This window comes from Bombus vancouverensis, chromosome 8 (assembly GCF_051014615.1).
Source record: "Bombus vancouverensis nearcticus chromosome 8, iyBomVanc1_principal, whole genome shotgun sequence".
NCBI classification, from domain to species: domain Eukaryota; kingdom Metazoa; phylum Arthropoda; class Insecta; order Hymenoptera; family Apidae; genus Bombus; species Bombus vancouverensis.
The window spans coordinates 2,175,598-2,247,686 of record NC_134918.1 but is presented as its reverse complement, the minus strand read 5'-3'; the positions used below and the strand labels follow the sequence as shown (position 1 = coordinate 2,247,686).

Below are 72,089 nucleotides of genomic sequence, written 5' to 3'. Positions count from 1 at the left end.
ACGCAAACGTTTAAACCGTTTAAAGGATTGTTATATAGAAAGTTAAAGCCAGACGCGGAAGTTTAAAAAATTAACGGCCGACGCTCTTTGCTAGTTTAAAGAACTGTCTGTAAAAGACCAACAACTGTCTGGAGATTGCCGATCGGCAAATAGAACGGTTTCCCGGTTCCTGTTCCAAACACCAAGACTTATCATAAATAAGACAGGAAATTATTCCAAATTATCCGATTCGTACAACAAATGAATACACACGATTCGTCTCTTCGGGTTGTACCGTTTAAAATTTTTGCAATTTTTAATATTTAATATTTCTCCAAAACTATCATGTACATTATGAAAAAAGAAGTCGGAAATATATAATAAAAATTTTTCGTTTGAGGCTGTTACGTCGAGCGACTCTCTACCTAGACCAGGCCATACACCGCGGGCCAGACAGAAACCAGATGTCCGCTCATCCTTGCTGCGTACCCTCAATAGTCTTAAGGACCCATCGTAAATCTAAGGAATTTTCTAGCTAAGGCCCTTCAGACCCAACAAATATCTTTTTTCTAAATCGCTACTTTTAAGAGTATTGTATACTACGGCTTGACACGGGAAAGTTAGTTTTTCTCACGTACGATGCTTCCCACTAGCAACTTTCTATCGAGGGCGGCTAAGACCCTTCCTAGTCCACCAACCTTCGTTTAACCAATTAACAACGAAGCTTATTTCCCTCACTCTCTTAGCCAAAATCGTCACCAACAAATCCGATGGTCCCGTGCGCTAGACACACCGATCCTTAGCATTCCTCCGCCGCAGCATCGTCTCCGAACAGCACTGATTTTCCATCCTTCGAACAGTCAACATCCTTGACCGGGAATACACCCGTAGATCAGTCACTCACTCATCTTATACATACGCATCAGCGTAACTGTCTTCTTTACAAGTTGTTAGAATAAACGGTGATATGTAACTTACTATACAGTGTTACATTCATTTAACCACCTCTGTTATCTTAACCGAAACAGGGGAACGACTAATTCGCGGCGTCGATTATCATAATCGTAGCAAAAATTTACGTCTCCCGCTCACACGTTTCCCTCGCGATCGCGTCTCTACGCGAACGGTCGTAACAGCTGCGATGGTTGGACCGACATATACATATTTTACAAATTTTATTATATTATTATCCATATAAAAATTCGTAGTATAATAATCATTATTTTTAAGTATTAACACGTTGACTGCCACGACTCCTGTATTCGGGTGTCAGCAAAGTTTCTGACCAGGCCGCGTAACCCATATTCGGGTGTCGCTTATTTGACTACTTGCGAAGGATCGTCGTAGGTATTTGAAAAGATATTCCATAATAATAAAACTGTTGAATTGTTATAAAATAAAAATACGAAAATGGTTCATTAAAAAATTATTTAGAATGTAAAACCTTAAAGCATTCTATACGTAGCTGAGGTTGGTCGGGACAATTTGGTCAATAAGTTGTTGTTTTCTTCAAATTCTTTTGTGTCATTGTTCGGTCCACTCGACGTCTTTTATTTGCATAACATAGATAGTTTGCATGCGCGTCTAATGCTTCTTCCGGAATAATTTTTGCGAATGGCGATATTATGCTGACTCCGTCGAAGACAAGGATTTTTTGTATTTTCAGACAACCTTAATAATTTTGCAACTAATAATTGTCTAAATATTCTAATATTTATATTTTTCCTTGTTGCAATTTTCTAAACCGTCAAAGCGTTTACAACAGAAATTCTCAGAAGGAATTGAATGCCAAGTTTTCTGTACCATTTGATTCCTTTTCTAATTGTGGTGGCATAAGAAACCATTTGGTCGGAATAATCTATACCACACTTTCCTTCATTATATTCAACGATAGATAGTGGTTTTAATGTTGCGAACAAATGAAACGAAAGATCATTCTTGAGACCACCACTTGAGCGATTCGCATTACTAAAATATCGATAGGAGCACCTAGCAGAGAACGCTTGGTACTGCTGTACGCGTGGCCTGACGCAGATTTTTTTGAAAACACGCGTGGCAGTCAATGTGTTAATAAACTATTAAGCTACATGTCGTGAAGAAGTATCCCCTTTATGAACATTTATTAATAGCTCTAGAGTTGATAATATTAGCTTGAGGAAGTTCTGTATGTACGTGTAATTGATAGTACTCGCGTACACCTGTGCGTGTAAAACGTTTCAAGTTAATAAAGAGAACATGATACACGTGGAATAGGTATGAATAAAAATTACAAGAAGCCGGAGAATATTCTAAAACATATGCCATGATAAAATATAAATTGTAAAGAGTTATAGATCATGTTATTATATATTAAAATTATGCTTAACAAGCAGATATTAGCGTAAATATGACGCTGCGTTAATTAAATCCAACAATATTGAGAAAAGAACAAATTGAACAATACCTAGAAATAATTTAGAAAAATACTGTTAGATCAATTTCAAATTGGGTTTTCTTTACTCGATGTCAAACTTAACTCTTATTCGTCTTTTGCATAAACTCTTTTCGTGATATGAAACTTTAGAGTTGACATGCTGCTGGTATTAATTGCACACGCAGAATAAGATTTTCCAAATTGAATCGAAACGATTTAGACAGAAAAATGTAATACTTTCAATACTCATAACAATTATTTATGCATTCCGCATATAAACCTACCGAATATTTATTACTTACTTTTAGCTCAAAAATATTTGATATACTACTACCAAGCAAATATTAGATTGAAGAGGAAATCATACATGAAAGATGTCACTTTTTTTAATAAAAAGTTCGTTCTCATCAAAGTTTCTGGCAATTTATTACATACCTGTGTACAAAGTGGATTACTTTGTAACACAACTGGAAAGTAACTTTCTTTAGTAATGATTTACGTAATAAATTACGCAAAAAGTAAAAAGAAGATTATATTTTAAATCATATTCTAAGAATAACTGTATGTTAAACGTGATTTCAAAAGAATTTTGAATTTAAAAATTCGTCAAAAGTACATACGTACTTACTACTTCGACACGATCTAGGCTAATTATGTGTACTAATCACAACTAATAAACTTTATACATCTTGATAGTATTTTCAATATTTCCAGAGTTATTTGTTTTCAGTAGAAAAAATATTAATTCCTGCCACTTTTGAGAGGAATTGTTTAGAAGTGTATCCTGTTTATCTCGAATCGCTCAAATATATCGGGGAAAAAATGAATGACACAAAAATCGAATGACATCGAAAGGGATATACTATTATATTCGTGTGTATTTACTTTGCGTGTATTGTCTTAACATGAAATCTCTTGCGTGTTAAAATATTTCAATGGATATCTCCATTTTTTGTTACATAATCACGCAGCTGACGTTCAGACATCTCTAAAATACTAGAAACTTGCGTCTTTCGCACCATCCGCTATCGTAATAGAAACTTTCAAATTCGACAGAGCAATACAAAGCACGTGTCACGTAAAATAACAAAATAAAAAAGGAATTTGAGGTAAAAAAATAAAAAAAGAAAACTTTATTTTTTTTCTAACATCAATACACTTTACAATCTACTTCCGAACTCTAGGCGTGACTTTCTAAGACTGACTCTTATGATTTTACTTTCGATCGGATCCGATTACTTTCTTTTGTCATTCCTCAACATCCCCACCGTCCATGCATTTGCTAGGCGTCCGCGATCGTTGCCACGTGCTCTTTCTTCTAGAACCTTCGATGGAAGGACCGTTGGGATGTTGATGGTTCATTAGGCACTTCAGCGATATACATTGTCGCCGAGTGCCGCCACATCTTTATCTCTATCGTCAGTCCGTCGGATTTGAAGTATGCCGGTCGTGACACACGCGAAAAGTGACTGACCAAAAAAGAACTGAATGTTTTGACGACATTAAGAAACTGCAGCCTTGTATTTCAGCAATATCATACCAGCAATAACAAATTTTGAGAAATATCTTTATGTTCTATTCCTGTGGCGTACTTTGGATAACGCTAATCCCGGCGACACACTAAATTTTGAAATACATACGACTGATTCTACAGAAGCGGGGATTCTACAGCAGCGATTTCGCTTGCACAGTTGTTCATTTAATTTGTGAATTGTAAGAAACCTCAAGTATGTCAGAGGACATAGTGATATTGCTACAAAAGCGACTAGACAAATAGAGAGCTACATGTGATTTTATCGTATTTTTTTAACCCTTTCGCTTCGGCAATCCAGTCCGCCGAAGTACTGTCACTGAACGGAAACGCGCGCCAGAAATACGCACAGTGTGCGTGGCTACTGTATATACGTTTTCCTAAGTCTTAAATAATAATAATTCTTGTAAGAACCGTATACGAAATATCGTTTCACTGTCAATGGATTTAGTAGATTTTTTAGCATGAAACAATATACGATTTTGATGTTGTTTCAACAACGAGTAACTTGAAGAAGTGATTAATCCAATATGTCAATAAAATCAAGGGAAAATGTTCTGTCAATAACGAAAAAATATATTAATGACCACAGATAGCATTTGTATATGCATCATTTTTGTCAAATTTTGTCTTCAAAACACAACTTTGGACAATACAAGAACTAGATATTAAGCTTTTAATGTTTTTAATATTCCTATTTTATCTACTTTTGCTAAAATACATTAAACACATTTCAATACTAAACTAAAGATCTTTAAACTTAAAAATGACTTTTGCTTATTCCCATGTCACAAACAATTGGCTTTAATAATTATCGATCAATACTCTCTTATTCGTAAGCACATCAGCATATTCGATCCATGCAAATTCACGTAAAATGTTACTACTTCCTGCCTTTCGTTACATGTATCTTAATAAATTGTATCTTATTAAATCTTAATAAATATGAGTCTTAATAAAAAGAAGTTACTTTTTACGTAGACCAAACTTAGTTCTATTATTAAGCGCGTAAGCAGATAAGATGAAGATCAAATAGAGACAAAGCTAAAAAATAACGACTATATATTTTCATGTTTCAGCGTTGAAAACTTATGTGGGTGAAACGCTAGAATTGACTGGAGTTCTTCGACAAGAAATGGGCACTTGTCTTTGCATAGACAGCAACAATGTGCCTCCGACAGTCAGCAAACGTTACTCTGTACAAGTTCACTGTATGTATTATTAAGCGCTTATCATAGAGTTATTATACAAATATATTTGCAATTATCATTCTTATATATTATACAAGGTGAATCAGAACACGTGGAAAATATGGCAGAGGTTGATTCTGAATACTGAAATAAGAAGAAAATTTTATATAACATAATATGCCTAATATGACCTTACGTTCCGCTTATAGCTTATTTTGCGATGCTAAACATTACACAGATGAACGATTTCTTGGAAAATAGATAAATCGTGCCGGCCTTATTTCCGGACCAATACGCTCTTCGGATCCGAATCCGTTCGATTATTAAATACGGGGACGTTTAAAATCTCTTACTTATAAAACGTTAGTTGACGTGACGATCAACATTTTCGACAAATTCGTGTAAGCTGTTCGAACAAGATGGACGATCTATGACGCGACGCATTCGCGTTTCCGTAGAAACTGGAACTGGTCGATTCGAGTAATTTCTCTAAAGATAGGTAAGAAAGTACTGTGACACAAAGCAAGCGTCTACTCGAAAACGTTTATACGAAATTTTCTTCTTATTTTAATGCGCTGAATCAGCCCCTGCTTGCCTGGAAGCCGTACTTTCCACATGTCTCGAACTCTATCATACCGATCCACTAGGTAAACAAAATAAAAGCCTGCCAAGCACTGTGGCGGCACGGGCCACGGAACTTTTCAACGGCTCCGGATGCAAAGCGCGACGCCGCCAAAGCGCAACACCGACGTGCCCAATGTACCATCGATATCTTCACACTCTTTCCGCCGAATTCTCGGAAGAGCATACACGTGCCAGCACTGGCGGCACATCTAATGAATGCACGCTAGTGAGGGATATCGATGGGCTACGAAGGGAAGAATCTGCGCGATCCGAAACAAAAGCACAGGCAGTCTGTCTTACGCCATTAAATGTGTAACTCCTCGGTACTATTTGCATAGCAACGCGTCGAATGATCTCTCGGTGTCTATCGTTATTTGTTAGTTGTTACCAGTTGTCTGTTAAGTGTAATTGTTAATTGTTAATTGTTAACTCTGATTGTTGATTAGTTCTAAATAAACTATTGTTCGTTAAAAACACCAAGAGTAGTTCCTTACGCACCTATCACCATACCACCTCAGCACGAACGCCGTATAGATTGTTTTCACCTGTTCGATTCGTGCTAGATTTGACTAAAATACTCATGCGAAGTTATTGAAAATATAAAATCCGAATTAACATCCAGTTTTCAACAACCTGTCTAAAGATACCGCTCACAAACAAGCTATCATTTCTTGAAACAAATATATAAGATTTATTTACGTTATCAATTTTGTCGTGTGTCGAAATACAGCCCACTCAAAACATTCTATGGACCAAACGAAAAAATTGTTGACATTGATTGTCAACAAGTCCTACAAACTAGGATCTTTCATATTTCTTTCGCTTTTGATAATTAGACACAACCTCCCGCTAGCCGATGAGTCATTCTGCTATATTTGGCTTATCCTTTGTTATTATACAAATTACTGCCATTGTTCACGGCTGATCTACTAACTCGTTTGGTGACTAGACACTACGTTAGATATTTTAATCAAATAAACTCATAATTGTATCGATAAAATACTTCCTATCAGTACAATATATGATCTAAAATTTAAACATCCTGCTTCAGGGCGACATATCCAGTGAATTAACGGCGCCTGAACAATCCCTTAAAACGGGTAAATCTATAACTTTATTATCTAATTTCAACCTAATATCCACAAACTGATCAACATAATTTCACTATGCCCAAAAAGAATCGCCTTGCAAATGATATCGATATTTACGACATTTCTTTGCTATATTAATATAGTATTATTTGTTATAGATCCAGACCACCGACCTCGACCAGGGCTATCAAAATTCGCCTTCGTCATGGCCAATAACCAATATAATATTAACTACGATAGAAACTGTCATTGTTAATTTAACACTAGCTATCGCTGCTATAATACGAATAGCCTGTATACATATTAAATAATCTGTAATAAATAACTTATTATTTTTAAATACATCCTGTCTTATTTATCTACACCTTCCTTTGTCTTACGTCCACCTTGACCTACGCATTGTCACGTAAAATTCGTGATAAAAAAGGATTTTTGCAATCCACTAGCGATAAAAAGTTCGCGTACAAGGTAAATAGCGGGCAAAAGAACGGTATAAAGCATAGAGTGTAGAGTATAGTAGCATCGCAGAAAAAGAAAATCAACAGCTTGCTCGGTCATTGCGCAGCAACAGATCGAGCAACGATACAAATGATCATGGAAGTGCGTTTCTGCTTCCCGGTCTGTTCGAACTATGACGATTTGTCTTTCTGATCTTTCCGACTCGACCGTTGCACCGTTCACTCGACCATCGACCATAAATTGTTTCGAATTTTCTAGAGAACGGACACTTGAAACTACGTGCTTGCGGTACATTCGATAGCCAGAACAGAGGGATCCTTCGTGAGCCTGTTTTCGTCCTGCGAGACGAGCAAATTATTAGAAATTTCCTGATGCAATTGTACGCGGTTTTATGCAACTTTGATTATACACGTGAACGATATTTGGCACAGAGGAGTAACATTTTCGGGGTAACATTTGCGCACTAATAGGTTCCCACGTAGCTAAAATAAAGCAAAAGTTACGCGAAATTAACGGATGACAATTGAGAAATTTCTTGGGTGATCTACGTTTATTACGAAATGGTTGGATGCGAGAATCGATATCTGGTAGCATCTAAGTTGTCCGAGAGAGTTTCACGATAAAGGAACAGATCTCTGCCGATACTCTCTATCCGACTATCGTAGCAGATTTGCGTACTTTTGCAAGGTCCTCCAAATTAATACAAATTTCTAACTACCGTAACATCGAGATATTATACATCGTAAGGCAAAGTTAAGGAGAGTGGCGATGATCTCGGAAACGCGAAAAATATCTCAGAAGATAGAATTTTGGTGGCGCGAAGGACAAATGTTCGTGATGGTTTTCCCAATAGCGATTCTGATTCTCCCTTGATGTGTCTGCTCCGCGCCACTTCCGGCATCGTGACAACCACCGTAAGCCCTAGGACGCCCTTACAGCCTCCTTTACATCGCATATGCCCTTCTCGCTGTTGATGAAAATCCAATTTGTGAAATTAGACGTTTGCTCGCTTTGAGACAAAGTAAACCGCGTTTCTCACAGGTGTTCGGCAGATGGCGATGATGAGATATAGTGCAACAAAGTGAAATTTTACGCGCGTAAATCTAACAGGATTATAATGTAACAGAAGCACAACAAAGAGGAAACTTGTGATGAAAAAGGAAGAATATATTACCAACGAAACTCTTTTGCTCCATTTTCTTTCGTAGAATTATATTTCACTTGCGAGTATTATAGCAGGTCTGCCTTTGATACAAAAATCATAAAAGGTTTACGTATCTGCACGTATATTTACGCTGTATGAACGACACTCGAGTATTACACGCATGCATTATCGACAAATAGATCCACGTTCGAGATAAGAGTTCCTCTTTGATACTTTCTTATGGTATATGTTACGACCGATCGCGAAGAGACGCGGTCGCTAGGAAAACGCGTCAGCGAGAGGCGTAAATTCTCGCTACGATTCGGTGAATCGACGCCGCGAAGTAGTCGTTCCCCTGTTTCGGGTAGGATAACAGAGGTGGTTGATTGAATATTACACAGTAGTAAGTTAGGTCACCGTTTATTCCACAACTTATAACGAGGATAGTTACACTGGTGCGTATGTACGAGATGAGTGAGTGACTGATCTGCGGGTGTGTATACCCGCTCGAAGGATGTTGACCGTTCGAAGGATGTGAAATCAGTCTTTTGGGAGACGATGCTGTCTCGGTGGAAGGCTAAGGATCGGTCCCTCCAGCGCACGGGACCATCGGATTTGTTGGAGCCGATGTTATTTAGGAGAGTGAGGGAATAGGCTTCGTTTTTAATTGGTTAAACGAAGGGTCTTAACTGCCCTCTAGAGAAAGTGATTAACGGGGGAAAAGTTGCCGCGTACGTGACAAAAAACAACTTTCCCTTGTCCTGCCGAGGTAGACAATAGTGTTTAGAAACTCCTCGGGACCAGATGTTTGTTTTTGTTTAAAGGACCTTTTCTCGTAAATCTATGATTTATGGACGGTGCTTAAGGATAATGAGGGTACGCCATGCGGACGAGCGGACCTCTGGTGTCCTTCTGGCCCGTGGTGTGTGACCTGGGCCAGGCAGAGAGTCGCGCGGCGTAACAGTATAAATAACGAGAAATTATCAGGAAGTATGTTACAGTGAAACTGCTCGTACTTCGTTACTTTTACTCGCATGTATGACACCTACAACGATATTCTTTGTTGAATCAATAAATAAAAGCGCTCCCCAGCGTACATACAAGACTAGATCTTGAAATATAAGAATCGACGTAACAATAAGACTAAAAAAGTTCGAAATGAAAATAATTCGCCGAAACGGCAAAAAGAGAATACCTGACACAAAAATAACGATACGGTAAATCAGCGTCCCGTTTTAATTTTCATCGATCAGTCGTCCAGCAAGCGAGATGTGTCAAGCAGCAACGGCGACAAGGTAACAGAGACGAAATATTATCGAGTTAACGCACGCGAAGTGGTCGCAGGAATGGATGACGGGTGCGAGAGTGTAATGCACTTACGTCACGCGAATTTCAGACGAAACAACTGGTGGTGTAACGAAAATTTAGCGTCGCAACCGAATGTGCTAAATATAAAATGGATGGCTGTTGACCGAAAGAAAAATGCTCGACGATACGGTGCCGCCGTTTGTTCTCTTACAACATTGAACGTCCACGGTCGACCCATTTACCAGACCCTCCTCGTTACACGAAGAGACGAAATCACCAGTGCTATTTAATCGTGCGAATTATATCACGCGTATCTCGCGAATTATTACACGACGGTGATAATAAGGCAAATCTAATAAAATTTACTTCTCATTAAAAAGTCGTACCAAAACAATTATTTATTAATTGGTTTATTTATTAATTCTTAAGAAGATACATATAAATAAGAAAAAATGGTAAAATTTGATTAGTATAATAAAAGTAATATATGCCTATGATCATTCTAAAATATAAAAAGTGAAATAGTCTTACGTTCATTGGTATATTTTAAGAACACATACATCTTTTAACGATAGTTGCAATGTAACATCATTTTTATATTACACGCAAGGTATGGCAAGTATTCCTGCTCTAAGGCACAATTTGAAATCAACAACATTCAGTTTAACAAATTATAACTTCTATTCGTTTTCCATCATGGAATAACGCGGTGGTGTCTTCCATATTGCACTGGACGTGCGTTGTAATCTACTCCTATCTATATTTTCAAACATTTCAGTTAAATCTGGTGTGCACATTCTTCTATCAAAGAATTTATAGACTGCTTTCTTCGGAATTTATCGTTGCATTGCAAGTTCATTTTCGCGTATGTATGCTAAAATTGATAAAAATTCGAGTACTCCATGCATTATAATGTTTATTAACTCATTAAGTAAAACAACACTTACATTGCGCCTAATGTGGAATTGTACGCCTTGGTCTGGCTTCATCGTCCGATGTGCCGTCGTCAGGTTTACTGTGCAAAACAGAAGTGGACCTTACTGTTTGGAGCTATATTTTGGATAAAATATCGAATGAATAATAGCTTGTGTTTTTATAACAGAAGAATACTTTGATACTGTTTGTAATGTTACCTGCGATGTCATCATCTGAGTCTCCTTCTTTTGTTTCGCTAATAAGATTTTTTTTGCTTTTTCGACAGATCTTCGTGCCAGTTTTTGAACAATGGCTTTTTCTGAAATTTTTTCTTTTTCAAAGGCCTCGATTCTCCTTCTTACGGGCACATTTTTCTTCATTTCATTTTGAATGTGCTGTTTCGTCATGTTTCTATTAGACATTTCCCTTTCACGGGATGGCTCATCTTCTGCGAATAATTCTTCGAACTCGGTGAGTCCAATCGCTTGATTCAGCTGCTGAACCTCCTCCTGCAGAGTTATTGGCGACCGTGATGTAAATTTAGGTTCATTATTTTTTCCTATACTACTAGCCAAGTTTTTATTAATTACTACCGTTTCGTTTGATTTTATTGGTGATAAAGGTTCTACAATTGCGGTAGCGTCCATCATCTTCTGCGTATAAGTAGAATTGATGTCCATCGTGGAATTCATAAGAGGAGTAAATTTCTCAAGTGCATCCTCGCACATTGAAGGATCTTCAATATCATTTCTTGCTGATGGAATTACTGTATCATCAATAATATTAGAATATTTACCCTTCGTGTTTTCACTCCGTGAAAAAGTTCTCTTTATATTACTATCTCTTGTTGTCATTGAAGACTTTAATGGTTCAATCCTTTCTGGCTGTTTTGCATCTTCTTTTGAAATTGTTTCGCTTAAAACATTCTTTTTTGTTTTACTATGTTTTGTAGGACCTTTTGTGTTTTTTTCATCTGAACTACTTCTAGCACTTTCCTTTTTTTTAGGTCGGCCTCCACGTTTCCTCTAAAAATTTAGAATATATTTAACAACGTTATAGTAGTATTTATATACACAATGTACATACAATTGTATAAGCAATTAGATTTTGACGCATTAATTAACCGATATCAAACATTATTGGGTACTACATATAAGGGTTAGTATTGATTAGTAACATAAGATATGGGGTAAGATTAAAAGTATTAAATTTCATCATAATATGACACAAACATTTACATTACTGTCATCATCAAGAGTTAGCCTTCGTAATTTTGTAACAAGTGACATTGACTGCTGCTTTTTAATATTAATTGCAGCTTTTATTGCAGCCTTTCTTTTTGTTCGGTCAATTGTTGTTTCCAGCACATCCCCAGTTTTTACATCTTTATTTTCTGTTTTATCATGTACTGCTGAATCTGTTACTGTATTGTCAGTATTGATAATATCATTTTCTGGGATAGTCTCTTTACGGCGATAACCTTTTTTCTTCAAACTTTCGGCCTCTTTGTAGTTGAAGGGCCAGGGACTGATTGTGGTATTTCAGCACTTAAACCATGTAAATAATCCAGAGTGTCTTCAAGCTGGTTGTTAATATATTTTTTAACATCCAAGGAATAATTATGTATATTCGATATATCTTTGGTAATCATTTCTTTAATCTCCTTCTTTGATCCAGTATCCATATTTAAAATCTACGAATAAATGATATATATTTAATATATACATTAAACTATACTTTTTAATAATACATACCATAATTTAATATTATGGTTGAAATTATGACGTATATAGCAATTAATACATACACATGTGTTTAGTTCTATTAACTTAGAAGCACATGTAAATTAAAAAAAAATATATATATGAAACAATAATAAAATAATGAAGTAACATTGAGAATAGAATCTAGTTTAATGACACATATATACCCTTTTAATAATTCCGTTCTTATAAATTTTATTAAATTTACAGTGAAGCTTACAATTACACTAATGCCAATGAATATTAACGTATGCGTTTATTATTACACTAAATAAAAATGAAAGTAATGCAATGAAAAATACAATATACCTTAATGGAAATAAAATAAGTAAATAGCGAAGTATTTATTAATATTATTATATAGCATTATATTATATTATTATAATATTTATTAATATTTACTTACCTTTTACGTTTGCAGAAAAACTATAAAATTTTAAATATAAAGAGAGATTTATAACAGAGATAAAGCAAGTCACAGAAATTAGTGTCTTTCAATGGCAAAAATGCGTTAAAGGAAGTGAAACGATAATCTCCGTCTCGCGTCACAAGCGGAACTATGTCAGTTTTGCTCCTTGAAAGTACACGTAGAGGTACATGAGCTAGAGAACATTTCAAATCATGTTGTTGTTTTTTTGCTTCGGAGTATCAAGATCGTGAGGACATACATAATATATTAATAAATAAACTCCGGGCAAAACAATGTCGCCGTTACGTTACCGTCGAACCGTCGAACAAAGACGAATTTGAATTCTCCGACTCTCCCCCAATCTGTTTATACTATACCAGTTTAAACGGACGCAATCGTAAAGAGTTCACGAGAGTTATGGATCAGTATCTACGAGTATCTACCGTCTTTGCGAACATTATCTATAATTATTTATTTAATCATTTGAAAATATACTTGAAGGTTTCAACAACGAGCAATCTTGTCTAATAAATCTCACGATCAACCATCCTCTACACACAAGTCCTCTGAAAACATAACGACTTTTCAGTTCAATTTGAATCGTTGCGTTCAACGCCATCAGGGTGTCCTACATAACGCGGGCATCCGACTAGGTGCTGATACCACATACAAGAACAAGTCGAATATGTGAAATAAAGCTTTTTAGCTTAAGGTCCCGTTTTGAAAAAAATACAGTTTGAACATGTTCGGTTGGCAATTGGCTTAATACACGCGTATGATAAATAATAAGATTTATTACATGATTTTACAAAATTTGTTAAAATTGATTAAGAAGTTACTTTCAAGAAGTAATATTTACATAATTGTAAATTGAACCCTATATTTAACAAAATTAGGCATTCTTAAGTATTTGTTATTGTAAATTACTATTATGCTTCGCCAAGTGTGATTGGCGATTTCTGGAACACAGCGTCCATCGATGTCTTCAATGAAAGAACATAAGTTTAATAACCTAACTTATCGACGAAATAAATCCCTGGCCCCCGGGTAGCGTGTTAGGAAGCTTCCGTGGTAATTCTTTTAAAAGCAATTAACGAGTGATCTGTTCGCGAATTATTGTATTGTATTATATATTATGTGGCATCATGATATCATAAGGAATACAAGTCACTATGATTTCTTCGTACTATTTCACAGATGGAGTGTGCAAATTTGACTTTACAATGAACAAAGTCAAACGTGACAATGACAAAATTGTATGTGGCAAAACTGGATACCTCAATGTTATACAGTGTGTCAAGAAAGTGTTTGTTGTCATCTTATGTCTTTGGGAGGTAATTCTACACCTTCGGATTTGCGAAGATCTGTTGAAAAAGAGGATCACAAAATTGACCTCGATCATTCTATTGCACGTATTGCGTGTTTGTGCGCGTATTTATCCATCGATGTATTGCAAAGAACAGTTTGTCCAATAGGGGTTTCACACGCAGCAGTGGGCACCCTGAGAGAATTGACCGGCGAGGGCGCGGCAGAGGCCATGGAAGCGCTTCGGTGAGGCGCGCTAGGTCCGTCGCGCCCCCCGGTGGGGTGCAAACTTAGGCGCTGGCAACTCAGCGCCCCGGGGCAGCAAATCAGCCCGGCAGGGGAACCGGACTGTCTGGCACGGCAGCTCCGGCGACGAGGCGCGGTGTGACGTGGCCGCATATCGCTCCATTAGGGGTGTATTGAGCGCGGGGGGGTGTATCCCTCACACCAGTTCCCGGGCCCCTCTAGATCGCTGCCGGGACGGTCATCATGGAGGTTTTAGTCCGTTGGCGTCCGCCACTACCACGCCGCTTTTTCCCAGAAGTGACCTGGTGTCCTCCACGTTAATAAAAAAAAAAAAAAAAAAGTGGGAAAAATAATACGCCAAAAAGTTGTACGTTATAAGGTTCGCCGTGTGCGAAATTATGTCGTTTGACGAATATTCGATGGTTAGCCGCTAAGAAAATTATAACGCAATCCTTGGAAATATCTTGTTTACGGATGAGAGCGATTCTTCCGATAGCAATATTCTCGATCGTCAGACTGCCAAGATTTAGGCTTGTGAAAGTTCTCACATTATGATACAATGATACAGAGATTCAAGCAGGCTCGAGCAAGTTTGATTTATTCCACAGCTCGCTTTAACGTGTAGATAAAATCAATTTGAAAATGGAATAGATATCATATGTTCGCGAGCAGCCAGAAAACAACACTGACGTTATTTCGTATCGCATCTGACTTTAAAAACGAACATAAAATGAAAATAAACGGTTTTTCATACAAAAATGCATACTTGTTACGATGCATCGTGAGTAGCAGAGTAACGCATATGTTCGTGTATTACAGCATGAACGTATTAATGAATCAATAATATATATATATTAAATTAAAATTTTTAATATTTTTATAATTTAATAATAATAATAATTACTATATTTATATAAGTATTATAAATAAAATATTTATAATAATATTATTAATATCTTTTTATTAGAACTAAAAATATAATTTAAAAATGTTTAATATTTTTATAATTTAATAATTATATTTATTTAAATATTATAAATAAAATATTTATAGTAATATTATTAATATTTTTTATTAATATTAAAAATACAATCTTAAAATTTTTAATATTTTTAATTTTATAATATCATTAATATTTTTTATTTATATTAATATATAATTGAAATTTTTGATATTTTATAATTTAATATATATATATCATAAATAAAAAATTTTTAAATTATATATTATACAATTTATATTATAGTAATTTCCATTTTTTCAAAATAAAAAAAATTGTATATTAAACAATTTAAAAATAAAGGGTAGAATATTTAAGTATTAATATTTTATAATTTAATTTTATAGATAATTAAATATTTATAGTAATATTATTATTTTTTATTAATATTTTAAAATATTATATATATATATATATATATATATATATATATATGTCGGGTTTACATTAGAATTAGGGTTAGGGGCGTAAAACGAATCTTCGTTTGGGTTACACGTTATCGTTATGCAATAGAGAAGACATTGACTAGTGCAAATACTTTATTATAGAACCGGACAAGTAACCGTGGTAGTTAGGTACTCGAGAAACTAATGACAATGATCCTAGGTTCAATAACGAATCCGCGGTCGACGGGATGATAGATGAACGTACTCACAAAATCTAAGTCGGACGCGTAATATTCACTGGTCGTAAAGAGTTACTCCTTTCATCAATGAGATCGCAAGCGAGAATGTCTTTCCCGTCCCGATTATGCCACAGAGGAAAACTATAATGGGGTGTGTCTAAGGACACGAGATCATCGGATTCGTCGAGAAAAGCCTTCGTTCAGAAAGTAAGGGAAATTGGCGTTGCTGCTAATTGGTCAATCTCCATATCGGTGGTTAGAAAAAGATGCTAGCCGCCCTCGAGGGAAAGTTGCTAGTGGGAGACGCCGCTCGTTGAAAAATATGTCTCCCCTATCTTCCCGTAGTTGGGACAAAGACTGTTTGTCTGTTTGAAGGACTTTAGTTAACTAAACCTTAAGATTTATAACGAGCCCTCGAGCTAGCCGAACATGTACTGCGGAGACGCATCGACATCTGGCAATCATCTTACTCGAAGAATAGGGTCTGCGTGTGGCGAGCCACAGGACAGAAACCGTTGGAATGTTTACTGTCGCGTGTCGCCACGAATATTTCTTTTAAGGAGAGCTATAGAATTACTCCATACCTTTGTTAGACAAAGCGTTCATCCCGTGACCGCGGCTACGTTCGGCGACTGACTGTCGCCTCGAGCCCAAGCTCATTATCACGACTCTCGAACAATTACAATCGGGTTGAATAACTACAATCGTTCAATTACAGCTATAGTAGACTCTAGGTTACAATGTTGAGGGATTATCCAAAATTCCAAAGGCTCCGGTGTTCTTTCATCTCCGACACGGCCTTCCTGACTATCACACGTCCTCGTGTGTAACTAAAATATCGTGTTTTCTTACATTAGATTCAACTGACATTATTTAAGATTTAACTAAATGTCCAAGTAAGTCAAGGGTCCAGTGCAATAACAAAGTTTCGTTCGGAGGTTTGACAACAGAAAAATAAAAGAGAATAGGAATTTGTAATGTTATAATTTGTATTCAAAGTGTTAGGTGCGTTCTGTGAGTCGCCAGTCAGACCGTAATGACACAACAGATCATTTTCGATTTCGTACACTGGTGAACCTCAGTTTGTTGGATCATATTGCCACGTTGAGTGCATTACACCCAGAAAGTACATAAACCCACTCAACGGGTTACAACCAAAAGCACATCAACCCACTCAACGGGTTACAACAAAAAGCACATCAACCCACTCAACGGGTTACAATAAAAAGCACATCAACCCACTCATCGTGTTACAACAAAAAGCACATCAACCCACTCAACGGGTTACAACAAAAAGCACATCAACCCACTCAACGGGTTACAACAAAAAGCACATCAACCCACTCAACGGGTTACAACAGAAAGCACATCAACCCACTCAACGGGTTACAACAAAAAGCACGTAAACCCACTCAACGGTTTACAACAAAAAGCACGTAAACCCACTCAACGGTTTACAACAAAAAGCACGTAAACCCACTCAACGGTTTACAACAAAAGGCACGTAAACCCACTCAACGGTTTACAACAAAAAGCACGTAAACCCACTCAACGGTTTACAACAAAAAGCATATAAAACCACTCGGTGTATTACTATGACCACAACGCAGTGTTAATGATCCTCTGAGGTCCGTGTACTTGCATCGTTATTATCACCGCCGTTGTCATCACCGCAGACGTCTAACTCAGCAGGGACGCAACCTTCTGGCATTTTTCTCAGTCTGTCGTGTCTGTCCTTATATGATTGTTTGCCGTCTAAGGTTTTTAGGGTATATCTATCTCCTTCCAAAGTCTCTGCTATTACGAATGGACCCCTGAATTTCGGATCTAACTTCGTCTGGTTTCTTTCCTCGTTTTTGCGTAATACGAAATCGCCAAGGTTGAACCTAACTATTTTAGCTTTGTTTTCGTCGAACCTATCCTTATCGTATTTGGCGCTTGCTTCTATATTCTTTATCGCCTGCTGTCTTATATGGGAGATATTTACTTCTCTTTCTTCGATATTGTCGGGTAGGGATAAGCCGTAGGGTCTCGCTGTTTTACCGATTAGTAGTTCCAACGGGCTTGACTTAGTCACGCGGTTGGTGGTACAATTTAAGGCCAGTTGTATTTCCCCGACCGCGTCTTGCCAGGACCGCCAGTTGGTTTCTATTGTTGTGAACATGTTTTTTTTTTTAGCGTACTCATAATACGCTCTACCTGTCCGTTGGCCCTACTAGCTCCGGTCGCAATTAAATGGAATTTAATGTATTTATCTTGACAAAAGTCTGGAAATTCTTTGCCCGTAAAACATCTTCCCTGATCCGCTATTATCCGGCAGGGACTGCCGAATAAAAATATAGTACTTAAGTGCTTTAACGGTACTAAGGAAATCTACTTTACGAGTATGATGCAGATATGCGAATTTAGTGAAGACGTCGACCAAAACAATGACATACTCTTTCAAACCACTTTTACCGGTTAGTTTGCCCGTTATGTCCACGTGAACTGTATGCCAAGGTATGCTGGTCTTAGGTATAGGATGTAATTCAGCTTGTATTTTACCTGAACTGGCCTTCGAAACTTGACAAGCGTGACAGTTCTCTACGAATTGGCGAACATACTCCGCCATTCCTTCGAACCAGTAACACTCGCACAGTTTCTCAAGCGTTTTATCCCAACCTAAGTGCATAATTGACTGTTGCACATCGTTAATAACAGATCATCTAAAACCTCTGGGGACAATGGACAAGCAGAGAGTTCTGCCTTTTCTCTGTATTTTACGATGAAGGGTACCGGACCGTAACTCATACGTATTCGCGACGTCTTCCGCGAGCTCTTCATTCTGTAATTTATTGACAATCCCAGAAATTTGGGAGTCGCGACGTTATTCCACTAATAGCTAGTCTTCGGAGATTTCGGTCAGATTGATTTCCTTCTCTATGACTTCGTTGATCGCAAGGTGATCCAAGTCTACGGGATTTCGCGAGACAAAATTTACGTGGGCCATTCGTTTACCTTCCCGGTACAGAATGTCAAAAGTAAAAGTTTGTAAGTAAGCCCACCACCTGTAAACCCTGTCATTTAAATTTACCTTACTACTGGCTGCCTTCAAAGGATTACAATCGGAGACGACAAGAAATTCTCGTCCGTGGAGATAATGACGGAAATGCTTGACGGCGTTCACAACTGCTAACGTTTCTAGTTCGTAAGAATGATACCTAGATTCCGCAGGGCTACTTCTTATACTGTAATATTCTATTACTCTATTTTTACCTTCAATCTTGTGCATTAAAATAACCTCATATCCATCCGAACTAGCGTCGATACGAAGTTCTATCGGGTAGTTCGGGTCAAATACCATTAACACCGGCGCGTCGGTCAGGGCGGAAATTACCTTTTGCCTTATTTTTCCATGCCTATCTGTCCAAGTCATGTTTTTATTATCGGAAGTAAGCGCATACAAGGGTTTCATTACCCGTGAAAATTTAGGGACGAATTTTCGGAAATAAAGGGCTAAACCCATGAACTGCCTGAGCTGTGTGACGGTCGTTGACGCAGGTAAAGAACTCAAGGCGTGCATTTTACCCGGATTGGGACGAACTTCTCCGTCGTAAATTACATATTCCAAATAGAGTACCGATGCCTTTAGAAAAGAACATTTTGAAAAGTTAAAGGAGAATCCGGCTTTTACAAGGGTATCTAGTACGGTGTGCAATACTTTTAGAGCTTGATCTATCGAGTCGGCAATAATTAGGGGATCATCCAAATAGACGACAACGTAAGAATGGCACGTTGGCTGTTATACGTGTTTTCAAAGGAATCTCAAGAATGATCTCTCGTTTCGTTTGTTCGCAACCTCGAAATCAGCAGCCGCTGCTGAATGGAACGAAGGAAAGTGTAGTACAGATCACTCCGACCAAATGATTTCTTATGTCACCGCAATTAAAAAGGGTCAAATGCTACAGAAGACTTGGCACGCGACTACTCCTGGGGGTTTCCGTAGTAAACGCTTTGATGGTTTACAAAATTGTAGCAAGGAAGAACATAAATATTAGAATATTTAGACAAGTATGAGTTGCAAAATTATTAGGGTTGTCCGAAAATATAAGAATCCCCATTTTCGACGGAGTCAGCATAGTATCGCCGTCCCGAAAATGACTTCCGGAAGAAACATTAAACGCGCACGCACTTATGTTATGCAAATAAAGGACATCGAATGGATCGAACAAAGGCACAAAAGAATTCGAAGAAAACAACAACTTATTATCCAAATTGTTCATCGAGGGTAATCAATGCTGTACACTTCCTAGAATTAGGATGAACAGGGATTTGGAGAAACCCGCCGGCCATGTCCAGAATAATAAAATATCTCGCTTTTGCAATCTCGCGACTTGATCCGCAATGGGGGGAAAGGATACCGATCCGCGACCGTATATTTATTTAGTTCTCGAAAATCTACCTATCATCTATCTGAACCATTGTTTGTCTTCACGAGTAACACAGGGCTCGCGAACGGTGAATTACTAGGCTTTATGATTTTTGGCTGTAATTAAGTCGCTTGTTCTATCACGTACTATTCTGCGCTCGCGAAGTCTATTAGGACTCCTTGTACGGCGATGTTAGGATCAATTAATTGTACTTCTAACTGGCCTGTATTTTTTTGTACGAGTACGTAGGGAACCCGTAACGGATGAATCTCTGAATTTTCGAAAAGAAAGATTAATCGACTTTTATCGCTACCACGTACCTCATTGTCAACTTCATTAACATCGATCTCGTTTTCAGCGGTTTTATTACAGGCATTAATTATTTTTGTTTTACACATAGCGAGGCTATTTTGTGTAATATTATGTCAAAATCTTGGCTTAAAATTTAACGAGTAATCACGATATCGTATTGTTAAATAACTATCAGCGAGAACATGAAAGGTTTATCTCTAACCACCGACACCTGCAACGGACAAGATTTGAGCGATGCGTTTAGTACCAATATTTCTTATTCCTCGCATTACTACTATATCAATCGTTCTTTTGCCAGAAATTCTCAAGACTACGGATTCTTTAATTAGCGAACACTCGGCTCCGAAATCGGGGTAAAATGGAAACGACTCACCCGGATGGCTTGATCTACCAGTTAGCGCCTCCACTACGTAGAAGTCAATTCGACACTCGGTATTGAAATTATATTCAGGGCACTGCTTTGTAAAGGATCTTTCTCCATAATCAGATTGGTAGCTGCGCACCAGGCAGCGGAGTCGAAAAATTGTTGGGTTCCACAATCGATTTTTGCACTAGCGACGGAATTAACTCGCGCACGATGGTCGTAAGCTCTTGCACTGTTATAACCGGCACTGATCCCACTTCTGATGTCGGGTTTACATTAGAATTAGGGTTAGGGGCGTGAAACGAATCTTCGTTTGGGTTACACGTTGTCGTTATGCAATGGAGAAGACATTGACTAGTGCAAATACGATTATTATAGAACCGGACAAGTAACCTGCTCGAGAAACTAATGACAATGATCCTAGGTTCAATAACGAATCCGCGGTCGACGGGATGATAGATGAACGTACTCACAAAATCTAAGTCGGACGCGTAATATTCACTGGTCGTAAAGAGTTACTCCTTTCATCAATGAGATCGCGAGAAAGAATGTCTTTCCCGTCCCGATCATGCCACAGAGGAAAACTATAATGGGGTGTGTCTAAGGACACGAGATCATCGGATTCGTCGAGAAAAGCCTTCGTTCAGAAAGTAAGGGAAATTGGCGTTGCTGCTAATTGGTCAATCTCCATATCGGTGGTTAGAAAAAGATGCTAGCCGCCCTCGAGGGAAAGTTGCTAGTGGGAGACGCCGCTCGTTGAAAAATATGTCTCCCCTATCTTCCCGTAGTTGGGACAAAGACTGTTTGTCTGTTTGAAGGACTTTAGTTAACTAAACCTTAAGATTTATAACGGGCCCTCGAGCTAGCCGAACATGTACTGCGGAGACGCATCGACATCTGGCAATCATCTTACTCGAAGAATAGGGTCTGCGTGTGGCGAGCCACAGGACAGAAACCGTTGGAATGTTTATTGTCTCGTGTCGCCCCGAATATTTCTTTTAAGGAGAGCTATAGAATTACTCCATACCTTGTTAGACAAAGCGTTCATCCCGTGACCGCGGCTACGTTCGGCGACTGACCGTCGCCTCGAGCCCAATCACATTATCACGACTCTAGAACAATTACAATCGGGTTGAATAACTACAATTAGTTGAATAACTACCCGACATATATATATATATATATATATATATTTATTATATATATAATTAATTATATATTATATTATATATATACTATATATATATTATATATATAATTATATATATATAATTAATTAAAAAGGGGGAAATATAAAATTAAAAATACATATATTTAACAAACATAAAATAGATATCACATTTAAAAAAAATATATATATATCATACATAAAAACAAAAGACATTTAAAAGGAAAAAAATAATAATAATAAGGAACCTCTGATGGAAATGCCTCCGCAAACATTGTTCGAACGTCGATCACCGAAACCTAGGGAAACAACTAGAAAGGAAAAAACATCAAAATCGCAAAAACAATCATAAGCGTACCCCCAGCGGACCACCACCGCGTGGGGGATGGCATAAATAAGCAAAGCAACGTAGAGCAGGGCTCATTATTATTCCGGTGAACATTCTTATTACGTCCATTGCTCATTATTATTCCGGTGAACATTCTTATTACGTCCATTGCTCATTATTATTCTGGTGAACGTTCTTATTACGTTCATTGCTCATTATTATTCCGGTGAACATTCTTATTACGTTCATTATTCTTCGTTCATTATTCTTTGCTCATTATTATTCTGGTGAACATTCTTATTACATTACTCTTCGTTCATTATTCTGTGCTCATTATTATTCTGGTAAACATTCTTATTACGCTCATTATTCTTCGCTCATTATTATAGTGATCATTGTTATTACCGTTCATTTTATTACCGTTTTTACCATTTTAAAAATTACCATTTTTATTACCCTTGCGGAGGCATCTCCATCAGAGGTTCCTTATTATTATTATTCTTTTCCTTTTAAATGTCTTTTGTTTTTATGTATGATATATATATATTTATATATTTTTTAAATGTGATATCTATTTTATGGTTGTTAAATATATGTATTTTAATTTTATATTTCCCCCTTTTTAATTGATTATATATATATATTATATATATATGTCGGATCACGATTCGAATTTTGGGCGCGCGACGACTCTTCATGTGGACTAGCCATCGTTTCACAAAGCCGAGATTTTATTTACACGTATATACAGGTCTATCACTAAGCTTAACAAATAATAGGTACAACTAGTAATAAGTCTAACAAACACTAAGCCTAATGAATAATACGATCTACGAATAATTAAATTAAATAATACTATTAGCAATGTTTGAGTTCAAACGAATCCACGGTCACCGGGATAACTCCTTACTAAGCGAAACTAACTTAGACGCAAATGCGATCGTCGAAAATGCTCGATGTATCACTCTCCAAGGCAATCGCAAGAATGCCAGCCTCGTGGAGATTTTTCTCCCTGTACGATTGCATTTTGTTTTCTATACCCGTTTGGAAGCATCGAGAAGGTTCCAAACGCCGTTGCTAGGCACACTCGTTGGAAGCATCGAGAAAGTTCCAAACGCCGTTGCTAGGCAGTTTCTGCCTGGAGTTTTGGTTACTAAATACAATGTATGTCCCATTGCATCGGCACCTCCGAGGCAACATCACACGTGGCTCGGCCCGCTCTCGAGGCCGCATGCCGCCACAACCACACTTCTCGGAAAACACATACAACCACTCCAGACCTCCGTTAGATAAAACATCCATCCCGTGACCGTGGCTACGTTCAGCGACCGATTGTCACCTCGAACCCAATCTCGCTTATTACAAATCTTAAACAATTACAACTATAATAAAATCTAGGCTAAGGTACTAGAGGATGTTCCCAAAATTTCCAAGGAAGGGCTTCGGCTTTCCTTTCATCTCCGACATATATATATATATATATTTTACATTTGTAGTTGCGCACAGATTTTATTAAAGAAAAGTGTTAACAATGTGTTTTCATGATTTATTTCTCGCGACTGACTTCCATTAATCCCTAATATTCCTGTCGCCATACGCGTGTAAATCTAACATGGCTGCTCATAAATGTCATCAGTAAAGTTATAGTGACGGGTCTTTAGTTTTGCTTGATATCGAAGTAATTTTCCGTCTGCCGCTCGTTTTTCCTTATTCTACCGCAATTAGAACATTTATTTATTAATATTGTTTTAAAGTGACAAAAGTATTGTTCGTGTGAATATACGTATAAATATATATATATATATATATATATTTATGTTGTGTGTCATTTTAATATGGCTAATGTTTTGTAATTTTTCGATTGCGTTATTTATTGTTTTGAGTAGTTTGTTTTATAGAGTATTCGATAATATAAAACATACGCGCACACATACATATATATATATATATATATATATATATATATATATATATACGTATTCATATGCATATTTCTCCTGGCAGTGTAGTATTCATACGAAATGAAATGTCAATTATTTATTTATCCTTTACCGGAATGTAGGCTAGTTTTAAGTATGTATCTTAGATTATCGATTTGAATCAATAATGTAGAATGCGCATACATTAATAGTAGTTTAGTTTAGAATATAATTTATATATTTATATATAGACATGCATGTTCCGTAATATAGTTCTTATTTTATAATTCTTTACCGGAATGTAGGCTAGTTTTAAGTATGTATCTTAGATTATCGGTTTGATAGAATTCGCACACTTATATATATTTCTGACAATGTAACCTTCATTTCTTTAATAATACAATATTGTATGTTTTATGTATTCGTTAAACTATTAGTTTTTGACTTCATGTATACTTATATTTCATAAATTGATAATATTGTATTTATTGCATAGTATTGGAAGCACTGTCTCTAATATTTACTAGGTTATTACATGTTCGGCATATATGTTTATACTTATATGTAACTCTCCAAATTGATTGATTGAAATATATATATATATATATATATATATATATATATATATATATATATATATTCCTGGCGTTTCAATTATTTTCCCCTTTTGTAGTTATTCTTATTTCCTGGTTTATTTAGAATTGTGTGTATATGTATTTTGTTTATTGGTTGGATCCGTTAATCGCCCTCGTTTTGTTAATCCTTCCTTTCGTTTCGTAGTGCCGTGTGTTCGTTTGTGCATTCAAATCCTTATTCGCGTGTTTTGTATAGAATGGTTTTCTTGTTCTTGTTACGGCGCGTGCGGAGCGCGGGACGTGACATCCCCGCCCTTGGAGTTCAAATTTCCAAAGGAAATTTGACTGATGGTATCTCTGAGTTCGCTCAAGGCGGACGTAGATGTCGTTGGTAGTTGAGTGACTACCGGTGTTATCGATATCCCTTGAGGTTGTGCTGTTTGATCATCGATATTTCGTCTTCTTTTGAGGTATAGTAGCGGGTGGGTGACTGAGCCGCATATTGCTCCTAATAGGGCGATTCCGCATTCGTAAGTTTCACGTAACTAGTATCCGTGTGCGGCTATATATATTATTGTCTTGATTAGTTTAAATATTGCCAGTATTCCAAATATTGCTGCACTGACAGTTCCAAATTCCATAAAACCAGTCCATAAGCTTGATACGGTACTTTTCGCTATTGTCGTTAATGTGTTTTGTCCATCATTCCCAGGATGTTTACTGTTCCAGGGACGATTGTTTTTCCTGTTGCTCCTCTGGCCAATGCGTTCAAGACTGCAGATTTTCTGCCGGGAACATGACGTGGTCCCGTAGTGCATCGAGGTCTTTTGGGTATACATTCCGCTCGTGGCCAACGACGATGGTGCTGAATATCGCCACGTTTGGCGCACGTCCGGGCGGAGTTCCTGTGGTGCGATTCCTTTGCCAAACGGGTAGTTCCGAGTAGCATTTTGTTGTATGTCGTACCTTTACTTGTACCGGAATGCATTTGACTATATGGACCGCTTCTCCTGCGATCAAAGCCATGTGTCCTGGGTTTTGGTTATGGTGTATGCAAATTCGTCGGGCGGTAAGTTTGCCAAGCTTAAAGCGTTCTCTGTTAGTTTCTTCTGTGTGGTGTATCTTTGTGTCAGTGTATCATTGTATAATGTTTTCATTTCTCGAGTTTATCAGAAATAGGAATAACCTTTTATAGAAAAAGAAAATTTTATATTTATATATATTTGTTAAGGAAATTCAAGGATATGGGAATACAAATTATTACCTACATTTCCCACACAACAGTTATACATCTATATTACTCTCTCAAGAACGTCTTGCACGCACGCTGGTCGCCAACCGACTATCCTAGATTCTTCTAACATCTGGCAACAGTCTTTTGTCTCCACTAAGACCTTGACGCCCTCTGGCCCTTACACACACACTCTCATGTACAGTGTAAATGTATCACTTCCCTAACAATGTTATATTTTTTTTCTTTCCTTTTTTCTTCTTCCCCTTTTTCTTTTTCTTTTTTTTGTTCTTTTTATTGTTAAAACCTTTGTTTTATTTTAGGTTTTACGTACTTGTTATCAGTGAAAATAAATATTATGAATACTACTTGGATTGTAATTATATACATATATGCGTACGTATTGGTAAGTAGTATAAATGAGATTTGTTTTATTGTTATAAATATATAAGTATATATCATCAATAGGAATAAATATCACAAATGTACCTTGTTTTCGAGTATATATATATATATATATATATATATATATATATATATATATATATGTGCGTGCAATGGTAAATATGACGGCTTATTTTTATGAGTCACTTGCATTATCAATGGAAGTGAATGTTATAAATATCGCCTACTTTACAACATGCGTGTATATATATATAGTGGTGAACATAAGTGAAAATTATATGCATAGTTATAAATGTTGTTTGTTTACAGGTGGATAGCATCAGTGTTTGGTTTCGTGAGTGGCGTACAAATAAAAGACGATAAAAGACGATATCGTTGACTGTTTAAGTTTGTGTAGTGTGAAAAATGGCAAATATTGGGGACGAACGATTGTCGGGTGAAGAGGGTTCGACGCTGGAGGAGCTGAGGAGTAAGCTCGCGCGAATGAACCTCCCTATATCTGGTGCGAGGTCAGTGCTGATTGCAAGGCTGAATCGGGCGTGTAGGGCTGGACAATCGTATCCTAAGGGATCGACGGGCGGTGAAGAGCGAACCGGTCAACGAGATTTAGGAAATGTACAGAGAGCTGAGCGTGATTGTAACGAAGATGAAAATTTTGAGAAAATAAATACGAAGGAGTTGAAGGAGCGCCTCGCTAGTTTGGGTTTAAAAACGACGGGAAGAAAAGTAGAATTACGCGCACGGCTACAAGCGGCCATGGATGGTAATGATATATCGTCGGAAGAAGAAAGCGACGACGAAAGTGAGTATGAAAATGACAAAAAAAAACGCAAGAGGATACAAGAGAGGTACGCGAAGGGTGTATCAGGACCGTGATGAATATTGTCGAAGGGCATGTGTTGGTTCGACACTGAGTTTTAGAGACGTCGAAGATGCATTAGAGTCGTTTAGTGGCAACAAAGGTGAAAATGTCGAACGATGGTTCGAGTCGTTCGAGGAAGTCGCTGATACGTGCATGTGGTCGGATGGGCAGAAGGCAGTCTACGCGAGGAAGCTGCTGAAGGGATCAGCGAAAATATTTGCGATCTTCGAGTGTCATGCCAGGACTTGGCATGAGTTGAGGAGGGGGCTAGTGAAAGAATTTTCGAGGAAAGTCAACAGTAGGCAAGTACATCAGAAACTTGAAGAAACAAAAAAGGAGAGTGATGAAGCATGTTTGGCTTACATGTACCGCATGCTCGAAATAGCCAACCATGTGGACATAGAGGAGGAAGCAAAGGTGGAATACATAGTGGATGGAATAATAGACGACGAGAACAATAAGGCTATATTGTACGGCGCTACGTCAATCAAAGAGTTGAGGAAGAGGTTAGTGATGTACGAAGAGCAGAAGAGTCGCAGAGTAAAGTCGATTGTGAAGCCGGCTAAAACCCAGAAGAACGGGAAGCCCAGTCAATCTGTAGATGCAATGAAGAAAAGAAGATGCTTCATTTGCGGTAGTGAGGATCATCTAAGTGTTAAGTGTCCGGAGAGGGGAGAAGGTGTTAGGTGTTCCGAGTGCAGCGGATTTGGACATATTGCAGCGAGGTGTACGGCACGACCGAAAGAGACTTGCGTAGTGTCAAGATCCGAAAAGGGGAAGTATGTGAAGGAAGTGGCGATAGATGATTGTAGGTTTGTGGCACTAGTGGATACGGGTAGTGATCTCACGTTCATTCGATCAGACGAGTATGCGAGGTTAGGGTCACCACCGCTAGGTAAATGCACGCTTAAGTTCGACGGTGTTGGTTCCGCTGGCAATGAGACCTGGGGTGAATTCACCAAGGTAATGACGGTTGATGGGTGTAAACTGCCAATCACTTTGCACGTTGTTTCAAACAAAATATTGACGAAGCACAGCCTGTTGTTAGGCACTGATTTTCTGGATCAGGTAGAGTTACGGGTTAAACGAGGCGAAGTGACTTTCTTGCGGCTTGACGAACAGACTAACAAAGACGTGCCGGATGTGTTTAGAGTTAACGTGGTAGAACAGACCGACGAAACAGACCTAACACACGTACGGGAACCGCATTATCGTGAAGCGATTCGCGATATCGTTAGGGGGTATAGGCCGGAGAAAAAGCGGGACGTTGGGATAACGGCAAAAATCGTTTTAAAGAGTGACAAACCTGTGGTTCGAAGGCCGCGAAGATTGGCGCCTTCGGAGAAAAAAGAGGTGGACGAGTTGATGGAATTATGGACAAATGAAGGCACAATAAAACCGTCAAACTCAGAATATGCAAGTCCCATAGTTGTAGTTAGAAAGAAAGATGGTTCTATCAGAGTCTGTGTTGATTTTCGCGAGCTTAATGAACTTATTGAGTGTCCACATTTCCCATTGCCTTTAATTGATGATATTTTAGATGCATTGCAAGGTACTCAGTTTTTCACAACGTTGGATTTAAAGAATGGTTTTTTTCACGTGTGTTTAGACAAAGACAGCCGAAAATATACATCTTTCGTTACGCCATCGGGGCAATATGAATTTTTGAAGTTGCCGTTTGGTTTAAAGATTTCACCCATTGTGTTTCAGAAGTATATTTCGATGATCTTTAAGGAACTAGTAGGTAAAGGTATTGTTATCGTGTATATGGATGACATTATTATTCTTGCAAAGAATTTAGAGGAGGCGTGGGAACGTTTGCAAATGGTCATAGAGTTAGCTGAGCAGTATGGGCTAATTATAAACTGGGGAAAATGTCGTTTTCTGCAGCAGGAAATTGAATATTTGGGGTATATAGTCTCAAAAAATACCATAAGGCCGTCTACACATAAAACTAGGGCAGTAGCAAACTTTCCCAAGCCAACATCTGTTAAAAAGGTTCAGAGTTTTTTGGGACTTACGGGGTACTTTCGAAAATTTATTAGGGGATACGCGAAGATTGCTAAGCCTTTGACGGATTTGTTGAAAAAGGAGGTAAAATTTCAGTTCGGCGATCGAGAAGTAGAGGCCTTTGAAATCTTGAAAACAGCGCTTGTCAACGAACCAGTGTTAAAGTTGTATAGAATGGGCGCGGAGACTGAGTTGCATACAGACGCGTCCGCAGAGGGTTACGGAGCAATTTTAATGCAACTAGATCTGGACGATGGAAAATTCCATCCGGTCTACTTTGCCAGCGGAAAAACAACTCCCGCCGAGGCAAAGTACACCAGTTACGAACTGGAAGTACTAGCAATTGTAAAAGCGTTGAACAAGTTTAGAATATATCTGTTAGGTATGCCGTTTACTATCGTCACGGATTGCCAAGTGTTTGCTATGACAATGAAAAAGAAAGATTTGTGTGTGCGTGTAGCCAGATGGGCCTTGTTACTAGACGAGTTTAAGTATCAGGTGTGTCATAGGCCAGGTAAAAGCATGCAGCATGTGGATGCTCTGAGTAGAAACCCCCTGCCGAGCACTATGTATGTAACGGAAAGTGAAGACGGGCTGATTGCACGGTTGAGAAGTGCACAGAACAAGGACGTTGAAGTCCGTAGGATTTTAGGCGCCGCAACGTGCAATCAGGTCGATGGGTATGTAATAAGGAACAATATTTTGTATAAAGAGTGTAAGTGATGATGTGTTAATAGTAGTACCGAAGGCTATGCAGGTTCAGGTAGTCAGGCAGGCGCACGAGCGTGGGCATTTTGGGGTCACCAAAACAGAAGCTATAGTCAAGAAGGACTTTTGGTTTAAGGGGCTACGTGAAAAGGTCGAGCATGTGGTATCTAACTGTCTCGATTGTATCCTAGCCGAACGAAAATTGGGCAAGCAAGAGGGATATCTAAATCCGTTAGACAAAGGTGACACACCGTTAGACACTTACCATATTGACCATGTGGGCCCTATGACAGCTACAAAGAAAAGATACGCACACATCTTTGTAGTAGTGGATGCGTTCACGAAGTTTACGTGGCTTTATCCTACTAGATCTACTGATACCGCGGATGTTATCGATCGACTGAAGAAGCAAGCGGCTGTTTTTGGGAACCCACGACGAATTATCTCTGATCGGGGAACAGCGTTCACATCCAACGCGTTCCAAGAGTATTGCGAAGAAGAAAATATAAAGCATTTATTAGTCACGACGGGGGCGCCGAGGGGGAACGGGCAGGTAGAGAGGGTAAACAGGACACTCATACCTTTACTAACTAAACTGACTGCCCCTAAACCCGATGATTGGTATAAACATGTCGACCAAGTACAGAAATACCTGAATTTTACATTAAACAGGAGCACGGGAAAAACTCCTTTCCAGCTACTTGTCGGGGTCGAGATGCAAACTAAAGAAGACCCATAGATCCGAAAATTGGTTGAAGAAGAATGGGTGGTGGAATTCGAAGAGCAACGTCGTGAACTGCGTGAGGACGCGAAAAAGAAAATTGCTGCTACTCAAGAGGAAAATCGGAGGCACTACAACAAAAGAAGAAAAGGTGCGAAACAGTACCTAAGTGGAGAGTTGGTGGCCATAAAGAGAACGCAGTTTGGCCCAGGATTAAAACTGGGAGGAAGATTTTTGGGTCCGTACCGGATAGTGCGAGCAATGCGGAATGATCGCTACATTGTGGAGAAGGTAGGAGAGCATGAGGGGCCAAAACGGTCATCAACTACTGCTGATTTTATGAAACCTTGGGTCATAAACGCCGAAAGTGACGCATCTGATGACAGCGAGATAGAAGGCAACATCTGAGGGCAGTTGTTATTGCAGGATGGCCGAGTCTAGTATCGTGAGTGAGAGGCCTGGGAGTTGGCGGGTGAACCCCCGTTTGTTTTTGATCGCGTAGTTTTGGAAAGAGGAGACCTACGTGATCTTGGCCACGAGCGGTTGCCAAGGGACGGGAGAAAAGGAATCAACAAACAGAGTTTGCGAGTGGCGTTGCCGACAGAGTGTTGATTGCATTTTGTGAAAGTCGAGTCGTTATCTAATTATTTAGTTGTGCTGTTTTCTGTACGTTTGGTGTGAATAGTTCAGGTTGAACAACAATCGTCTTTTTCTGTCCGATTAACATCTGTATCATCCATTCCTTGTAAATATATTATATCACGATATTACATATATATATTATTTATTTTTTTTTATATATATATAATTTTCGTTTGGATCTGTTCCTTTGTACGGATACTGTATCCCTGTATATAATATAATATATATAATATGTTATAATTATGTTAGTTGTTATTTATTATATATATTTTCCTTAACTCTCTCCCCCTTTTTCTTTTTTTCTTTTTTTTTTTATTAGTACCTAACATTGCTATTATGATGCTGTATTGTATTGCATTGGCTGTTATTTGTATGTGCGCGCGACGAATTTTTCAACATGGTCGCTCGCGTGTCTCTTTGGTATGGCGTTGGTTTAATGTCAACAGTAACGTGTTGTTGAAATAACTAATTAATTGTTAATCACTATAATTTTATTTAGTAGTGTTTTGTAATATTGTTTTGTGTTTCATGATATTGTGTGTGTCAATACCGTGTGCTACTTTAATGCGATAGCATGGATTGTATTGTTACCGAATTTCAATAGTCATTGTTTCGATTATACGTGACTTGCATTTATGTAAGTCTCGTTTAATTTAGTTAATGTTTTGTGTATTTTGTTACCAGTTATTTCGTGTAGCATAACTTTATTCCTTTGCACCGAGTTCAGTCATGTCTTGTCGTTAATATTTAGTTAGTCTATCTCGATTAATATATATATTTAACAAATATTTAAGAAACAATGGCGAGTGTAGTGGAATCGTTGGACGAAGAAATGGTTTTGACATTGTCGGAAAAGCTTAAAGCATGGGATGCGAACTTTCGCGATATGAGTGCAAAACTCGCCGAATTACAAAGCGGCTTATTCGAACTTAAAACAAAACAAGAACCTAAAACACCCGTATCGCCGCCGACAACGCAACAAGAGACGGTCCAGCCGAGTGGACATACCCAGCCAATTAAGCTAAAAGATGCGATCGAATCGGTGCCAGTGTTTGACGGATATCGACCATCGGTATTCCACTTTTTAAGAGCTTGTGAGCGCGCGCGAAATATGATTCCCAGATATCAAGAACCTCAATTGGTAAAATTATTAGTAAATAAGCTCCGTGGACACGCGCTCCTCGCCATCGAAGACAGAATTAATGAGTCTAAACGATTTCGGAAACAAATTAAAGGATCTATTCGGCCCAAAGAAATCTCTTAACGAATATAAAGGGGAATTAGGAACGATATTTCAACGACCCGGGGAAGACATATTACATTATATGGATCGCGTTAGAAATCTTAGATTGGCAATAATGGACGGAGAAAGAGGCGACTACGGCATCATATCCCCCGATATCCAAGATACTATAGATTGGGAAACGAAAGAAGCTTTCGTTAAAGGACTTCCGAACGAGGTATATGTGCGAGTAAAAATAGCAGGGTACCATTCTTTAGAAGATGCGTATCGTCAAGCCGTCAAAGCAACACACGAATTGAAACAAATAACCGATAGAACGCGACCCCAACGACCGACACCCTCGAACTATTACAGACGCGACAACGCACATCCTTCGAACACTAACAACAATATCAGGAACAACCGCCAAGATCGAAGATCGCTACCTCCATAGCAGAATTTTTTGAATTCTACAAGACAAAATATCACGTGTAACTATTGCAAAAAACCCGGGCATCTAGTGAAAGACTGTTACAAATTTAAAGCCCGAGTAGATGCCGGATTAATCGTACCCTATGCTTCGAGACCATCGAACCAGGCGACCGGCGCCGACGGCAACAAACACAACAAGGACAGCCACTCCCGCGAGATCGACTCCACCACCCATAACGAGAGACAGAGCGAACGCAATGCCGACCATAAGATCGAACGAACAACCACTAAATATTGTGGGGGAGTCATCCCACAACCAAACGAGGTCACAGACAGAGAATCCAGAATCTCAAGGCAAAAGGAAAAGAGTGAAGCACAAGCAACCGGCGAAGGAAAATCATCAGGAGTTGAATTCAGATTCGGAAGGCGACCTCTCCGAATTATTTCAATAAAATTTAACGATTCCCCAACGACCCCAACTGCACGAATAGTTTCCCCAGATCTAAAGACTAAGACGAGTTTATTATTAGACTCTGGATCGGAAATCAACATTATCAAGAAACCTGCTATACTCGATTCAGCCATCATCGACGAAAAGGAATCAATCGAAGTGCGAGGAATTACGGCAACGAGCCTGGTCTTCTTAGGCCTGACGGTAATACAGGTTGCGGGCCATCCGGTTGTTTTTCATGTAGTCGATGATTCATTGCTAATCGATCAAGACGGAATCCTAGGATCCGAATCTTTTGCAGGTTGTAAGGCTCGTTTAGATTATGAGGGAAAACATATCAGATGGGGAAATATTTATATTCCCTTCGATACTAAAGAAAAAATAATTATACCGAAGCGAAGTTCAATAACGTGTTCGATTAATATCGCTAATCCAGAGATAAAAGAGGGATTTATTCCAAGAATCGAGCCGAACAAGGGAATCTATTTTGGTAATGCAGTTGTGAGGAATCATAAAGGAAAAGGTTACATAAGAGTAATAAATACTACTTCGAGAGATTACGTATTTACAACACCAACGATGGTAATTAAAGAATTTGAAAATCCCCCCCCCCCCCGCCCCCGCTTCCTAGGACAGCGTGCAATACAGTTCTAAGATCGGAGGAAAGTAGATACGATAAAACAAATGAGTTACTACGACTCGAACATTTGAACGAAGAAGAAAAGGAAAATGCTAAAAAATTGATTCGTAATAATCAAGATAGGTTTCATATTCCAGGAGATACATTGCAAGCAACCGAAGTTCTGGAACATAGGATAATTACAACGGATAATATACCCATCAATACTAAACAGTATCGATATCCACCAATACATCGAGAAGAAATAAATCGACAGGTCCAAGAACTACTAGATACCGACGTAGTGGAACCATCAATATCTCCATATAACTCCCCGTTATGGATTGTGCCCAAAAACCCGATTCGCAAGGAAATAAGCGCTGGAGATTAGTCATCGATTATAGAAAATTGAACGATAAAACGATTGGCGATGCCTTCCCACTACCCAACATTACAGAAATATTGGATCAATTAGGAAGTGCAAAATATTTTTCCACGTTTGACTTGGCATCGGGCTTTCACCAGATCCGTATGTCACAGGAAGATGCCCACAAAACTGCATTTTCGACACCATACGGGCATTTTCAATTCAAAAGAATGCCCTTTGGATTAAAAGATGCCCCAGCAACATTTCAACGTTTGATGAATTCAATATTATCTGGTCTGCAAGGAATAGAACTATTCGTCTATCTGGATGACATAGTGATTTATTCCACGTCTCTCCAAGAACACGAAATTAAATTTAATAAATTAATGGAAAGACTGAGGAAAGCTAAATTACGACTACAACCTGATAAGTGCGAATTTTTACGACACGAGGTGAATTATTTAGGACATATAATTAGTGAGGATGGCGTGAAACCCGACCCAAAGAAAGTCGAAGCCGTATCAAAATTTCCACGACCAAAGAGGGCGAAAAATATCAAACAATTTCTGGGACTAGCAGGATATTACAGAAGATTTATACCCCGATTTCCCCAAGGTCGCGAAACCATTGACACAACTATTAAAGAAAGACACTCCCTTTAAATGGACAGAAAATCAAGAAAACGCATTCAATAATTTAAAGACAGCGTTAGTGACGAAACCCATCCTGCAATATCCAGACTTTTCTAAACCCTTTAACCTTACTACAGACGCATCAGGATATGCAATAAGCGGTGTACTGAGTCAAGGGCCAATCGGAAAGGATTTGCCGATTGCGTATGCCTCGAGGCTATTAAATCCCGCCGAACAAAACTACTCTGCCATAGAAAAGGAGTGTCTGGCAATTGTTTACAGCGCAATGCACTTCCGACCGTATCTTTACGGAAGAAAGTTTACCATCGTAACCGATCATAAACCTTTAGTGTGGATGCATTCTATCAAAGATCCTACTTCAAGAATTTGGAAATGGAAATTAAAGTTATCGGACTTTGAATTTGATATTGTATACAAAGAAGGCAGGGCGAACGCAAACGCAGACGCATTATCTAGGAACCCTCCGGAAGTTTGTTTACCAATCAGAAAGAGAGAGGAAGTCTCACCGATTCACTATCCTGTCTCAAAAAGATTAGAAATAGATACGTCAACCGAAGACTCTCCCATATTCGAAGCTAAACCACACGTCTTGCCTCAATCCAGTGATTCTAAAAATCAAGGAAGGGGTTTTACCCGAAAACATTTTACAATAGAAGAAACCCCCATAAAATATTTAGACCAAGCATTAGCAGAAATCGATGTAAGTACAGATAGAGAAATAACCAATCGAGAAAAAGAAGGCATGGATACAACAAGCGAAAAAGAAACCTCCACTGTAATTCCAGAACTAATTCAACAACGAGAAAAGGACACGAGACCTACGATAATTGCGGAACTAAGAATTTCAGAAACCCGAGACTCAATTGCGAGAGTAAATGACCATAAAGTAGTATTTATAGATATACATGGCAATCCGATAGATAAAGGAGCCTTAGAAATGAAGGAAACGGGAAAATTACCTCGTTATGAAGATTTAATGTTAGAAAAAGCAAGATTGAATTACGATTCTGGAAAATACATTGTATTCCTACCGATAAAGGAAAATAGAAATATTCCAATAACACCAGAAAATTTATTAAACTCGCTAAGATCTCTATTAGACGCAGTAAATGAAAAACAGTTAACTTCGTTTAGCATTAGCAAAGGAAACTTGGAGGAAATACCCTGGCGATATACAATCAGAAAATTAAAGGAAATATTTATGGAAAAAACCTTAACCATCACCATTTGCAGTGGGGAAATAATTACCCCATCTGTGGAAGCGCGGAACAACATAATACGAGAAAAACATGAATCAAGCGTAGCAGGACACAAAGGAATAACAAAAACTTATCAAAGAATACGACAACATTACTATTGGGAAAATATGAAAAAGGAAATTCAAGATTACGTAAGAACATGTAAGGAATGTCAATTGAAGAAACTGACAAGAATAAAAGCAAAGCAACCAATGGTACTTACAGACACACCAGGTAAAGCGTTCGATAAGGTTAGTATGGATATTATAGGTCCATTACCAAAAACCCAAAAGGGAAACGAATATATATTAACTATCCAAGACTTATTAACAAAATACTCAATTGGGATTCCACTAGGAGGAATCTCTTCAGCCGAGATAGCGGACGTTTTTGTAAAGCGATTTATTTGTCGTTTCGGGTCACCGAGAGCTATTCTCACTGATCAAGGAACGAACTTTACATCCTCACTAATGAAGAAAGTAGCAAAGAGATTCCGCATCAAACAATATACCACGACGGCATATCATCCACAAAGTAACGGTTCAATCGAAAGATCTCACCACGTGCTGATAGAATATCTCAAATTATACATTGAAAATTCCAAAAATTGGGACGAATGGGTAGAATTAGCTATGTTTTCCTATAATACCTCTGTACACGAAGGAACGAAATTCTCCCCGCACGAATTAGTTTTTGGACATCTAGCCAGAGAACCTACTGGTGAAGTAATAATCGAAGAGAACATGGAACCAACTTACGCAGAATATCTCGAAGATCTGTTCGATAAAATTAACACCGTACAACGAATGGCAAGAGAAAATTTGATCCAAACTAAGATCAAAAGAATATTACGACCGACGAATCAACCCCCAAGATTTTAAAATAGGAGATTCGATATATTTACTAAAAGAACCCAGTAAAGGAAAATTCTCCGATCAATATACTGGACCATACAAAGTGCTAGAAATCTTGCAGAACCAAAACGTCAAGATCGAAGTAAAAGGGATTCCGCGCACGGTGCATTTAAACAAGTTAAAACTAGCGCATAATCGAAATAAGCAATGAATAAAGCGATTTCAGTGGGCAACGTAGTGCGGTAGTATATGTTATAGTGCTGTTCGTCGAATAATACAGATATCGAACACCTAAAAGGAAAAAGGAAAATTATTATACGTGTTTCAATTATTGCTTAAATATAAAACGTGTTAACTCAATGAACAATTAACTAGGGAAAGTGAAAGTTACCTTGTGAACAAGTGATCAACATACAAGAAAGTGTACGTGCAAGTATAGGTTATGGATCGTTGTTCGTGGAACACAATGTATGACAGCTACCTAAAATAAGTGAATAAATTAGTTTCAATTGTCTCGGTGCAAAATACAAGGTTACTAAATGTTATAACTATATTATGGATAAATCAAAAGGAGGTGTAACACTGTTCGTCGAATAATACAGATAGCGAAAACCTAAAAAGAAAAAGGGAAAATTATTATGTGTACTCCAATTATTGTTTGAATATACAACATGTCGATTCAATAAATAATTAAAAGAGGGGAAGTGAAAGTTACCTTGTAAACAAGTAATCATCATACAAGAAGGTCTACATGCAAAATAGGTTATGGCTCCCTGCTTGCGGAACACCATGTACCAGCTGAAAATAAACGAACGAATTAACTTCAATTGCCTTAATGCAAAGAGCAGCATCGCTAAATGTTATAACAGTGCTGTGGAGGCGTGGCACTGTTCGTCGAATGACACAGATAGCGGAAACTTGGAAAAAGAAAAGAAGTTTATTACGAGTGTTCCAATTACTGTTTGAATGTAAAACGTGTTAGTTCAACGAATAACGAGGACAGTGAAAGTGCAACTTACCTCGTGAACAATCAATCACCATACAAGGAAGTGTACATGCATGGATTTCGCAGATTAACAAGAAGAAATAAAATAGCTGATAAATATAGAAAGTGGTTAGAAAATAATTAAGATAGATTAATTGAGAGTTAGTAATAAATATAACCGGAGTAAAAGGATATTTTATTATGTATTAATCTACGTAGTATTGTTATATTATTATATCTAACATGTAGAAATGGATTTTGTACGCATATATGTATATAATTCCAATCCAAGTAGTATTCATAATATTTATTTTCACTGATAACAAGTACGAAAAACCTAAAATAAAACAAAGGTTTTAACAATAAAAAAAAACAAAAACAAAAAAAAGAAAAAGGGGAAGAAGAAAAAAAAAGAAGAAAAAGAAAGGAAAGAAAAAAAAATATAATATATATAAATATAAAATTTTCTTTTTCTATAAAAGGTTATTCCTATTTCTGATAAACTCGAGAAATGAAAACATTATACCATGAGACACTGACGCAAAGATACACCACACAGAAGAAACTAATAGAGAACGCTTTAAGCTTGGCAAACTTACCGCCCGACGAATTTGCATACACCATAACCAAAACCCAGGACACATGGCTTTGATTGTTATTTAATAAGGTTTTGGGTTTATAACATAACGATTCACTTAGATTCGTTTTCTCCAATATATTTCAGTCTTATAACACGTCTTACCACACAGGAATCTCCAAGTCAATAGAACAATGTGGTCGACTTCTAAGACAAAAGAGAGTCGTTAGAAGTCGTACCAACTTAGCTTGTAGTAAGCAGCGATCATACCAACTTAACATTTCTCAACATTGATCGCAGGAGAAGCGGTCCATATAGTCAAATGCATTCCGGTACAAGTAAAGGTACGACATACAACAAAATGCTACTCGGAACTACCCTTTTGGCAAAGGAATCGCACCACAGGAACTCCGCCCGGACGTGCGCCAAACGTGGCGATATTCAGCACCATCGTCGTTGGCCACGAGCGGAATATATACCCAAAAGACCTCGATGCACTACGGGACCACGTCATGTTCCCGGCAGAAAATCTGCAGTCTTGAACGCATTGGCCAGAGGAGCAACAGGAAAAACAATCGTCCCTGGAACAATAAACATCCTGGGAATGGTGGACAAAACACATTAACGACAATAGCGAAAAATACCGTATCAAGCTTATGGACTGGTTTTATGGAATTTGGAACTGTCAGTGCAGCAATATTTGGAATACTCGCAATATTTAAATTAATCAAAACAATAATAGATATAGCCGCACAGGGATACCAGTTACGTAAAACTTAAGAATGTGGAATCGCCCTATTAGGAGCAATATGCGGCTCAGTCACCCACCCGCTACTGTACCTCAAAAGAAGGCGAAATATCGATGATCAAACAGCACAACCTCAAGGGATATCGATAACACGGGTAGTCACTCAACTACCAACGACATCTACGTCCGCCTTGAGCGAACTCAGAGATACCATCAGTCAAATTTCCTTTGGAAATTTGAACTCCAAGGGCGGGGATGTCACGTCCCGCGCTCCGCACGCGCCGTAACAAGAACAAGAAAACCATTCTATACAAAACACGCGAATAAGGATTTGAATGCACAAACGAACACACGGCACTACGAAACGAAAGGAAGGATTAACAAAATGAGGGCGATTAACGGATCCAACCAATAAACAAAATACATATACACACAATTCTAAATAAACCAGGAAATAAGAATAACTACAAAAGGGGAAAATAATTGAAACGCCAGGAATATATATATATATATAAATATATTTCAATCAATCAATTTGGAGAGTTACATATAAGTATAAACATATATGCCGAACATGTAATAACCTAGTAAATATTAGAGACAGTGCTTCCAATACTATGCAATAAATACAATATTATCAATTTATGAAATATAAGTATACATGAAGTCAAAAACTAATAGTTTAACGAATACATAAAACATACAATATTGTATTATTAAAGAAATGAAGGTTACATTGTCAGAAATATATATATGTGTGCGAATTCTATCAAACCGATAATCTAAGATACATACTTAAAACTAGCCTACATTCCGGTAAAGGATAAATAAATAATTGACATTTCATTTCGTATGAATACTACACTGCCAAGAGAAATATGCATATGAATACGTATATATATATATATATATATATATATATATATATATATATATATATATATTTATATTATCGAGTACTCTATAAAATAAACTACTCAAAACAATAAATAACGCAATCGAAGAATTACAAAACATTAGCCATATTGAAGTGACACACAACATAAACATATATATATATATGTCGGGTTAATATGAAGATTTGAATCACGTAATGTTTCTTCATTTGAATTAGCCATTGTTTTACAAAACAGAGAATATATTTACACGAATAAACAAGATTTTACAAATATTATGAATAATGAATTTTGTAAATGATATAATTGATTAACAAATGATAAATTAAATTATTAATTAGATTAAAGAATAATAAGTTTTATCGAACAATAAAGAAACGAATAATATATCTTACGATTTACTAATTTAACGAATAATGAAAATTAACGATTGATAAATTTACAAATATTGAATTTAATTTACGCTATAAACAATGATCCGGGGTTCAAACGAATACACGGTCAACGGGAAAACTTTAAACAATTTTATAACACAAAAATACGTTTGCTGAATCACTCGGAAAAAATTACTCGATGTATCACTTTCCAAGGCGACCACACGAATGCCTCTCTGATTAAAATCTTTTTCGTAATACGACTGCATTTGTTTGTTATATTCTCGCTGGACACATCGAGGAGGTTCCAATCGTTGTTGCTAGGCAATATCTGTCAAAAGTTTGTTATATACTCCTTGGAAACATCGAGAAAGATCCAAACGCCGTTGCTAGGCAGTTTCTGTCTGGAGATTGATTCCTCATACAACGTGTGTCCCATTATATCGACATCTCTAAAGTACAATTCTATGTGATTTCTAGGGAGAACAATACAACCGATCCACACCTTCGTCAGGCAAAACGTTTATCCCGTGACCGTGGCTACGTTCAACGACCAGTTGTCACCTCGAACCCACTTTCGCTTTTCACAAATGTCAAACAATTACAGATGACAATTACTTAATTACAGTTATGATAAAATCTGGGCTAAAGCATTAAAAGGCTTCCTCAAAATTGCATAGGGAAGGCTCCGGTTTTCATTTCATCTCCGACATATATATACATATTATACTATTGTCATTTTAAAACAATATTAATAAATAAATGTTCTAATTGCGGTAGAATAAGGAAAAACGAGCGACAGACGAAAAATTACTTCGATATCAAACAAAACTAAAGACCCGTCACTAAAAACTTTACTGATGACATTTATGAGCAGCCATGTTGGATTTACACGCGTCATGGCGACAGGAATATTAGGGATTAATGGAAGTCAGGCGCGAGAAACAAATCATGAAAACACATTGTTAACACTTTTCTTTAATAAATTCTATGCGCAACTACAAATGTAAAAAAAAATATATATATATAATTAATTAAAAGGGGGGAAATATAAAATTGAAAAAAATAACAAACGTAAAATAGATAACCTAACACTATCACATTCAAAATATATATATATATATATATATATATATATATATATATATATATATATATATATATATATATATATATTGAATACAAAACAAAATACATCAAAAAATTAATAATAATAAGGAACATCAAACAGCGAACCAACGAAATTGAAGCAGCTACACTAAATCAAAATCGAAGCAAGGAGCTCCGGGATAAAGTTCGCTGAACTCACGCATACACCAATAGCGCACAACAGGGGAAATTCCCTTTCTCCCAGAAGCATGGTGACGAAGATGTGCCTCCAAAACCTCTTCGGGAATTTCATTCGCAAAACGAACTTTCACGCAACGATCGGTATCAACGATTTCAACCAGAGGGGGTTCCCTCTCCAATACGACGGTCTCTGCATCGAAGAAATTCTCGTCGAAAGTAACCAAATCGTCAAAGCCCAATTTCGACACGGCCTCGGCACCAATGTTGAATAGTTCCTCCAACCACTCTGATATTCGTGGTTTATCACAGGGCCGCATGCGTTTGATTGGTCCTCCCGAGTCGCCCATGGGTTCTTCGGAATCCCTCTTTCGCTTGGGCTGAGAACAACACGGTATATTTTAAATAAAACGAAACAGGACGAATCAAGCGGACTAAAAACAAGACTAAATACGTACCAGGGAAGTCTGGAAAGGAACCTCTGATGGAAACGACTCCGCAAACATTGTTCGAACGTCGATCACCGAAGCCTAGGGAAATAGCAAAAAAGGAAAAAACAATCAAAATCACAAAAACAACCTTAATATGCAAACATCCAAACTTACGCAAAACAACTCGAAGGAGGAGGTCCTTGTTATGGGAGAGCAGCGGAGCTGCGCGTGTTGCCCGAGCAAACATTGAAATGATAATGATGCTGCAGCCATCAGCCCTTCCACGCGCCGAAGAACACCGGTAATTCCCACGGTACAGCACGTGGAAGTTTCTCGTGGAAAGGATTAGATCAGCGTGGAATGCTTCAAATCTCCTAGACGCTAGCTCAGCGGAACACAGGACTGATAAAAACTAAGTCGAAATATGGAATTTGCATTTTGTCACGTACGATTCCAAGAAGCCCAAACTGCAACATCCCGATTCCCACGGAAGCGTACCCCCAGTGGACCACCACCCCGTGGGGGATGGCATTATAAATAAGCGTAGCAACATAGCGCAGCGCTCATTATTATTCTGGTGAACATTCTTATTACGGTTCATTATTCTTTGTTCATTATTATAGTGTCCATTCTTCTTATAATTTGCGTTCGTTCATTTTTTATAGTGTTCATTCCTTACGGCTCATTATTCTTCGCTCATTAGTTTGTTCATAATTCTTGTGATCGTTTGTTATTACGGCCCATTATTAATTTATTACTACGTTCGTTATTGCGCTCGTCACTGCGTTTAGAAATTTTGTATAGTATTTTGTGTTTCGGGGTCTTTAGTTTTTCGGTCAAGAAAAGAGAGTCGCGACTAAGTTAGAAGAAAATTTTATCTTTGAAGTCCTCATTTCATCGTTTAAACACAAACGCGCATTGTAATTGCGGTATTAATCCAGCTAAGTGAATTGCTCAGTCTGTATTAAAATAGATAAATAAAGTAAGAGTTGATAGTAAACTATATTCGAGTTCAAATAATAAACCCAACAAAACTTCGACGACCACCGGAGCGGCTGAGGCAATGGCACCAAACAGCACCTACTCCTCAAGGTAAGAAAATTAATTTTGAAAATTTCCTTCTTCTCTGGTAATCTCGTTGCCCTCGAGAATTGAATTAGAACTTCCTATCATCGATTTCGTTTTATTTTCGTGAACGGTTTTGAAGATAGAATCATTGTTTAAACTTTTAACAAAAGAGTTGTCCGCTGTGTCGGCTTGTGCGAACGGTGTTTCCAACTACTGAAACATCCACTGATCTTCGCATTCCTCCTCCCATTGTTGGTAAAATATTACCCGTCTTTGGGCAAGGCTTGCGAAATCACATAAGTCCCGCACAGAAAGGACTATTAAATACATCGTCGGGGTCAATCGAAAATTAAGAACAATACCGGCATTGCTATTAACTGATATTCTTGCCATCATTGCATGCGATTGCAAGAGAGATATAACAGAACAATTTCCCTTCGAGAATTTAACCAAAGGATCGTTCGCTGTGTTGGCTTGTGCAAACGGTGTTTTCGCTTATCGAAAACACCCATCGATCTTCGCATTCCTCCTCCCACTGTTGGTAAAATATTACCCGTCTTTGGGCAAGGCTTGCGAAATCACACGAGTCCCACACAGAGAGGATCGTTAGAATCATCCCCGATTATTAAACTCAAAAGGCAAGAAAATCGTGGTGACAGAATCCATCGTAGTAAATGAATTGAGTTTCGGTCCTAACGGCAAACTACTACAGCGAAATTAAAAGAGAAGAAGAAGTCAAACGTAAAAATAAATTTATATAAAACAACGAAAAATCTCACATTCCTATCCAATCCAGCAACGCTAAAATATATATTATCTAGCTAATAAAATATACATATAATAACCTAAGCCATTTTACATTCAAATAAAAATCCGTTCAACGAGGAAAAATATTTATTGTACCCAGCTTTAATCCTCTCCCGTGCTAGTATCCCTGCGCATAGCAGGTTAGCCGAAAAGTGGAATTCGTTTACCAGTTGCATTAAGCGTCAGTTAACGCTACCCATTAAGCGTAAAAGAAAATAATAAAAATAAAATATTTTGAAATAGTCCTTAGACTATTTCTGGTGGCAGCAACTACCGTATTAATTAGAAATCTAAATCAGTATTAAATACACAATAATATCATTTCAATTTATTTCCCTTCCGATTAAATTCAAAACTCAAACTATAAAAAAAAAATTTTTCAGTAAAATTTAACTTTAAATTTGATCGATTTAAACAAATAGATACGTAACAGAGTAAAGTAATAAATTTTTGGTGGCAGCGGTGGGATACGCTCCACGGAGGATTAAAGTTGGTTTAGACGGTTCGATTCGCTCCACAAGGGATTAAAGTTGTCACGATTATCGATAAAATATATACCTAAGAAATAATGTCGACTAAATTAGAATCGTTGGACAAAGGCATGATCTTGATGTTATCGGAAAAACTTAAAGCATGGGATGCGAATTTTCGCGACATGAGTACAACAATGAATAAATTACAAGACGATGTGCGTTCACTGAAAATAAAAAAGGAAATCAAGACACCCGTATCATCGCCGATAATTTCCCAAGCGACAATACCGATAGAAGTTAATCCCCAATCAATTAAGTTAAAAGATGCAATACAGACAGTACCAGTGTTCGACGGACATCGACCCTCGGTATTTCGATTTTTAAGAGCATGCGAGCGTGCACGAAACATGGTTCCTAGGCATCAAGAATCTCAGTTAGTAAAATCATTAACGAATAAGCTTCGCGGACACGCGTCTCTCGCCGTAGAAGACACAGAAGTAATAAGTTTAAACGATTTCGGGAATAAATTAAAAGATATGTTCGGTCCGGGAAAAACGGTTAACGAATATAAAGGGGAATTAGCTACAATATTTCAACGACCGGGAGAAGATATTTTGGACTACATAGAACGCGTCAAAGATCTCAGGCTGGCGATAATGAACGGGGAAAGGTACGAGTACGGCACCGTATTTCAAGATAGGATAGATCGAGACACGAGGGAAGCTTTCGTTAAGGGGCTCCCAAACGAGGTGTATTTACGAGTAAAGATAGCAGGATACCAATCCTTGGACGATGCGTACCGCTAAGCCGTGAAAGTAACACGAGAATTAAAGCAAGTGAACAATAGAATTCGATACCAACGTCCGACACCTTCGGATAATTATAACCAAAACAACGCTCATCCACCATACAATAGTATCTATACTGTAAACAACCGCCAGGACTGGAGATTTGTACCGCCGTCGCAGAAACATCTAAACAACCCGGGAATAGAAGAAAATGTCAGGAAAGAAACAAGAGCAATAACTTGGGAAGAAAAACGCATAAATAAATACCTCGATAGAGATCTAAATCAAAAGAGAGATGCTGATCATTTCAACCAATCAACTTTTCAATGCAAACACCATTCCGTTGCTGTGATAAGGGATAATGTCACGTTAAATAATAAAAGGACGCACGGTGCCATAGACAGGATCATGAGTGAGAAATTTTCTGAGTTACCAAACAAGATAAATAATATTAGTGCCAAAGAACTTTCAGACAAAGCAGAAACTAGGAAATTGAACGACGAGACGACAGGCAATGCTTATCCACTGCCTAACATCACAGAGATATTGGACCCGCTGGGAAGTGCAAATCGCCTCTCCACGTTCGACTTGGCAAAGATACAAAAGCAAGACTCCACGAATTTCGTGAATGTTTCAACCATAATGGGAAAAGAGATAGCGAGTGCATCTCACTCAAAAACTTCTATAAAACCATCAGAAGGAAACTTTATCGAACTCAAAGCCAAATCATTAAATTGCAAGGAAGATCACACTATAGAAAATAAAAATATAGCTATCCCTAAATCCAAAACAGAATCTATAAGCAAAAAGGTTTGTAATAAAAATTCAAAGAATAATTCCAAATCTACCAAAAATATTCCTAAACGTTCCATACAAATAAATAATAATTTAATTATAATAAGCACTTCCAGTAAAACTATTCATCCTGAAAAGGTAGAGAAAAATAAAGGTGCTGCGAATAAAATAAATGAAGAAGAAAAAAGGGTAACTAAGGAAAAGGATTCTAAACATTTTCAAGCTGAAGAAACGCAAGTTCAACGAGCTCAAAGAAATCAAAAGGGAGAAAACAGGGAATCACCAGTCGAAGATATATATAAAAACTTGAATAAATATGCTAGCCATTGGATTATAATTGGATTAAAAATACTTTATTGGTTACTACATCTAATATTTGACGTAGGTAACATAGTAAGTAGTGCTGACCTTATGATTCCCCCAGGAAAATATGGATGGTATCACACTATACTATATACAAAATATTTTTGGGTTAATATGGCTGCGGCACTCTCAAAAATTTGTATCTTAAATGCTATTAGCAAGCAATTGGATAATTGGATCAATGTCAGTAAACCTGTGTCTTGGCGCAAAATAAAAACTAAAATGAAGGAAAGGAACGAAATTCTCCCCGCACAAATTAGTTTCGGACATCTAGCAGAGAACCTATTGGTGAAGTAACAATCGAAGAGAACACGGAACCAACATGCGCAGAATATCTCGAAGATCTGTTCAATAAAATTAACACTGTACAACGAATGGCAAGAGAAAATTTGATAAAATCCAAACTAAGACTAACGATCGACGAATTAACCCTCAAGATTTTAAAACAGGAGATTCGATATATCTACTAAAAGAACCTAGTAAAGGAAAATTCTCCGATCAATATACTGGACCATACAAGGTGCTAGAAATCTTGCAGAACCAGAACGTCAAGATTGAAGTAAAAGGGATTCCGCGAACAGTGCACTTAAACAAGCTAAAACTAGCGCATAACCGAAATAAGCAATGAATAAAGTGATTTCAGTGGGCAACGTAGTGCAGTAGTGTCTGTTGTAGTGCTGTTCGTCGAATAATACAGATATCGAACACCTAAAAGAGAAAAGGAAAAATTATTATATGTACTCTAATTATTGTTTGAATATAAAACGTGTTGATTCAATAAATAATTAAAAGAGTGAAAGTGAAAGTTACCTTGTGAACAAGTAATCATCATACGAGAAGGTTTACGTGCAAAATAGGTTATGGATCTCGGTTTGCGAAACACCATGTACAACAGCCAGCTGAAAAATAAATGAACAAATTAACTTCAACTGCCTTAATGCAAAATACAACAGTACTAAATGTTATAACAATACTATGGAAGCATGGCACTGTTCGTCGAACAACACAGATGGCGGAAACCTGAAAAGAAAAAGAAGTTTATTACAAATGCTCCGATTACTGTTTGAATGTAAAACGTGTTAGTTCAACGAATAACTAAAACAGTGGAAGTGCAACTTACCTCGTGAACAATTAATCACCATACAAGGAAGTGTACATGCATGAATGTCGCAGATTAACAAGAAGAAATAAAATAGCTGATAAGTGTAGAAAGTGGTTAGAAAATAATTAAGATAGATTAATTGAAAGTAAAAGGATATCTTATTATGTATTAATCTACGTAGTATTGTTATATTATTATATCTAACATGTAGAAGTGGATTTTGTAATACACAATAGCGGTCGCACACACAATGCATTATACACATATTAAACTAAATAAACTAAACAGTACCTTTATGGCCACAGATATAAGACGATTGAAGACAACCGTAGTAAGTATCCAAGGCATATCGAAGAATCAGGTGATGTTGTGGGAATGATCTAGGTAAGTGATGCAGCATCGGAAGAGTAGAATCTGAAGAATTACAGACAATGTTAATCTAACAAGTAGGTTTTAATCACTAATAAGGGAACTAACTCATATCATACACAAAATAATAGCAAATAGCAAGTACATGCAATAATAAATTAATAGGGAAAATAAGAAAGGTTAATAAACACAGGAATAGGTTAGAAATTAATCAAGATAGACTAACTAAATATTAACAACATGACTGAACTCGGTGCAAAGGAATAAAGTTACGTTACACAAAATATCTGGTAACACAATACACAAAAAAAAAGAAAAAAAACATTAACTAAATTAAACAAGATTTATATAAATGCGAGTCACGTATAATCAAAACAATGACTATCGAAATTCGAAAACAACACAATCTATGCTATCGCATTAAGGTAGCACACGGTATTGACACACACAATATCATGAAACACAAACAATATTACAGAAACACTACAAAATAAACTATAATGATTAACAAATTAACTATTTCAACAACACGCTACTGTTGACATTAAACAAACGATACACGCAAGCGACCATGTTGAAAATTCGTCGCACGCATCCCAACACAAATAATAGCCAATACAATGTAATACAGCATTATAATAGCAATGCTAGGTACTGAACACAAAAAAAAAAATAATAAAAAAAAAGAAAAAAAAAGAGAGAGATAAGGAAAATATATATAATAAACAACAACTAACATAACCATAACATATTATATATTATACCACATACAGGGATACAGTATTTGTACAAAGGGATAGGTCCGAACAAAACTTATAAAAAATTATAAAATATATATATTAACTGTTTTCGTATGTATGTCCAGAACAGGTGGCGAGTTCATCGACCCTAACATAGAGGACTCAGACGGGCCCGTACCCGCATTCGATCTGGAAGCGACGGAGGATGTTCAGTCTTGCCTCTGTGTTCGGTTGATACGTTCTGTCTACCATTTAGATAACGGCCATCTTTGTCAAGACTGTTTCGATAACTTAGATCCAGACCACCAGGACCTATGTGACGACCCACCCACTCATTTCATATGCGGAGTATCTGCAAGAACACGAATATCATACTGTCGTATGTGTGATATAAACCTAGCGGACCTACAACCCGCTATATCATGCCTCCAATGCATGATCGTTTACACTAATCTAACTCACCTTGAAAGAAACTTTTTAGTTCAAGGAATAGCAATCCGCGCCGTAGAACTATAAAGTACTTGTATGCTACGCACAAGACCAAATACTGATGCTATCCACCTGTAAACAAACGACATTTATAATTATGCATATAATTTTCACTTATGTTTACCAATATATATATGCACGCATGTTGTAAAGTAGGCGATATCTATGACACTCACTTCCATTGATAATCCGAGTGACTCGTAAAATAAGTCGTCATATTTACCATTGCACGCACATATATATATATACTCGAAAACAAGGTACATTTGTGATATTTATTCCTATTGATGATATATACTTATATATTTATAACGATAAAACAAATCTCATCTATATTACTTACCAATACGTATGCATATACGTATATAATTATAACCCAGGTAGCATTCATGGTATTTATTTTCACCGATAATAAGTTTTAACAAGAAAAAAAAAACATATAAATATAAATTTTTTTTTATATATATTAATAATAATAAAAGATTATTCTTATTTCTAATAAACTCGAGAGTAAGAAACAATTTAATAAATTGTTAATAGGAAGATGAATCGCCTGGTCATCGTACTTACCCTCATCAAAATAGCATACGGCCTGGTAGGATATGACTGCAATGGCAACCACCTCAACGTTACCACTATCTCTCTAAACTCCATCGGGGACTGCAGCATACAGCCTACAATGACTGAAACCCAAGATATTTATATACAACTACTTCAACTCTCAGAATTTGAATTTACCAACGTAAGGCAATGCAAGGTGCAAATAACTCGAATTGTATATTACTGTGGCATGCACTTTCACACGTCGGCAGTGCATAACGGATTCGCCGAATACCTCCATGAAACAACCGACCAACAATGTGCAAGGATGCACCAAGACGGCACGTTTTCACTCGGACCACAAAACCTTATAGTTGGCCTAAAAGATAATGCAACAGAAACAAGGTCGCTTGTCCTAGCCGGCAAGCTAACAGACGACGGCAGCTGCCAGGGAACACAGTATGTAGACCCATACGGGAGCTGGGAAAAGGTCGTCGTACAAGCAACAGTAAGGATAAGTTTAAAATCAGCAGTTGTGCCAGTACGGATCGAGGCGAACAAAATTCTACTGAAATCAGGAACAGTATGTACCTTTAGCGAAGGAAACTGTCTAGACGCTGAAGACGGATACACTTATTGGCAACCACAACCACCCTCACCATGCAAATTTGATCAGTACGATGTGCTATATGAAGGAATTGCTACAAAGATCCAGGAAATAAAAACCAACAGAGAATCAGCACAACCAGTTTACGCACTAACAACGCAAGAAGTAACATTTGCACTGACTAAAACCGGAGAACAGCCACTGTGTGAATATACCCTACTATCCACCGAACACCCCAAATAGTTGAAACAACAAGAGGAAATACGTTTATCTCCAAAAGCAAGACAGCAGTCGAAAACTTGGACATATTCGCATACGTCAACTCAAAATTCATTTACGTAGAGAAACATATTAAACGACAAATGACAACATCGTACCATGATATACTGACACAAAGATGTACCACGCAGAAGAAACTAATAGAAAATGCTTTAAGCTGAGCAATCTTACTGCCCGATGAATTTGCATATACCATATCCAAAACCCCAGGACACATGGCCCTGATCGCAGGAGAAGCAGTCCACATAGTCAAATGCATTCCGGTACAAGTAAAAGTACGACATACAACAGAATGCTACTCGGAGCTACCCGTTTGGCAAGGGAATCGCACCGCATTTTTAACGCCAAAAACACACATCCTAACGCAACACGGAAACCACAGAGAATGTAGCGCGGTACTACCTACGCTATACAATATCGACGGACTCTGGCACAAATTCGTACCAAAACCCATGGAAACAATTGCACCACAGGAACTCCGCCCGGACGTACGCCAAACGTGGCAATATTCAGCACCATCGTCGTTGGCCACGAGCGGAATACATACCCAAAAAGACCTCGATGCACTACGGGACCACGTCATGTTCCCGGCAGAAAAATCTGCAGTCTTGAACGCATTGGCCAGAGGAGCAACAGGAAAAACAATCGTCCCTGGAACAGTAAACATCCTGGGAATGATGGACGAAAACACATTAACGACAATAGCAAAAAATACCGTATCAAGCTTATGGATTGGTTTTATGGAATTTGGAACTGTCAGTGCAGCAATATTTGGAATACTTGTAATATTTAAACTAATCAAGACGATAATAGATATAGCCATACACGGATACCAGTTACGTGAAACTTACGGATGTGGAATCGCCCTATTAGGAGCAATATGCGGCTCAGTTACCCACCTGCTACTATACCTCAAAAGAAAACGAAATATCGATGATCAAACAGCACAACCTCGAGGGATATCGATAACACCGGTAGTCACTTAACAACCAACGCCATCTACGTCCGCCTTGAGCGAACTCAGAGACACCATCAGTCAAATTTCCTTTGGAAATTTGAACTCCAAGGGCGGGGGTGTCACGTCCCGCGCTCCGCACGCGCCGTAACAAGAACAAGAAAACTATTCTATACAAAACGCGCGAATAAAGATTTGAATGCACAAACGAACACACGGCGCTACGAAACTAAAGGAAGGATTAACAAAGCGAGGGCGACTAATAAATCCAACCAGTATAAAATAAAATAAATAAAACCAGCTAACGGATTGAACGAGTTACGAACCAAACAAATAAACCAGGAAATAAGAATAACTACAAAAAGGGAAATAATTGAAGCGCCAGAAATACATGTATATATAAATATATTTTAATCAATCAACTTGGAGAGTTACATATAAGTATAAACATATATGCTAGATATGTAATAAACTAGTAAATATTAGTGTTAGTGCTTATAATACTATGCAACAAATACAATATTATCAATTTATGAAATATAAGTATATACGAAGTTAAAAACTAATAGTCTAACGAATACATAAAACATACAATATTGTATTATTAAAGAAATAAAAGTTACATTGTCAGAAACATATATATATGTGTGCGCATTCTATTAAACAGAAACATACTTAAAACTAGCCTACGTTCCGGTAAAGAGTTATAAAATAAGAACTACGCTACGAAACATGCATGTCTCCATATAAACATATAAAAATCTATTTTCTAAACTAAAACCACTATTAATAATCTACAAAAAAAATAGAACACACAACGCAACACTTGGGACCAAGCGACAACCTGTCGACAGGCCAAACGCTCAAAATAATTAACACCGCAACGACTTGAGGAATTGCTTACAGAAATTCTGTCATCAAGCACAAATATGTAAACACACATTAAACGCACAATAATCTAGAAACAAAACCTTCAATACTATGTTGTCACAATACAAAATATATATGTATATATGAAATCAAATGATTGACACATAACCTCAAATACACAACACTATATCACAAAAGAATCTAAATGAAAATCACTTTGCCAGAAATATATACATATATACGTGTGCGTGTGCGTGTTCTATCTTATTAAAAGAAATTAATATAAAATAAATAATTAACATTTCATTTCGTACGAACACTACATGAACGAGAGAAATATACATATAAATACGTATATATATATATACATATATATATATATATATATATGTATGTATGTGTGAGTGCATATGTTTTATATTATCGAATACTCTATAAAATAAACTACTCAAAACAATAAATAACGCAATCGAAGAATTACAAAACATTAGCCATATTGAAGTGACACACAACATAAACATATATATATATATATATATATATATATACATATTATACTATTGTCACTTTAAAACAATATTAATAAATAAATGTTCCAATTGCGGTAGAATAAGGAAAAACGAGCGACAGACGAAAAATTACTTCGATATCAAACAAAACTAAAGACCCGTCACTAAAAACTTTACTGATGACATTTATGAGCAGCCATGTTGGATTTACACGCGTCATGGCGACAGGAATATTAGGGATTAATGGAAGTCAGGCGCGAGAAACAAATCATGAAAACACATTGTTAACACTTTTCTTTAATAAATTCTATGCGCAACTACAAATGTAAAAAAAAATATATATATATAATTAATTAAAAGGGGGGAAATATAAAATTGAAAAAAATAACAAACGTAAAATAGATAACCTAACACTATCACATTCAAAATATATATATATATATATATATATATATGTCGGAGATGAAAGAACAGCGGAGCCTTTGGAATTTTGGATAATCCCGCAACATTGTAACCTAGAGTCTACTATAGCTGTAATTGAACAATTGTAGTTATTCAACCCGATTGTAATTGTTCGAGAGTCGTGATAATGAGCTTGGGCTCGAGGCGACAGTCAGTCGCCGAACGTAGCCGCGGTCACGGGATGAACGTTTTGCCTAACAAGGTATGGAGTAATTCTATAGCTCTCCTTAAAAGAAATATTCGGGGCGACACGAGACAATAAACATTCCAACGGTTTCTGTCCCGTGGCTCGCCACGTGCAGACCCTATTCTTCGAGTAAGATGATTGCCAGATGTCGATGCGTCTCCGCAGGACATGTTCGGCTAGCCCGAGAGCCCGTTATAAATCTTAAGGTTTAGTTAACTAAAGTCCTTCAAACAGACAAACAGTCTTTGTCCCAACTACGGGAAGATAGGGGAGACATATTTTTCAACTAGTGGCGTCTCCCACTAGCAACTTTCCCTCGAGGGCGGCTAACATCCTTTTCTAACCACCGATATGGAGATTGACCAATTAGCAGCAACGCCAAGTTCCCTTACTTTCTGAACGAAGGCTTTTCTCGACGAATCCGATGATCTCGTGTCCTTAGACACACCCCATTATAGTTTTCCTCTGTGGCATCATCGGGACAGGAAAGGCATTCTCGTTCGCGATCTCAATGATGAGAGGAGTAACCCTTTACGACCAGTGAATATCACGCATCCGACTTAGATTTTGTGAGTACGTTCATCTATCATCCCGTCGACCGCGGATTCGTTATTGAACCTAGGATCATTGTCATTAGTTTCTCGAGTGCCTAACTACCACGGTTACTTGTCCGGCTCTATAATAATCGTATTTGCACTAGCCGATGTCTTCTCTATTGCACAACGACAACGTGTAACCCAAACGAAGATTCGTTTCACGCCCCTAACCCTAATTCTAATGTCCGCTCCGACATCAGAAGTGGGATCAGTGCCGGTTATAACAGTGCAAGAGCTTACGACCATCGTGCGCGAGTTAATTCCGTCGCTAGTGCAAGAATCGAGTGTGGAACCTAACAATTTTTCGACTCCGCTGCATGGTGCGCAGCTACCAATCTGATTATGGAGGAAAATCCTTTACAAAGCAGTTTCCTGAATATAATTTCAATACCGAGTGTCGAATCGACTTCCACGTAGTGGAGGCGCCAACTGGTAGATCAAGCCATCCGGGTGAGTCGTTTCCATTTTACCCCGATTTCGGAGCCGAGTGTTCGCTAATTAAAGAATCCGTAGTCTTGAGAATTTCTGGCAAAAGAACGATTGATATAGTAGTAATGCGAGGAATAAGAGATATTGGTACTAAACGTATCGCTCAAATCTTGCCCGTTGCAGGTGTTAGTGGTTAGAGATAAATTTTTCATGTCCTGGCTGATAGTTATTTAAAAATACGATATCGCGATTGCTCGTCAAATTTTAAGCCAAGATCTTGACGTAATATTACACAAACTAGCCTCGCTATGTGTAAAACAAAAATAATTCATGCCCGTAATAAAACCGCTGAAAACGAGATCGATGTCAATGAAGTTGACAGTGAGGTACGTGGTAGTGATAAAAGTCGATTAATCTTTCTTTTCGAAAATTCAGAGATTCATCCGTTACGGGTTCCCTACGTACTCGTACAAAAAAATACAGGACAGTTAGAAGTACAATTAATTGATCCTAACATCGCCGTACAAGGAGTCCTAATAGACTTCGCGAGCGCAGAGTAGTACGTGATAGAACAAGCGACTTAATTACAGCCAAAAATCATAAAGCCTAGTAATTCACCGTTCGCGAGCCCCGTGTTACTCGTGAAGACGAACAATGGTACAGATAGATGATAGACAGATTTTCGAGAACTAAATAAACATACGGTCGCGGATCGGTAGCCTTTACCCCTCATTGCGGATCGAGTCGCGAGATTGCAAAAGCGAGATATTTTATTATTCTGGACATGGCCGGTGGGTTTCTCCAAACCCCTATTCATCCTAATTCTAGGAAGTATACAGCATTGATTACCCTCGATGAACAATTTGGATAATAAGTTGTTGTTTTCTTCGAATTCTTTTGTGCCTTTGTTCGATCCATTCGATGTCCTTTATTTGCATAACATAAGTGCGTGCGCGTTTAATGTTTCTTCCGGAAGTCATTTTCGGGACGGCGATACTATGCTGACTCCGTCGAAAATGGGGATTCTTATATCTTCGGACAACCCTAATAATTTTGCAACTCATACTTGTCTAAATATTCTAATATTTATGTTCTTCCTTGCTACAATTTTGTAAACCATCAAAGCGTTTACTACGGAAACCCTCAGGAGTAGTCGCGTGCCAAGTCTTCTGTAACATTTGACCCTTTTTAATTGTGGTAACATAAGAAATCATTTGGTCGGAGTGATCTGTACTACACTTTCCTTCATTTATTCAGCAGCGGCTGCTGATTTCGATGTTGCGAACAAACGAAACGAGAGATCGTTCTTGAGATTCCTTTGAAAACACGTATAACAGCCAACGTGCCATTCGTACGTTGTCGTCTATTTGGATGATGTCCTAATTATTGCCGACTCGATAGATCAAGCTCTAAAAGTATTGCACACCGTACTAGATACCCTTGTAAAAGCCGGATTCTCCTTTAACTTTTCAAAATGTTCTTTTCTAAAGGCATCGGTACTCTATTTGGAATATGTAATTTACGTCGGAGAAGTTCGTCCCAATCCGGGTAAAATGCACGCCTTGAGTTCTTTACCTGCGTCAACGACCGTCACACAGCTCAGGCAGTTCATAGGTTTAGCCCTTTATTTCCGAAAATTCGTCCCTAAATTTACACGGGTAATGAAACCCTTGTATGCGCTTACTTCCGATAATAAAAACATGACTTGGACAGATAGGCATGGAAAAATAAGGCAAAAGGTAATTTCCGCCCTGACCGACGCGCCGGTGTTAATGGTATTTGACCCGAACTACCCGATAGAACTTCGTATCGACGCTAGTTCGGATGGATATGAGGTTATTTTAATGCACAGGGTTGAAGGTAAAAATCGAGTAGTGGAATATTACAGCAAAAGAACTAGCCCTGCAGAATCTAGGTATCATTCCTACGAATTGGAAAAGCTAGCAGTTGTAAACGCCGTCAAGCACTTCCGTCATTACTTACACGGACGAGAATTTCTTGTTGTCACCGACTGCAACTCCCTGAAAGCATCCCGCAATAAGGTACACTTGAACGACAGGGTTTACAGGTGGTGGGCTTACCTGCAAACTTTTACCTTTGACATTATGTACCGGGAGGGTAAACGAATGACCCACGTAGATTTCTTTTCGCGAAATCCCGTAGACTTAGATCGCGGTACGTTCAGCAAAATTGCAGAGAAAGAAATTAACCTAGCCGAAATCTCCGACGATTGGCTACCAGCGGAACAACGTCGCGACCCACAAATTTCTGAGATCGTCAATAAATTACAGAACGAAGAGCTCGCGGAAGACGTCGCGAATACGTATGAGTTACGGTCCGGCACTCTTCATCGTAGAATACAGAGAAAAGGTAGAACTCTCTGCCTGCCCATCGTGCCGAGAGGGTTTAGGTGGTCTGTTATTAACCATGTGCACCAGTCCATTATGCACTTAGGTTGGGATAAAACGCTTGAGAAACTGTGCGAGTGTTACTGGTTCGAAGGAATGGCGGAGTATGTTCGCGAATTCGTAGAGAACTGTCACGCTTGTCAAGTTTCGAAGGCCAGTTCAGGTAAAATACGAGCTGAATTACATCCTATACCTAAGACCAGCATACCTTGGCTTACAGTTCACGTGGACATAACGGGTAAACTAAGCGGTAAAAGTGGTTCGAAAGAATATGTCATTGTTTTGGTCTACGTCTTCACTAAATTCGCATATCTGCATCATACTCGCAAAGTAGATTTCCTTAGTACCGGTAAAGCACTTAAGTACTATATTTTTATTCGGCAGTCCTTGCCGGATAATAGCGGACCAAGAGAGGTGTCCTAACGGGTAAAGAATTCCAAGATTTCTGGCAAGGTGAACACTAAAACTCCACTTAATCTCAACCGGTGCGAGTAGGGCCAACGGTCAGGTAGAGCGTATTACGGTACGTTGAAAATTATGTTCACGATCATAGAAACGACCGGGCGATCGTGGCTAGACGCGGTTGGCAAAAATACGGCTGGCTTTAAATTGCACCACCAACCGCGTGACTAAATCGAGCCCATTGGAACTATTAATTGGTGGAACAGCAAAGACCTTACGACTCATTGATACCCGATAATATCGAAGAAAAAGAAGTAGATATCTCTGATGTAAGACAGCGGGCAATAGAGGATATAGAAATTAGTGCTAGGTACGATAAAGGTGGAGTTGACAAAACTAAAACTAAGGTAGTTAGGTTTAACCTTGGTGATTTTGTATTATGCAAAAACGAGGAAAGAAACTAGACGAAGTTAGATCCGAAATTCAGAAGTCCATTCGAGATAGCAAAGATTTTGGAAGGAGGTAGATATACTTTAAAAACCTTAGACGGCAAACAATCATATAAGGACAGACATGACAGACTGAGAAAGATGCTAGAAAGTTGCGCCCCTGCTGAGATGGACGTCTGTGGTGGTGACAACGATGGTGATAATAACGATGCAAGTGCACTGACCTCAGAGGATCATTAACACCACGTTGTGGTCGTAGTGTATACCCACAGTGACGTTTTGCGTATCTGCAATATATCCACTGTGATGTCTCATACATCTGTAATATACCCACAGTGACGTTTTGCGTATCTGCAATATATCCACTGTGATGTCTCACACATCTGTAATATACCCACAGTGACGTTTTGCGTATCTGCAATATATCCACTGTGATGTCTCATATATCTGTAATATACCCACAGTGACGTTTTGCGTATCTGCAATATATCCACTGTGATGTCTCATACATCTGTGATATACCCACAGTGACGTTTTGCGTGTCTGCAATATATCCACTGTGATGTCTCATACATCTGTAATATACCCACAGTGACGTTTGCGTATTTGCAATATATCCACTGTGATGTCTCATGTATCTGTAATATACCCACAGTGACGTTTTGCGTATCTGCAATATATCCACTGTGATGTCTCATACATCTGTAATATACCCACAGTGACGTTTTGCGTGTCTGCAATATATCCACTGTGATGTTTCATACATCTGCAATATACCCATAGTGATACACCCAACGTAGCAATATGATCCAACCAACTGAGATTCATCAGTGTATGAAATCGAACATGATCTGTCGTGTCATTACGGTCTGGCGACTCACAGAACGCAACTAGCACTTTGAATACAAATTATAACGCTACAAATTCTTGTTCTCTTTTAGTTTTGTGTTGTCAAGCCTCCGAACGAAATTTTGTTATTGCACTGGACCCTTGACTTGCTTGGACATTTAGTTAAATCGTAAATAATGTCAGTTGAATCTAATGAAAGAAAACACGATATTTTAGTTACACACGAGGACGTGTGATAGTCAGGAAGGCCGTGTCGGAGATGAAAGAACAGCGGAGCCTTTGGAATTTTGGATAATCCCGCAACATTGTAACCTAGAGTCTACTATAGCTGTAATTGAACAATTGTAGTTATTCAACCCGATTGTAATTGTTCGAGAGTCGTGATAATGAGCTTGGGCTCGAGGCGACAGTCAGTCGCCGAACGTAGCCGCGGTCACGGGATGAACGTTTTGCCTAACAAGGTATGGAGTAATTCTATAGCTCTCCTTAAAAGAAATATTCGGGGCGACACGAGACAATAAACATTCCAACGGTTTCTGTCCCGTGGCTCGCCACGTGCAGACCCTATTCTTCGAGTAAGATGATTGCCAGATGTCGATGCGTCTCCGCAGGACATGTTCGGCTAGCCCGAGAGCCCGTTATAAATCTTAAGGTTTAGTTAACTAAAGTCCTTCAAACAGACAAACAGTCTTTGTCCCAACTACGGGAAGATAGGGGAGACATATTTTTCAACTAGTGGCGTCTCCCACTAGCAACTTTCCCTCGAGGGCGGCTAACATCCTTTTCTAACCACCGATATGGAGATTGACCAATTAGCAGCAACGCCAAGTTCCCTTACTTTCTGAACGAAGGCTTTTCTCGACGAATCCGATGATCTCGTGTCCTTAGACACACCCCATTATAGTTTTCCTCTGTGGCATCATCGGGACAGGAAAGGCATTCTCGTTCGCGATCTCAATGATGAGAGGAGTAACCCTTTACGACCAGTGAATATCACGCATCCGACTTAGATTTTGTGAGTACGTTCATCTATCATCCCGTCGACCGCGGATTCGTTATTGAACCTAGGATCATTGTCATTAGTTTCTCGAGTGCCTAACTACCACGGTTACTTGTCCGGCTCTATAATAATCGTATTTGCACTAGCCGATGTCTTCTCTATTGCACAACGACAACGTGTAACCCAAACGAAGATTCGTTTCACGCCCCTAACCCTAATTCTAATGTCCGCTCCGACATATATATATATATTGAACACAAAACAAAATACATCAAAAAATTAATAATAATAAGGAACATCAAACAGCGAACCAACGAAATTGAAGCAGCTACACTAAATCAAAATCGAAGCAAGGAGCTCCGGGATAAAGTTCGCTGAACTCACGCATACACCAATAGCGCACAACAGGGGAAATTCCCTTTCTCCCAGAAGCATGGTGACGAAGATGTGCCTCCAAAACCTCTTCGGGAATTTCATTCGCAAAACGAACTTTCACGCAACGATCGGTATCAACGATTTCAACCAGAGGGGGTTCCCTCTCCAATACGACGGTCTCTGCATCGAAGAAATTCTCGTCGAAAGTAACCAAATCGTCAAAGCCCAATTTCGACACGGCCTCGGCACCAATGTTGAATAGTTCCTCCAACCACTCTGATATTCGTGGTTTATCACAGGGCCGCATGCGTTTGATTGGTCCTCCCGAGTCGCCCATGGGTTCTTCGGAATCCCTCTTTCGCTTGGGCTGAGAACAACACGGTATATTTTAAATAAAACGAAACAGGACGAATCAAGCGGACTAAAAACAAGACTAAATACGTACCAGGGAAGTCTGGAAAGGAACCTCTGATGGAAACGACTCCGCAAACATTGTTCGAACGTCGATCACCGAAGCCTAGGGAAATAGCAAAAAAGGAAAAAACAATCAAAATCACAAAAACAACCTTAATATGCAAACATCCAAACTTACGCAAAACAACTCGAAGGAGGAGGTCCTTGTTATGGGAGAGCAGCGGAGCTGCGCGTGTTGCCCGAGCAAACATTGAAATGATAATGATGCTGCAGCCATCAGCCCTTCCACGCGCCGAAGAACACCGGTAATTCCCACGGTACAGCACGTGGAAGTTTCTCGTGGAAAGGATTAGATCAGCGTGGAATGCTTCAAATCTCCTAGACGCTAGCTCAGCGGAACACAGGACTGATAAAAACTAAGTCGAAATATGGAATTTGCATTTTGTCACGTACGATTCCAAGAAGCCCAAACTGCAACATCCCGATTCCCACGGAAGCGTACCCCCAGTGGACCACCACCCCGTGGGGGATGGCATTATAAATAAGCGTAGCAACATAGCGCAGCGCTCATTATTATTCTGGTGAACATTCTTATTACGGTTCATTATTCTTTGTTCATTATTATAGTGTCCATTCTTCTTATAATTTGCGTTCGTTCATTTTTTATAGTGTTCATTCCTTACGGCTCATTATTCTTCGCTCATTAGTTTGTTCATAATTCTTGTGATCGTTTGTTATTACGGCCCATTATTAATTTATTACTACGTTCGTTATTGCGCTCGTCACTGCGTTTAGAAATTTTGTATAGTATTTTGTGTTTCGGGGTCTTTAGTTTTTCGGTCAAGAAAAGAGAGTCGCGACTAAGTTAGAAGAAAATTTTATCTTTGAAGTCCTCATTTCATCGTTTAAACACAAACGCGCATTGTAATTGCGGTATTAATCCAGCTAAGTGAATTGCTCAGTCTGTATTAAAATAGATAAATAAAGTAAGAGTTGATAGTAAACTATATTCGAGTTCAAATAATAAACCCAACAAAACTTCGACGACCACCGGAGCGGCTGAGGCAATGGCACCAAACAGCACCTACTCCTCAAGGTAAGAAAATTAATTTTGAAAATTTCCTTCTTCTCTGGTAATCTCGTTGCCCTCGAGAATTGAATTAGAACTTCCTATCATCGATTTCGTTTTATTTTCGTGAACGGTTTTGAAGATAGAATCATTGTTTAAACTTTTAACAAAAGAGTTGTCCGCTGTGTCGGCTTGTGCGAACGGTGTTTTCAACTACTGAAACATCCACTGATCTTCGCATTCCTCCTCCCATTGTTGGTAAAATATTACCCGTCTTTGGGCAAGGCTTGCGAAATCACATAAGTCCCGCACAGAAAGGACTATTAAATACATCGTCGGGGTCAATCGAAAATTAAGAACAATACCGGCATTGCTATTAACTGATATTCTTGCCATCATTGCATGCGATTGCAAGAGAGATATAACAGAACAATTTCCCTTCGAGAATTTAACCAAAGGATCGTTCGCTGTGTTGGCTTGTGCAAACGGTGTTTTCGCTTATCGAAAACACCCATCGATCTTCGCATTCCTCCTCCCACTGTTGGTAAAATATTACCCGTCTTTGGGCAAGGCTTGCGAAATCACACGAGTCCCACACAGAGAGGATCGTTAGAATCATCCCCGATTATTAAACTCAAAAGGCAAGAAAATCGTGGTGACAGAATCCATCGTAGTAAATGAATTGAGTTTCGGTCCTAACGGCAAACTACTACAGCGAAATTAAAAGAGAAGAAGAAGTCAAACGTAAAAATAAATTTATATAAAACAACGAAAAATCTCACATTCCTATCCAATCCAGCAACGCTAAAATATATATTATCTAGCTAATAAAATATACATATAATAACCTAAGCCATTTTACATTCAAATAAAAATCCGTTCAACGAGGAAAAATATTTATTGTACCCAGCTTTAATCCTCTCCCGTGCTAGTATCCCTGCGCATAGCAGGTTAGCCGAAAAGTGGAATTCGTTTACCAGTTGCATTAAGCGTCAGTTAACGCTACCCATTAAGCGTAAAAGAAAATAATAAAAATAAAATATTTTGAAATAGTCCTTAGACTATTTCTGGTGGCAGCAACTACCGTATTAATTAGAAATCTAAATCAGTATTAAATACACAATAATATCATTTCAATTTATTTCCCTTCCGATTAAATTCAAAACTCAAACTATAAAAAAAAAATTTTTCAGTAAAATTTAACTTTAAATTTGATCGATTTAAACAAATAGATACGTAACAGAGTAAAGTAATAAATTTTTGGTGGCAGCGGTGGGATACGCTCCACGGAGGATTAAAGTTGGTTTAAACGGTTCGATTCGCTCCACAAGGGATTAAAGTTGTCACGATTATCGATAAAATATATACCTAAGAAATAATGTCGACTAAATTAGAATCGTTGGACAAAGGCATGATCTTGATGTTATCGGAAAAACTTAAAGCATGGGATGCGAATTTTCGCGACATGAGTACAACAATGAATAAATTACAAGACGATGTGCGTTCACTGAAAATAAAAAAGGAAATCAAGACACCCGTATCATCGCCGATAATTTCCCAAGCGACAATACCGATAGAAGTTAATCCCCAATCAATTAAGTTAAAAGATGCAATACAGACAGTACCAGTGTTCGACGGACATCGACCCTCGGTATTTCGATTTTTAAGAGCATGCGAGCGTGCACGAAACATGGTTCCTAGGCATCAAGAATCTCAGTTAGTAAAATCATTAACGAATAAGCTTCGCGGACACGCGTCTCTCGCCGTAGAAGACACAGAAGTAATAAGTTTAAACGATTTCGGGAATAAATTAAAAGATATGTTCGGTCCGGGAAAAACGGTTAACGAATATAAAGGGGAATTAGCTACAATATTTCAACGACCGGGAGAAGATATTTTGGACTACATAGAACGCGTCAAAGATCTCAGGCTGGCGATAATGAACGGGGAAAGGTACGAGTACGGCACCGTATTTCAAGATAGGATAGATCGAGACACGAGGGAAGCTTTCGTTAAGGGGCTCCCAAACGAGGTGTATTTACGAGTAAAGATAGCAGGATACCAATCCTTGGACGATGCGTACCGCTAAGCCGTGAAAGTAACACGAGAATTAAAGCAAGTGAACAATAGAATTCGATACCAACGTCCGACACCTTCGGATAATTATAACCAAAACAACGCTCATCCACCATACAATAGTATCTATACTGTAAACAACCGCCAGGACTGGAGATTTGTACCGCCGTCGCAGAAACATCTAAACAACCCGGGAATAGAAGAAAATGTCAGGAAAGAAACAAGAGCAATAACTTGGGAAGAAAAACGCATAAATAAATACCTCGATAGAGATCTAAATCAAAAGAGAGATGCTGATCATTTCAACCAATCAACTTTTCAATGCAAACACCATTCCGTTGCTGTGATAAGGGATAATGTCACGTTAAATAATAAAAGGACGCACGGTGCCATAGACAGGATCATGAGTGAGAAATTTTCTGAGTTACCAAACAAGATAAATAATATTAGTGCCAAAGAACTTTCAGACAAAGCAGAAACTAGGAAATTGAACGACGAGACGACAGGCAATGCTTATCCACTGCCTAACATCACAGAGATATTGGACCCGCTGGGAAGTGCAAATCGCCTCTCCACGTTCGACTTGGCAAAGATACAAAAGCAAGACTCCACGAATTTCGTGAATGTTTCAACCATAATGGGAAAAGAGATAGCGAGTGCATCTCACTCAAAAACTTCTATAAAACCATCAGAAGGAAACTTTATCGAACTCAAAGCCAAATCATTAAATTGCAAGGAAGATCACACTATAGAAAATAAAAATATAGCTATCCCTAAATCCAAAACAGAATCTATAAGCAAAAAGGTTTGTAATAAAAATTCAAAGAATAATTCCAAATCTACCAAAAATATTCCTAAACGTTCCATACAAATAAATAATAATTTAATTATAATAAGCACTTCCAGTAAAACTATTCATCCTGAAAAGGTAGAGAAAAATAAAGGTGCTGCGAATAAAATAAATGAAGAAGAAAAAAGGGTAACTAAGGAAAAGGATTCTAAACATTTTCAAGCTGAAGAAACGCAAGTTCAACGAGCTCAAAGAAATCAAAAGGGAGAAAACAGGGAATCACCAGTCGAAGATATATATAAAAACTTGAATAAATATGCTAGCCATTGGATTATAATTGGATTAAAAATACTTTATTGGTTACTACATCTAATATTTGACGTAGGTAACATAGTAAGTAGTGCTGACCTTATGATTCCCCCAGGAAAATATGGATGGTATCACACTATACTATATACAAAATATTTTTGGGTTAATATGGCTGCGGCACTCTCAAAAATTTGTATCTTAAATGCTATTAGCAAGCAATTGGATAATTGGATCAATGTCAGTAAACCTGTGTCTTGGCGCAAAATAAAAACTAAAATGAAGGAAAGGAACGAAATTCTCCCCGCACAAATTAGTTTCGGACATCTAGCAGAGAACCTATTGGTGAAGTAACAATCGAAGAGAACACGGAACCAACATGCGCAGAATATCTCGAAGATCTGTTCAATAAAATTAACACTGTACAACGAATGGCAAGAGAAAATTTGATAAAATCCAAACTAAGACTAACGATCGACGAATTAACCCTCAAGATTTTAAAACAGGAGATTCGATATATCTACTAAAAGAACCTAGTAAAGGAAAATTCTCCGATCAATATACTGGACCATACAAGGTGCTAGAAATCTTGCAGAACCAGAACGTCAAGATTGAAGTAAAAGGGATTCCGCGAACAGTGCACTTAAACAAGCTAAAACTAGCGCATAACCGAAATAAGCAATGAATAAAGTGATTTCAGTGGGCAACGTAGTGCAGTAGTGTCTGTTGTAGTGCTGTTCGTCGAATAATACAGATATCGAACACCTAAAAGAGAAAAGGAAAAATTATTATATGTACTCTAATTATTGTTTGAATATAAAACGTGTTGATTCAATAAATAATTAAAAGAGTGAAAGTGAAAGTTACCTTGTGAACAAGTAATCATCATACGAGAAGGTTTACGTGCAAAATAGGTTATGGATCTCGGTTTGCGAAACACCATGTACAACAGCCAGCTGAAAAATAAATGAACAAATTAACTTCAACTGCCTTAATGCAAAATACAACAGTACTAAATGTTATAACAATACTATGGAAGCATGGCACTGTTCGTCGAACAACACAGATGGCGGAAACCTGAAAAGAAAAAGAAGTTTATTACAAATGCTCCGATTACTGTTTGAATGTAAAACGTGTTAGTTCAACGAATAACTAAAACAGTGGAAGTGCAACTTACCTCGTGAACAATTAATCACCATACAAGGAAGTGTACATGCATGAATGTCGCAGATTAACAAGAAGAAATAAAATAGCTGATAAGTGTAGAAAGTGGTTAGAAAATAATTAAGATAGATTAATTGAAAGTAAAAGGATATCTTATTATGTATTAATCTACGTAGTATTGTTATATTATTATATCTAACATGTAGAAGTGGATTTTGTAATACACAATAGCGGTCGCACACACAATGCATTATACACATATTAAACTAAATAAACTAAACAGTACCTTTATGGCCACAGATATAAGACGATTGAAGACAACCGTAGTAAGTATCCAAGGCATATCGAAGAATCAGGTGATGTTGTGGGAATGATCTAGGTAAGTGATGCAGCATCGGAAGAGTAGAATCTGAAGAATTACAGACAATGTTAATCTAACAAGTAGGTTTTAATCACTAATAAGGGAACTAACTCATATCATACACAAAATAATAGCAAATAGCAAGTACATGCAATAATAAATTAATAGGGAAAATAAGAAAGGTTAATAAACACAGGAATAGGTTAGAAATTAATCAAGATAGACTAACTAAATATTAACAACATGACTGAACTCGGTGCAAAGGAATAAAGTTACGTTACACAAAATATCTGGTAACACAATACACAAAAAAAAAGAAAAAAAACATTAACTAAATTAAACAAGATTTATATAAATGCGAGTCACGTATAATCAAAACAATGACTATCGAAATTCGAAAACAACACAATCTATGCTATCGCATTAAGGTAGCACACGGTATTGACACACACAATATCATGAAACACAAACAATATTACAGAAACACTACAAAATAAACTATAATGATTAACAAATTAACTATTTCAACAACACGCTACTGTTGACATTAAACAAACGATACACGCAAGCGACCATGTTGAAAATTCGTCGCACGCATCCCAACACAAATAATAGCCAATACAATGTAATACAGCATTATAATAGCAATGCTAGGTACTGAACACAAAAAAAAAAATAATAAAAAAAAAGAAAAAAAAAGAGAGAGATAAGGAAAATATATATAATAAACAACAACTAACATAACCATAACATATTATATATTATACCACATACAGGGATACAGTATTTGTACAAAGGGATAGGTCCGAACAAAACTTATAAAAAATTATAAAATATATATATTAACTGTTTTCGTATGTATGTCCAGAACAGGTGGCGAGTTCATCGACCCTAACATAGAGGACTCAGACGGGCCCGTACCCGCATTCGATCTGGAAGCGACGGAGGATGTTCAGTCTTGCCTCTGTGTTCGGTTGATACGTTCTGTCTACCATTTAGATAACGGCCATCTTTGTCAAGACTGTTTCGATAACTTAGATCCAGACCACCAGGACCTATGTGACGACCCACCCACTCATTTCATATGCGGAGTATCTGCAAGAACACGAATATCATACTGTCGTATGTGTGATATAAACCTAGCGGACCTACAACCCGCTATATCATGCCTCCAATGCATGATCGTTTACACTAATCTAACTCACCTTGAAAGAAACTTTTTAGTTCAAGGAATAGCAATCCGCGCCGTAGAACTATAAAGTACTTGTATGCTACGCACAAGACCAAATACTGATGCTATCCACCTGTAAACAAACGACATTTATAATTATGCATATAATTTTCACTTATGTTTACCAATATATATATGCACGCATGTTGTAAAGTAGGCGATATCTATGACACTCACTTCCATTGATAATCCGAGTGACTCGTAAAATAAGTCGTCATATTTACCATTGCACGCACATATATATATATACTCGAAAACAAGGTACATTTGTGATATTTATTCCTATTGATGATATATACTTATATATTTATAACGATAAAACAAATCTCATCTATATTACTTACCAATACGTATGCATATACGTATATAATTATAACCCAGGTAGCATTCATGGTATTTATTTTCACCGATAATAAGTTTTAACAAGAAAAAAAAAACATATAAATATAAATTTTTTTTTATATATATTAATAATAATAAAAGATTATTCTTATTTCTAATAAACTCGAGAGTAAGAAACAATTTAATAAATTGTTAATAGGAAGATGAATCGCCTGGTCATCGTACTTACCCTCATCAAAATAGCATACGGCCTGGTAGGATATGACTGCAATGGCAACCACCTCAACGTTACCACTATCTCTCTAAACTCCATCGGGGACTGCAGCATACAGCCTACAATGACTGAAACCCAAGATATTTATATACAACTACTTCAACTCTCAGAATTTGAATTTACCAACGTAAGGCAATGCAAGGTGCAAATAACTCGAATTGTATATTACTGTGGCATGCACTTTCACACGTCGGCAGTGCATAACGGATTCGCCGAATACCTCCATGAAACAACCGACCAACAATGTGCAAGGATGCACCAAGACGGCACGTTTTCACTCGGACCACAAAACCTTATAGTTGGCCTAAAAGATAATGCAACAGAAACAAGGTCGCTTGTCCTAGCCGGCAAGCTAACAGACGACGGCAGCTGCCAGGGAACACAGTATGTAGACCCATACGGGAGCTGGGAAAAGGTCGTCGTACAAGCAACAGTAAGGATAAGTTTAAAATCAGCAGTTGTGCCAGTACGGATCGAGGCGAACAAAATTCTACTGAAATCAGGAACAGTATGTACCTTTAGCGAAGGAAACTGTCTAGACGCTGAAGACGGATACACTTATTGGCAACCACAACCACCCTCACCATGCAAATTTGATCAGTACGATGTGCTATATGAAGGAATTGCTACAAAGATCCAGGAAATAAAAACCAACAGAGAATCAGCACAACCAGTTTACGCACTAACAACGCAAGAAGTAACATTTGCACTGACTAAAACCGGAGAACAGCCACTGTGTGAATATACCCTACTATCCACCGAACACCCCAAATAGTTGAAACAACAAGAGGAAATACGTTTATCTCCAAAAGCAAGACAGCAGTCGAAAACTTGGACATATTCGCATACGTCAACTCAAAATTCATTTACGTAGAGAAACATATTAAACGACAAATGACAACATCGTACCATGATATACTGACACAAAGATGTACCACGCAGAAGAAACTAATAGAAAATGCTTTAAGCTGAGCAATCTTACTGCCCGATGAATTTGCATATACCATATCCAAAACCCCAGGACACATGGCCCTGATCGCAGGAGAAGCAGTCCACATAGTCAAATGCATTCCGGTACAAGTAAAAGTACGACATACAACAGAATGCTACTCGGAGCTACCCGTTTGGCAAGGGAATCGCACCGCATTTTTAACGCCAAAAACACACATCCTAACGCAACACGGAAACCACAGAGAATGTAGCGCGGTACTACCTACGCTATACAATATCGACGGACTCTGGCACAAATTCGTACCAAAACCCATGGAAACAATTGCACCACAGGAACTCCGCCCGGACGTACGCCAAACGTGGCAATATTCAGCACCATCGTCGTTGGCCACGAGCGGAATACATACCCAAAAAGACCTCGATGCACTACGGGACCACGTCATGTTCCCGGCAGAAAAATCTGCAGTCTTGAACGCATTGGCCAGAGGAGCAACAGGAAAAACAATCGTCCCTGGAACAGTAAACATCCTGGGAATGATGGACGAAAACACATTAACGACAATAGCAAAAAATACCGTATCAAGCTTATGGATTGGTTTTATGGAATTTGGAACTGTCAGTGCAGCAATATTTGGAATACTTGTAATATTTAAACTAATCAAGACGATAATAGATATAGCCATACACGGATACCAGTTACGTGAAACTTACGGATGTGGAATCGCCCTATTAGGAGCAATATGCGGCTCAGTTACCCACCTGCTACTATACCTCAAAAGAAAACGAAATATCGATGATCAAACAGCACAACCTCGAGGGATATCGATAACACCGGTAGTCACTTAACAACCAACGCCATCTACGTCCGCCTTGAGCGAACTCAGAGACACCATCAGTCAAATTTCCTTTGGAAATTTGAACTCCAAGGGCGGGGGTGTCACGTCCCGCGCTCCGCACGCGCCGTAACAAGAACAAGAAAACTATTCTATACAAAACGCGCGAATAAAGATTTGAATGCACAAACGAACACACGGCGCTACGAAACTAAAGGAAGGATTAACAAAGCGAGGGCGACTAATAAATCCAACCAGTATAAAATAAAATAAATAAAACCAGCTAACGGATTGAACGAGTTACGAACCAAACAAATAAACCAGGAAATAAGAATAACTACAAAAAGGGAAATAATTGAAGCGCCAGAAATACATGTATATATAAATATATTTTAATCAATCAACTTGGAGAGTTACATATAAGTATAAACATATATGCTAGATATGTAATAAACTAGTAAATATTAGTGTTAGTGCTTATAATACTATGCAACAAATACAATATTATCAATTTATGAAATATAAGTATATACGAAGTTAAAAACTAATAGTCTAACGAATACATAAAACATACAATATTGTATTATTAAAGAAATAAAAGTTACATTGTCAGAAACATATATATATGTGTGCGCATTCTATTAAACAGAAACATACTTAAAACTAGCCTACGTTCCGGTAAAGAGTTATAAAATAAGAACTACGCTACGAAACATGCATGTCTCTATATAAACATATAAAAATCTATTTTCTAAACTAAAACCACTATTAATAATCTACAAAAAAAATAGAACACACAACGCAACACTTGGGACCAAGCGACAACCTGTCGACAGGCCAAACGCTCAAAATAATTAACACCGCAACGACTTGAGGAATTGCTTACAGAAATTCTGTCATCAAGCACAAATATGTAAACACACATTAAACGCACAATAATCTAGAAACAAAACCTTCAATACTATGTTGTCACAATACAAAATATATATGTATATATGAAATCAAATGATTGACACATAACCTCAAATACACAACACTATATCACAAAAGAATCTAAATGAAAATCACTTTGCCAGAAATATATACATATATACGTGTGCGTGTGCGTGTTCTATCTTATTAAAAGAAATTAATATAAAATAAATAATTAACATTTCATTTCGTACGAACACTACATGAACGAGAGAAATATACATATAAATACGTATATATATATATACATATATATATATATATATATATGTATGTATGTGTGAGTGCATATGTTTTATATTATCGAATACTCTATAAAATAAACTACTCAAAACAATAAATAACGCAATCGAAGAATTACAAAACATTAGCCATATTGAAGTGACACACAACATAAACATATATATATATATATATATATATATACATATTATACTATTGTCACTTTAAAACAATATTAATAAATAAATGTTCCAATTGCGGTAGAATAAGGAAAAACGAGCGACAGACGAAAAATTACTTCGATATCAAACAAAACTAAAGACCCGTCACTAAAAACTTTACTGATGACATTTATGAGCAGCCATGTTGGATTTACACGCGTC

General features: G+C 37.7%; 3 protein-coding genes and 3 long non-coding RNA genes across 15 annotated transcripts; all 6 read right to left on the bottom strand.

Annotated features, from left to right (window-relative positions):
• Positions 1-10,133: 10,133 nt before the first annotated feature.
• On the bottom strand, positions 10,134-10,739 carry LOC143302981 (uncharacterized). Its single transcript, XR_013058902.1, has 2 exons — positions 10,687-10,739; positions 10,134-10,613 (listed from the first exon to the last, which is right to left on the bottom strand). It is a non-coding gene; the product is annotated as an uncharacterized LOC143302981 (long non-coding RNA).
• Positions 10,740-23,296: 12,557 nt separating this feature from the next.
• Positions 23,297-26,738, bottom strand: LOC143302980 (uncharacterized). Its single transcript, XR_013058900.1, has 2 exons — positions 26,346-26,738; positions 23,297-26,263 (listed from the first exon to the last, which is right to left on the bottom strand). It is a non-coding gene; the product is annotated as an uncharacterized LOC143302980 (long non-coding RNA).
• A 7,632-nt stretch (positions 26,739-34,370) lies between these two features.
• Positions 34,371-40,289, bottom strand: LOC143302979 (uncharacterized). Of its 9 annotated transcripts, none has more exons than XR_013058888.1 (4): positions 39,220-40,289; positions 38,208-38,290; positions 37,884-37,973; positions 34,371-37,783 (listed from the first exon to the last, which is right to left on the bottom strand). It is a non-coding gene; the product is annotated as an uncharacterized LOC143302979 (long non-coding RNA). The 9 variants fall into 9 exon arrangements; XR_013058891.1 differs by having other exon boundaries at positions 37,884-38,105; positions 39,077-40,287; XR_013058890.1 differs by having other exon boundaries at positions 39,077-40,287.
• Positions 40,290-42,245: 1,956 nt separating this feature from the next.
• LOC143302968 (uncharacterized) lies at positions 42,246-43,078 on the bottom strand. The gene is made up of 3 exons (XM_076620393.1): positions 42,965-43,078; positions 42,818-42,889; positions 42,246-42,739 (listed from the first exon to the last, which is right to left on the bottom strand). The coding sequence occupies exons 1-3, from the start codon at positions 43,061-43,063 to the stop codon at positions 42,326-42,328; spliced, it is 585 nt and encodes a 194-aa protein (XP_076476508.1). The 5' UTR covers positions 43,064-43,078; the 3' UTR covers positions 42,246-42,325.
• Positions 43,079-47,047: 3,969 nt separating this feature from the next.
• Positions 47,048-52,033, bottom strand: LOC143302972 (uncharacterized). Of its 2 annotated transcripts, XM_076620405.1 has the most exons (6): positions 51,613-52,033; positions 50,355-50,467; positions 49,758-49,856; positions 48,059-49,647; positions 47,895-47,983; positions 47,048-47,792 (listed from the first exon to the last, which is right to left on the bottom strand). In XM_076620405.1, exons 1-3 carry the CDS (start codon positions 52,031-52,033, stop codon positions 49,824-49,826), a joined length of 567 nt encoding a protein of 188 aa, XP_076476520.1. In that variant the 3' UTR covers positions 47,048-47,792; positions 47,895-47,983; positions 48,059-49,647; positions 49,758-49,823. The 2 variants fall into 2 exon arrangements, with proteins under 2 accessions (XP_076476520.1, XP_076476521.1); XM_076620406.1 differs by having other exon boundaries at positions 48,059-49,856; positions 51,613-51,793.
• Positions 52,034-60,559: 8,526 nt separating this feature from the next.
• Positions 60,560-61,407, bottom strand: LOC143302967 (uncharacterized). The gene is made up of 3 exons (XM_076620392.1): positions 61,294-61,407; positions 61,147-61,218; positions 60,560-61,068 (listed from the first exon to the last, which is right to left on the bottom strand). The coding sequence occupies exons 1-3, from the start codon at positions 61,390-61,392 to the stop codon at positions 60,655-60,657; spliced, it is 585 nt and encodes a 194-aa protein (XP_076476507.1). The 5' UTR covers positions 61,393-61,407; the 3' UTR covers positions 60,560-60,654.
• Between the last annotated feature and the right edge of the window lie 10,682 nt (positions 61,408-72,089).

Coding starts and splice junctions, on each gene's coding strand:
- LOC143302972 (XM_076620405.1), bottom strand. CDS start 52,033: ATGGCTATATCTATTATCGTCTTGATTAGTTTAAATATTACAAGTATT. Junction 50,468..51,612: donor GTCGATATTGTATAGCGTAG/GTAGTACCGCGC, acceptor CTTGGGTTTCAG/TCATTGTAGGCTGTATGCTG. Junction 49,857..50,354: donor CGTATGCTATTTTGATGAGG/GTAAGTACGATG, acceptor GTTTGTTTACAG/GTGGATAGCATCAGTATTTG.
- LOC143302967 (XM_076620392.1), bottom strand. CDS start 61,392: ATGGCTGCAGCATCATTATCATTTCAATGTTTGCTCGGGCAACACGCG. Junction 61,219..61,293: donor CCTCCTTCGAGTTGTTTTGC/GTAAGTTTGGAT, acceptor CTATTTCCCTAG/GCTTCGGTGATCGACGTTCG. Junction 61,069..61,146: donor TTCCTTTCCAGACTTCCCTG/GTACGTATTTAG, acceptor TGTTGTTCTCAG/CCCAAGCGAAAGAGGGATTC.
- LOC143302968 (XM_076620393.1), bottom strand. CDS start 43,063: ATGGCTGCAGCATCATTATCATTTCAATGTTTGCTCGGGCAACACGCG. Junction 42,890..42,964: donor CCTCCTTCGAGTTGTTTTGC/GTAAGTTTGGAT, acceptor CTATTTCCCTAG/GCTTCGGTGATCGACGTTCG. Junction 42,740..42,817: donor TTCCTTTCCAGACTTCCCTG/GTACGTATTTAG, acceptor TGTTGTTCTCAG/CCCAAGCGAAAGAGGGATTC.